At 32.9% G+C, this 60,948-nt stretch overlaps 1 protein-coding gene across 4 annotated transcripts; it reads left to right on the forward strand.

Annotated features, from left to right (window-relative positions):
• Positions 1-12,365: 12,365 nt before the first annotated feature.
• On the forward strand, positions 12,366-60,488 carry LOC148623372 (uncharacterized). Of its 4 annotated transcripts, none has more exons than XM_088565199.1 (12): positions 12,366-12,406; positions 20,385-20,649; positions 21,644-21,768; positions 23,724-23,876; positions 26,897-27,015; positions 29,554-29,708; positions 30,582-30,654; positions 36,217-36,328; positions 39,892-40,016; positions 41,175-41,250; positions 43,924-44,039; positions 57,376-60,488. In XM_088565199.1, exons 2-12 carry the CDS (start codon positions 20,513-20,515, stop codon positions 57,502-57,504), a joined length of 1,320 nt encoding a protein of 439 aa, XP_088421325.1. In that variant the 5' UTR covers positions 12,366-12,406; positions 20,385-20,512; the 3' UTR covers positions 57,505-60,488. The 4 variants fall into 4 exon arrangements, with proteins under 4 accessions (XP_088421325.1, XP_088421324.1, XP_088421326.1 ...); XM_088565198.1 differs by having other exon boundaries at positions 12,369-12,436; XM_088565200.1 differs by lacking the exon at positions 12,366-12,406 and adding an exon at positions 12,455-12,851.
• The last annotated feature ends 460 nt before the right edge of the window (positions 60,489-60,948 follow it).

The raw sequence follows: 60,948 nt of genomic DNA on the forward strand, positions 1-60,948 counted from the left end.
ACTAACGTTTGATGTAGGTATGATACAAGGAGATTACTGAACTAACGTTTGATGTAGGTTTATTACAAGGAGACTACTAAAGTAACTTTTGATGTAGGTATGATACAAGGAGACTACTAAACGAACGTTTGATGTAGGTTTAATACAAGGAGACTACTGAAGTAACGGTTGATGTAGGTATGATACAAGGAGACTACTGAACAAACGTTTGATGTAGGTTTAATACAAGGAGACTACTGCACTAACGTTTGATGTAGGTATGATACAAGGAGATTACTGAACTAACGTTTGATGTAGGTTTAATACAAGGAGACTACTGCACTAACGTTTGGTGTAGGTATGATACAAGGAGACTACTGAAGTAACGTTTTATGTAGGTTTAATACAAGGAGACTACTGAAGTAACGTTTGATGTAGGTTTAATACAAGGAGACTACTGAAGTAACGTTTGATGTAGGTATGATACAAGGAGACTACTGAAGTAACGTTTTATGTAGGCTTAATACAAGGAGACTACTGCACTAACGTTTGATGTAGGTATGATACAAGGAGACTACTGAAGTAACGTTTGATGTAGGTATGATACAAGGAGACTACTGAACTAACGTTTGGTGTAGGTATGATACAAGGAGACTACTGAACTAACGTTTGATGTAGGTTTAATACAAGGAGACTACTGCACTAACGTTTGATGTAGGTATGATACAAGGAGACTACTGAACAAACGTTTGATGTAGGTTAAATACAAGGAGACTGCTGCACTAACGATTGATGTAGGTATGATACAAGGAGACTTCTGCACTACCGGTTGATGTAGGTATGACACAAGGAGACTACTGCACTAACGTTTGATGTAGGTTTAATACAAGGAGACTACTGAAGTAACGTTTTATGTAGGTTTAATACAAGGAGACTACTGCACTAACGTTTGATGTAGGTATGATACAAGGAAATTACTGAACTAACGTTTGATGTAGGTTTATTACAAGGAGACTACTAAAGTAACTTTTGATGTAGGTATGATACAAGGAGACTACTAAACGAACGTTTGATGTAGGTTTAATACAAGGAGACTACTGAAGTAACGTTTGATGTAGGTATGATACAAGGAGACTACTGAAGTAACGTTTTATGTAGGCTTAATACAAGGAGACTACTGCACTAACGTTTGATGTAGGTATGATACAAGACTACTGAAGTAACGTTTGATGTAGGTATGATACAAGGAGACTACTGAACTAACGTTTGGTGTAGGTATGATACAAGGAGACTACTGAACTAACGTTTGATGTAGGTTTAATACAAGGAGACTACTGCACTAACGTTTGATGTAGGTATGATACAAGGAGACTACTGAACAAACGTTTGATGTAGGTTAAATACAAGGAGACTGCTGCACTAACGATTGATGTAGGTATGATACAAGGAGACTTCTGCACTACCGGTTGATGTAGGTATGACACAAGGAGACTACTGCACTAACGTTTGATGTAGGTTTAATACAAGGAGACTACTGAAGTAACGTTTTATGTAGGTTTAATACAAGGAGACTACTGCACTAACGTTTGATGTAGGTATGATACAAGGAGATTACTGAACTAACGTTTGATGTAGGTTTATTACAAGGAGACTACTAAAGTAACTTTTGATGTAGGTTTATTACAAGGAGACTACTAAAGTAACTTGTGATGTAGGTATGATACAAGGAGACTACTAAACGAACGTTTGATGTAGGTTTAATACAAGGAGACTACTGAAGTAACGGTTGATGTAGGTATGAAACAAGGAGACTACTGAACAAACGTTTTATGTAGGTTAAATACAAGGAGACTACTGCACTAACGTTTGATGTAGGTATGATACAAGGAGACTACTGAACGAATGTTTGATGTAGGTATAATAAAGAGAGTCTACTGAACGAACGTTTGATGTAGGTATGATACAAGGAGACAACGTAACGAACGTTTGATATAGGTTTAATACAAGGAGACTACTGATGTAACGTTTGATGTAGGTATGATACAAGAAGACTACTGAACAAACGTTTGATGTAGGTTAAATACAAGGAGACTACTGAAGTAACGTTTGATGTAGGTATGATACAAGGAGACTACTGAACGAACTTATGATGTAGGTTTAATACAAGGAGACTACTGCACTAACGTTTGATGTAGGTATAATACAAGGAGACTACTGCCCTGACGTTTGATATAGGTATGATACAAGGAGACTAATGACGTGATGTTTGATGAAGTAAAGTGATACAAGGAGACTACTGAACTAACGTTTGATGTAGGCATGATACAAGGAGATTATTGAACTAACGTTTCATGTAGGTATAATAAAGGAAGACTACTGCACTAACGTTTGGGTCTCACTAACCACTTCCGGGTCAAATGGCCACCCCCTATGTAGTACCAAAAACACACTGAACCTAGACATATGCATTGTAAGTGCATTATTTGTGTGTATTATGATTAAAAGTAGTCAAAATAAAGCCGTGAATGTGTACTTTAAAATCATATATGTAATTAACTACAAAAGTGTATGAATATTGTTTACATGTGTGAGTAATTTGCCTCCATGCTGTCAGTTAGCAGAACAGGTAAAAATGTGGATTTTCAGTATTATTTATTCAAGTAAATTTTGTGAAGAATTTCTACAATCATCGTACCATTAGCATAATGATTTTGGAAGCCTTATTTTCCAAGCTTTGCAACAGTATGCAACTTTAAGATGTCATTTGTCTTGGGAATTCACAGTGAAACTTTGAAAATTACTTTTTTAGCATGTAAAGTAATGGAAACGTTAGAAGTGGTTAGTGAGACCTCAAATTGATGTAGGTATGATACAAGGAGACTACTGACGTAATGTTTGATGAATTAAAGTAATACAAGACTACTGACACAACGTTTGATGACAGTAATACAGTGAGACTACCGCCCTAACATTCTAGGAGACTAAACGTTTATGAAAGTAATACAAGAAGATTACCGCCATTATGTTTGATGTAGGTAATACAAGGAGATGACTGCTCTAACATATGATGAAGGTATAATACCAGGAGGTCTAATCAAATGATTTTTCAGAATTTATCAAAACACGGAGACGGAGAAAAATGTTCAGCTCAACAAGGTTTTTTTAATGGTCTTTATATATGAGTTATTGTCGTTTTAATGTCAATTGGACAAGGGTAAAATCTTCATAGCTACAGAATAAAATTTTCTGCCACTTTGCAGAGATTTACCGAAGTTGAGATTGCTAAGATTAATCAAGGGAATCAAGATTTTAGCGGATATAAAAAGATGTAATCCAGGGAGAAAGACCAGAAATGGAAAACAGACATACACAACAATGAACATAAAATAACCAAAATAATACATACAAAGTAACAAAAGTAAATAAGCAACTTGGACTAACCTAAAACTGGAAGCATGGACTAGGTGCACCTAAAGAACAAAAAGGCGGCCTGTTTAGACAAGAACGAAAGGTCATTTACATTACCATTTATTGTGAAACTGTTTTATTTGATATTATACACTGGTATTTATCCTAAAGGATGAAAAAAAAAATGCATTTGACCCATCCGAAAAGGTTGCGATCACAACAATCCATCAAATTACAGAGGTATTGCTACCATGTCATAGTCAGCAAAATTATTTAGTTTAGTATTGAACATTAGATTGCAAAATTATCTAGAGGATAGAAAAAATATAAGTAATTCACAGATTGGATTCCAACCTAAAGGAAGAACTGTTGACCGTATGTTTGTGTTGAGAACAATTATTGAAAAATAAGGTACAAAAATTGTATGTTTTGTAAATTTCACAAATTTAAAGCATTTGACGCTATTCTACACTCAGAGCTGTTGTTTAAACTGTGTAATATTGATGTAATTAAAATTAATTTAAAAAAATGTAATCAAATCCATATATACCCGAAAATTATATCAATATCTGAATAAGTGAGAACTAGAGTAGCATCATGAGAACGAGACGACAAGGAGATAATTTAACACCTAATTTGTTTAAATGTGTTTATGATTTATCATCAATGTTTTATAGCGCAAATGATCCCATACAAATGAACAACATAAAACTTAACTGCTTATTATATGCGGATTTCTTGATATAAATGTCAAAATCAGAACCCGGTTTGCAGATTTGCTTTATACGTTCTCATTATATTGTGACAGATATTGACTTTCAGTGACAGTAGTAATTTTTTCAAAGTCTGGTAAATAACCAAAAGTGAGATTCATATATAAGAGCGAAATTATTGAATGCTCTAGTCCGTACATATATCTTGATATTGTATTCACATCTAGTTGTACTTTTCAATTTTTCAAAATGATTTACAAAGGCGAGCATTAAATACATATTTCAAATTGATAAATTCTATGGGTGTATTAAAGCCAAACCTAGTAATGTTTACATTCATTTGGCCATACCATAAGCCAATTTCGTTATAAAACGCAAAAAAGAGTATTGATAGATCGGCTGAAAAAAATACTGTGAGAAACTCCATACCAAGTTTTTTTTAACAAATAGCTGGAGTTCATAATAAATCGTCAAATGATGCTACATGAGGAAAATATCCCTTATACGTTGATGTTCTCACATATATCTTACTAGGTTAGAAGAAAGTGATTGCGATTAACTAATTTTCCATGCGTATAAAGAAAATGTTATAATGTTTGACAATGGAAACAATTACCGGTGGTGAAGTATATATTTTTTATTCTGTCAATTGAATATTGATAGGAATGAATTGTCTAATGCTATAAACAAAACGAAAACATTGTTGATAGAAAATTTCAAGTGCAAGTGGGAGCAAGGAATGAAGAAGTTTGCTATAATGAACAAGTTGGAGAATTGAGAACGTTTGCATTTTTCAACAAGAGGCTTCCAGGAGTCTGAATCGCTCACCTGATTTATTTTTTGCCTTTCAAGGGCAATATCTCTTGTCCAACAATTTTGACTCATAACTTTGTTAGGACTTATCATAAGGATCATTTCATCAGTTGAAACTTTCATTCCATCTATTATAGTTTTCATGATATTGGCTGAAAACTGCCAAAAACATTACCTTTGCATTTCAAGGGCAATTACAATAACAAGGAGTCGTCCAAAAACTTTGATCACCACAACCTTTTGTAGCCTTATTATAAGGAGTAATCAAGGGAACCAAGGTTATAGCAGAAATCAAAAGAATGTAATCCAGGGACAAAGACCAGACATAGAAAACAGACATACACAACAAAGAACATAAAGTAACTAAAATCATACATACAAAGTAACAAAAGCAAATGAGCAACTCGGACTCCACCAAAACTGGGAGCATGGACCAGGTGCACCGGTAGGGTAAGCGTCCTATGCTTTTCTAGAAATACCCGCCGAGTTGCTCATGAAAAGTCTAGACCAGGGTAGTCGAAATAGGAAAGGAAAACTATGACACGTTGAACAAATCAGTTTCATGGCGCAGGTGGACACACATTAACGATCAACGAGTTCATGATGACGACCTTCAACCTTGTAGCAACATAATCCTGTTCCAGAAGCATACTTGTTAGAAGTCTAGCGCAATACAAAAAGTCTGCAAAGTTTCGGCAAGCTGTGGCATAACGTATGAGTTGTGATATGAACACTCCATACGCAGGTGCTGAAGGGATGTTGCCACAGATGAAAGAAATGTTGACAATTCTGAATGAAAAGTCATCACGTTTGTCATAAAGTTTGGTCAAAAGTTTTTCTTTACCATCGATTTCTAAGTGTAGATCAAGATATGAGGCTGACTTCACAGTGTCTGTAGTATTCTTTATCTCAAGTTCTTTGGGGTAGATGCGAAGTATCAAATCCCCGAAATTAGGATTGTTTAAAAATAGTACGTCATCTATATAGCGGAAACTGAGATTAAAGGATCTAGCTAAACGATAATCTCTCTTTCGGATCAGATCAGCTATAAAGTCAGCCTCATAAGAGTGAAGGAATAGGCCATCAAGTAGAGGAGCACAATTTGTTCCCATTGGAATGCCGACCGTTTGTTGAAAAACGCGTCCAATTGCACTGGACAAATATGTTGTCAATTAAAAATTTCAGCATTTTGTAAACATCTTCTGTATATTTGAAAGATGATTTGGAATTATTTCTTACAAAGTATGAGGAATCTTTACCAAGAACTATGTATTTGTATCTAGGTGTAACATCTTTTTTTGGAAAAACAACGATGTATAATATTTTTAAGTCGGTATTTTAACTGAGTATGGGAAATAGAATTATACAGTTTAGAAAAATTATAGGTTTTAATGCTATTTGATTCTGATAATAGTCTTGAACTGATGGTTTCCAGAAGATCTTTCGAATTTTTCAGGATCCACATTGAATTAATACCACCACTATTGGTTTCAACAGTCTCTTTGAAAGATCATTTCAGCAACTAAAAGTTTCATTCTATCTATCATAATTTTCAAGATATAGATCGAAAACTGTAAAAAAAAACGTCATTTTTCAGCTTTCAAGGACAATTACTCTTACATGGAGTCGTCTGACAACTTTGATCCGTCGGAGACTTTTGTAGGCCTTATAACAAGAATAATTTCAGCAACTGAAAGAATTTGGCTAAACCTTACGGTTTTGGAGGTGTATGCGAAAAACTACTATCTGACCCATATGTTCAAGTTTAAGTAACAGCGGTCATGTTTTTCCATGGATCCACATCACTTCTATGCAGGATATCTTAAGGAACATTCATACTAAGTTTGATTTCAATTGGTCCAGTAGTGTTAGAGGAGAAGATTTTTGACAGAAATAACATTAAAAATAGCACCAAAAACGTTGAAAAAGGGCAATAATTCTAACATGACTTAACAGATTAAAACGAAAATTTGACCACAGGTAGTTCTCATCATGCTTCATCCAATCATAATTTGGGTAAACCTAACGGTTTTGGAGAAGAGTTTTAAAAAATTGTTAACGACGACGGCGGCATTATCTCACCTGGTCTTCTGTCGGGTGAGCTAAAATTGTTTCGTTAAAGAAAAGTACTTGAGCATTATCAAGAATTTTGACATAAGAAAATGTTATTTGTCCTTAAGAATCAGTTCTCAATCATTATAGAAACAGAGAAAGGTCGTTATAAGACAAAAACAGTTAGAAAATGCAATATGTGCGATGCTAATTGCTTCGAAGATGAAATTTATTTTCTACTTGAATGTAAAAAGTATAAAAAGTAAAGACAAACATTCTCGAACTTTTTAGACAACTATAGTTCAATTTTCGCATTTTTAAATTGATTTGGTTAATGATAAATGAAAATGAGGTCATCAAACAACGTGCAAACTTTATATATTTATCTTCAAAAGTAAGAAATGATCCAAAAAAATCCTGTAATAACCATGCTCCTGTCTTATAATGTCAGAAATTTTATTTTCATTTTTTTTATTGTTTCAAATGCAATTGTATTGTATATGTATGTAATTATTTGCAATTATATATGTATGCTGAATATGCCAGAAATGGTCGATGGTTGGTTTTGATAAATTTTTATTTCGTACAAGAAGTCACAATGACTTGCAAACTTAATGTATGGATTAAAATGCAACAAAAACTTAATGTATGGATTAAAATGCAACAAAAACTTATGCGGTTTAGTATTTGTCGGTGAAACACAAGAACGAATATGCGGTCATCGTTCGGGAATCAATACCACCAAATTCCAGACAATTTATCAACATTTGAATCAACAAGATCATTCAATGCTCTCTATGAAAGTTCGTATTCTAGAAAAATTTGACCACCCAATGAACAGTCCCGTTCTAAATACAAACTATCGTAGGGAAAGAGAGGAGTACTGGATACGCAGACTAGATAATGCAATACCTTACGGATGCAATGACAACATCAAAAGTATAGGAAACCTTTCAAGCCAATACACCATTAGCATAAATGTGATGAATTTATTTGACAAAAATCCAGGACGGGAAAAGAGTCATATACGTCACCTAAGTTACATGATGTCTCGATAGATGGTCTCCTTCCTTACATACAAAAACCTCTTGCATTTCATCACATTCGAACAAAACTCTATTCTATATCCCTCATTCTACTACATTCCCTTTACAAAACAAGTCTTGACACTCCTGTTTCTGACCCTACCTCATCACTATACAGACTTCTTGCCATCAGTTTGGATATTGGTTTCCACAGTCTCTTTAAACCAGTTTGTGTGAAAAGTCAAGATGAAGAAAAACGACCATTTCTTCCACTACCATATGTCAAAAAAGGTATAGATGCAAATAATTTGGCTAACATCCTCCATCACAAAAACGTTACCAACAAAATTCCCCCATATTTCAAAGACAAATCAATACCGATTATTTCATATTCCTATACTTCATCCATAGCATCCAAAATTTTCAGTTATAAAAGGCTATTGCAGAACCTCAAGATTGAGGACTTCAAGGCTAAACCACCTGACTGTTCTTGCAAAAACTCTCCATTCAAATATGGTCCTTCCTGTCATATCGTTACGGGAGATTTGACCATCATTGAAACGAATCTCTGCGTAATATTCTTTCTAAAGGTCCCAAGTATCGTGAACAAAGCTCCATAAATTGGAATTATAACATTAAAGTTCTTATGGATGCCGTGGAGGATTACGCAAGAAAATGGATACACGTGACGAGGACAAGAAGACGCTGATTCTCTGCCAGATTGGTTAAAGGCCGTGAGGTCTTTAATTTTGAAACGAATGAATGTTTTAAGTAAGTCAATGAGTGTCAATGCTACATCAGATTTCAAAGACCCCGATGTAGCAGACAAAGCCCAAAACAACATTGTTTTTTTTCTGCAAAACGTTTGACATCCATGCAATGTTTATTATCAGAGGTAGACGTAGAAAATAATAGCAGTAATAAGACCTATACTGCTACCACACTCTTCAAAGAGAAGATTATGGAAAACCATAAATCTGTTTTATCCTCTTTGGTCTCTACCAATCACGATGATTGTGATTTACCGTCCATGTTTTGGATTCCTAAATTCCACAAGAATCCATACAAACAAAGTTACGTAGTTGGATCTGCAAAATGTACCACCAAACCTCTTTCAAATCTTTTACCTTCTATACTCACAGCTGTCGAAGAGGGTCTGCAGTCCTACCACAACACTTGTTACTCCTGTAGTGGTATTAATTCAATGTGGATCATGTGTATGGAGTCCTCATATTACAACTCATGCGTTATGCTAGAGCTTGCCGAAACTACGCAGACTTTTTGTATCGCGCTAGACTTCTAACAAGTAAGCTTCTGGAACAGGGTTATGTTACTACAAGATTGAAGTCATCACTACAGAAGTTTAATGTCGTCATCATGAACTCGTGGATCGTTACGGTTTGTCCATCTGCGCCATGAAAACTGATTTTTCAACGTGTCATAGTTTTCCTTTCCTCTTTCGACTCCTCCGGACTTGACTTTTTATAAGCAACTCGGAAGGTGTTTCTAGAAAAGCAGAGGGTGCTTACCCTACCGCTGCACTTGGTCCATGCTCCCAGTTTTTGTGGAGTCCGAGTTGCTCATTTACTTATGTTACCTTGCGTGTGTTATTAAGTTACTTTATGTTCTTTGTTTTGTGTATCTGTTTTCCATGTCTGGTCTTTGTGCCTGGATTACGTTCTTTTGATTTCCGCTAGAATCTTGGTTCCCTTGATTACTCTTTCGAGTTCAGGATTATTTACGGCTAAAACATCCTCAAGATATCAAAAAGTATTACTAATTTTATGCAACATCTAGATCATATTTAGAGTTTATCGGTGAACTGTGATCCTTGACAAAACATGTTTTTCCTGAGTTTCTTTTTTACTTTTTTCTTATTCTAGATACTGGTGGATGACAGTCGAACGATGTGTAATTCCTCTCATCATGTTCATTTCTAATATCTATGATGGTCATTAAATGATTAATCAAATTATCCAGATGTTTCTCTTCTTATGATCTAGTCAATTTCAGTAGGAGGACGATATCAAACTAATTTTTCAAAAACTTAATAAATTCTCGGTCTTCATGTTTTTTCGCGTCTCCGGTTATAATATGGACACAGGGTTTGTAAAATGAATAAACGTGTAACGGACAATTATCACAGTAAATCTGACCCATGTGTTGGTTTACCAAGGTTAATGTACAATCTAAAGTCAGTAACCGTTTCGTATGCCAAACTGGTTGGTTTCTTCTGAAAATGAATTAAGTCCTATGTTTATTATAGCGGTAAATAATTTACCAAGACAACTTGCTATGGTAATAGGACGGTAGTTTTTTTGTTTTTGTTTTTTTTGGGGGGATCCTGCTTATCTTCCTTATTTAAATTGATAAGCTATTATAACGCCCACTGCCCCCTCAAAAAAAAAAAAAAAAAAAAAAAAAAACATGTCTCTGTTATTTTTCCCAATTGAAAAAATGACATATAAATATTTTTCATACACAGGGCCTTAAAAGTTCAATTATTGATTATATATATATTCATTTACTATTTCATCATTTGAAGAGGTCTTGTCATTTTTCAAATTTCTCGCGCACTCAACTATTTCTTGTTTAAATATGGGTCTTATTAAATTTTGGTATATTTCGGTAAATACCTCTGTGTCGTTTACACTGTTAACTGAACATTGTTCATGTCCTTTAGCCAACTCCCCTCACTTCCATATAACAGTATAGGTAGACATGGCTAATGAATCAAATATCTTTTCTTAAAGTCTACAAGGATTGTTTTAAGTCCAATAGGCCTTTTGATTTTAAAGCATGATTTTCTAGCTTTTTCCATAAGGGAGTTGCACAGCCAAATTGAAATTTCCATTATATTTCAGCATCATACCAAGATAACAATAGCTTGTTACGGTTTCAAGATCTAAATTACTGTATGTAAATTGGTTGATTAATGTATTGCCATAAGAATTAAACACCATAATTTTGGATTTGTTAGAGTTTAAAAGACGTCGCCTTGTTTTACTCCACGGGATGCTTAGTCCGTTAAAAAATTTTATTCGGCAAGTGGTGTCAGAATACAGAGATTGAACTAGGCTGTAGATTCTTTTTGGAATAATTGGTTTTAGAAGCTTGTAGAATAAACCAAGTCTCCATACTGTATCGGAAGCCTTTTTAAGCCAATGAAGGCTGTAAAGACCTTTTTTACTTTTTTGTTTATAATGATCTGTTATAGTTTTCAGCGTATATATGTGACCTGTCTTTTAACTTTTCTCGTTGAGGCTACTCCAGCAATGCTAGAGGTTGTCTGGCATGCTATTTTCTGACTTGGTGCCACCCTCATTTACTGATATCCATAAATTGAACGAATTATTAACATGTTAATAAATATTAGTTCACGTGTTATAAATCTGATTCCAGATTAAGTATGCCGGGCAATATCCAATAAAATAAGCAACATGTTAATAATTCATCTATTTATTGATATCAATAAATGATTCAATAACATGTTCATAAATTTTTATTAAAATGTTGATAAATTGTACAAGTTATTGATAGAAATAATTAATTATTAACATGTTGATGAATATTTATTAAAGTTTTGATAAATATTTATTAACGTGTTGATAAATCATTTATTAGTATCAATATTTATTCATTAACCTGTGAATAAATTATAGTTATTGATATCAATAAATGACAATTTATTGAAATAAATATCAATAATTCATTTATTGATATTAATAAATAGGTAATAAATCCCACCATGGCTTGCCATATATACCAATTTGATTTTACTTAACAAACTGTTGATATTTTTGAATGTTAAGAGACGTGCATAAATAACTTTATTGAATAGCTTTCGTAAGTTTGAGCTTACATGTATAGTTTGCAGGGTAGACTTTGTCGCTGTTTTTATATACATGAAGTATGCAGTTTTCATTCCAAAATTTTGAAAAAGTTCATCTTTCGAAAACAAAGTTGAATACTTTTTGATTGGTTCTATCAATAAATGGATTGCATATTTCAACATTTCATTAGAAATCAAATCTGTATTATTGTCACAATTATTTACTACTTTTTAAAAATGAAATCCAACGAAGTCTTCCTGTGGTAAATTTACATCATTTTAATATTTCCACATTTATGTCCGCCGAACTTAGTCAATCTATCCCAAAAAGCTTCAGGGTACAATATTAATAACTGACAACATTAAATTTAATGAGATTTAACCAAAATTTGAATAATACTCTTAATTCTTGTACATTAATATTTTTTCCAAATAATTTTGGCAATATCTCTCGGAATCCGTTTATTTTTTTTCTTGGTATAGTACTTAAAAAAAGAAGATTCTACTTTTTACTTCCGTGTTTTAGGCCCTCCCGTTTACTAGCTCTCTTATGTGAAATCATGAAGCGTCATTAGCAACTCAAGGTGCAAAATATGTGATTTTGTATTTTACACGTATGTCTATCATTTACAAAAAAAAACAAAAACAAAAAAATGACAATGTTATAAATCCTTTGTTAAAGCAAGAAATTAAATTACTTATAATGTGAGTGCAGCAAAATGTTTTTGTAAGTCCCCTCAACAGCTCAAATGATAAAGTAATGACAGCATGCAGGAGCAGACGGGTCGTATCATTGATGTTCACGAGGAGAGTAAATCATTAATTAACTTGTTTGCCGGTAATGAAATGCAAGGAATGCAAGCTTAGAAAATGTCCAGGCAATTGCTATTGTGAAGATTGATTGCTACAAAATATAGCCTCTGTGATATTAATCCCTTTTGCCAGTTTTGGTATTTGATATTTCAGTAAAAAAAAAATGGAATACTGTGACATATTCTCAGATTCTTGTCAGCTGGAGCTGCCAACAAGGTAATTTAAGGTCCCTGCATCAAACTGGATGTTCCACGAGTCTTTGGTATGGTCTGAAATTAGTCTGAATTTCCTCTGACCCTGCAACCCTCCTCTTTTTTATTTTAATATCTTTTAGATTTGTACTGCACATATTGAAATCCAATTAATTATTTGCAGTTTTAAATAAAAGTAAACACAAGATATAGCTCTATTATTCTATTATTCACTAAAACTAAGTATAAATGAGGCTATGGTATTCAACTGACATATAGCATCAGTTCTGACAGTATAAAAATTCACTTTTAAATATATTCTGTAAAATCCTAAGTCCCCTAATATTGATATCAATTCTTTTTTATATTTCCCAGACTGCACATGCTTCTATAATTCAAAGTAATGAATATGCATGAGCAGTTGGGGTGTGGCATAACTACCAGAACTGATTTGATTTCACTAACCAGTATCAATTACACAAATATAACATATCGATATGTTGGGTTGGGGTTACAATGATGTGCCATACAAAAAGTTGGAGATTCAGCGGTACTGCAGAGTACCTTTCAACCGCTTGTAACGACTTCCAAGTTGAAATTGTGCATGTCACACCTACTTAGTTCGTTTTCAGAATCATTTTCCTGTATGCTGATACCATATTTGCTACAAAATTACATTTTTTGTTGAAGTGGAAGTGGAGCTTGTTACTTTTGGAATGGAATGGAGCAGAAACAATTTTTAAACAGGAATCTAACAGAATATTTCAAAATCCAACAGAATATTTCAAAATTTCGCCGAAAAATTATGTGTCTGCTACCCTTCCGTTTCAAAAGTAACAGGATTTGCATAAAATATGTATCCCTTACCAACTTTTCCGAGTACCTAAATGATATTTTGCCAAATTATTCATTATTATAGAATGTTATGTTATGTTTTAATTCATTCCATGTCATGCAAATGACTTTTTTCTAATATTTTTCTTGAAAATCAGTCAAATGATAAATAATTTATTATAGTACTAATACAAATACGTTATTGGCATTAACTCAGTTACAATGCATGGTTATGGCCTATTACAACAATAAATATACATTACAGTGAAACATGATGAATTTAAGATATAACATTATAATTGCTTAATACTTCTGTCATATTCAATATTATTTGGGGCTTATATCTCTAATTATAAAGCAATTCAGGACATTCTCAAAATAATTTGTGATGTACTATTTAAAAGAATACCGGTATTGATTTTGGATCTAGTATTGTATTTGACTGGTTTTCAAAAGACCCAAATGTGTAACCAGAAGTTACAGTACTAAACTAATAATTGAGTTTTTGTCACTTTCATGTCTGATTTTTTTTTTTGAATTTTTTAAAATTTTCTGAAAACATTCAGAGATCAAAATGTCACTTGAAGACTTTGGATCAAGTTTGACAGATTTGATATTGTTTGAAAAAAAGAAGTGTTGGGGGTTGAAATCCACACCTTACCTAGCTTCAATCTCCGTACCAGCAAAGAATGGATATGATCTTATCCAGAATGAAGAATAAAGTCTCTTTAACAGAATAATGCAATTTTAATTTATCGTCCTTGAATATTTTGACAATATGATGATGTTCTAATGATATACATTTTAGAATTGCACAGATAACAAAAATACCCAACTTTTATTTTGGTTACAGTAATTTTGGGTTTCCCATTTTGGACCTTTCGAAAACAGGAAATTAAATAAAAAAATGTATTTATATATTTTTTAAATGATTGATTGTAGCCTAGCCATTATGCGATTGTACAGGTGAGGGTTACACATTTTTGTCTGTAACAATGGAGAAAAGATGCTTTGCAGGTCCTGTTTAAAATAAGTTTTGAAATAATAGAAAAACACACTCTAACTTTTGAAAAGTAAGTTCAAAGATGTTTCATGGGATTATTTTCAAATGTTTTATAAAGTTATCAAGTTCAAGATCAGCTGTTTAGCATTTTACATATGGAATTGTCAAAGTAGTTAATTTTAAAAGTGGATTTTTAGTCTTGGAAAATATAAACTGCCATTCATCTACCACCTTCCAATCACACAGCTCCTCTGAATCTGCTGAATGGAAACTTTCATAGATATTTACCATTGTGTCTCCATCTGAATGACTTTTTGGGTTTCAAGATGCTGAACATACACTTTGTCATTTGTCATTTCTGAGGATGGGAGCCAGGGGTTTATTTTCATAGGCTTTGTTTTTTCTCCGACAAAGATCATGTTCTCACTCTCAGTGATTCAAAGGTCATAGATAAATGTTGTTTAGACTACTATTATGAGGACTTTGTGCTCTATAAACATGTCATGAGAAAGTTGTGAAGGTGAAGTCAAACTTTTAGGAGTCACTATTGATTTTTAACTAAATTTTTATGCTTATGTATTCAACATTTGTAAGGAAATTGTAAGGCAAGTGAATTGGAAAAAACTGCATTGCAGCTGTGGACTTGGCAAACTTCATTAATCATATTAAATTTTAGCAGCTGCCAAATCCACAATTTTGTGGCATGGGAAATTGAGAAATAAAAATGAAAAATCAAAACCAAAGGCTCAGATTTATATATGATGATTTTAAGAGTTTTTGTGTCTCTTTCAAAAATTTAAATTTCCTTATTTAAAAAAGAGGAAGGGCAAAATATCCTGGAAGACTTCAAATTTTCATTCAGTTTGATCAAGACTGGAATTCACTGCCAAGTGAGTCTCTTTTCGGCAATTTAAAAGTTACTTTAAATTATCTGTTTGTGGGACAATCTATTGTAAAAATATGGTTACAAGCAAGCAAAGTTTTCTTTATAGTTCACCTGGTTGAAATGCCATATGAGCTATTGCCATCACTATATATGTGTCTGTTGTTGTTATTCATTAACTTTTTCAAACATCTTCTCCTCAGAAACTACTTAACAGATTGTAACCAAACTTTACTTGAATGTTCCTTAGGGTATTTTTAACAATCCTTATGTGGGGATTTTTTTTATCTTGCTATAAAACATGGCAGCCATTATTAAAAATAGACCATAGGGATCAAATTGCAGAATTTTTCTAATAACTCAAAAACAGTTGGGTTTAGCTAAAATCTGGCTTGGTAAAATTGTTCAGCATGATGAGATGAGATTTTCAGAAAGATCCATTGATGAAAGAATGAGTAATGGGATCTGAAATGGATTTCAACTTTGAAAATCTTCTCCTCAGAAACTACTGGATGGAATGAAACAAAACTTTGCATGAATGTTGTGTAGAGCATCTTTAACAATCTGTGCATGTGGATTTTTGATATTACAAAAAAATTGTTACTAAAAATAGACTATAGGGGTCATATTGAAGAATTTTTCAAATAACTTAAAAACAGTTGAGTTTAGCTAAAATCTGGCAGGTGGTGAAATTGTTCAGTGTGATGAGTTGGACCTACACCAAAATTTTCAGAAAGATCCATGGATGGATGAATGAGTAATGGGTCCTGAAATGTTTTTTTTTCCTCAAATTTTACATTTCCAAGTTTGAAAATCTTCTCCTTTGAAACAACTGAATGGATTGAAACAAAACTTATCACAAATGTTCCGTAGAACATCTTTAATAATCTGTATTTTATGATTTTTTATCTTTGTGAAAAACGTGGCGGCTGCTACTAAAAATAGACCATAGAGGTCAAATTGCAGATTTATGCAATAATACTAAAAAACGTTTTGATTTAGCTTAAACCTGGCAGGGAGTAAAATTGTTCAACATGATGAGTTTGACCTCCGCCAAAATTGAATTTGTTAAGAGTCCTGAAATGGATTATTTCCCCGAAATTTACATTTCCAACTTTGAAAATCTTCTCCTTTGAAACAACTGAATGATTGAAACAAAACTTATCACAAATGTTCAATAGAACACGGTTAATAATCAGTATTTTGGGATTTTTGATCCTCTGAAAAACATGGCCACCACTACCGAAAATAGACAGTTGGGGTAAAATTGCAGATTAATGCAAAATTACTAAAAAAACAGTTAGATTTAGCCAAAATCTGGCAGAAAGTAAAAATTTTTCAGCATGAGGAGTTGGAACTCTGCCAAAATTGAATGAGTCATGGGTCCTGAAATGGACTTTTTCCCTGAGTTCTACATTTCCAACTTAAAAAATCTTCTCCTCTGAGACCACTAGCAGGGTGTTTGTTAGAATATCCTTAACAATTTTTGATCCGTTGAAAAATATAGCACCATTACTAAAAATTTAGGATTTGTGGAAATAACTCAAAAATCAGTGGGTTAAGCCAAATTTTCATGGGGTAAAATTGGTAAGCATAGTGAAACAGACCTATGCCAAAATTTTCATTATGATCTGTTGATCAATCTTTGTGTTATTGCCTATGAGAGATTTATTTTATAATATGAAAACTGGATGGATAAGCATTCATTAATTTAAAAAAAAAACAAAAAGAAAAAAAAATTAAGCCCACTGATACCTTTTTACTGCAAAGTTTGGATAAGTGAAAGAAATGAATCATGTTTCAACAAGAGAGCAATGATTTTTATTCTGAAAAGTTGAAATCTTCCCATAGAGAACAAATTGCGCTAGCAATTAAACTTCCCAATCCTTCTGAAATATAGTTTTCCCTTGTTTCTGTTCTCTTGAGTGTTCCTCGTTTTAAGCCCATGTTACTTATTCTTTAATTGCAGGAAGAGTTCTTTAACTTTTTAAAAGAAACTATCTGCATGAAATATATATTCATATTACATCAGAAAGCAACTTATATCTTTCCCTATTAAAACTCAAAGGAAATGGTTAAGTCTAGGATAGCAGAAATTGTTAACACTATGAGTAAAGGAAGGCCATAATTGTTCTGATGTTCATTTCACCTGAATCATTCAATGCACTGTTTTGCAACACTCAATAAAAATCTTGTATATTTGCTCTTGCTGTGTCATTTTTTTAGAGCATTTACAGTTTTGTTAGAGTAGTCAAACTTTTCCATAAAAAGCACAGGTGACATAAATTTTGAAACTCTGAATTCTGAATCAGACATGGGCAGTTCTGTAAGAGTATTCAAGGGAACCAAGGTTATAGCGGTAATCAAAAGAATGTAATCCAGGGACAAAGACCAGACATGGAAAACTGGCATACACAACAAAGAACATAAAGTAACTAAAATCATACATACAAAGTAACAAAAGTAAATGAGCAACTCAGACTCCACTAAAAACTGAGAGCATGGACCAGGTGCACCGGTAGGGTAAATGATGCAGTGAAAAGTACTGGAGGGGTTCTTTTTTCCTGACCACTTCAAATCACACACAGCAAATCTAATGCACAAGATTGATTTGATGTGGCCTTGACAGCTGCTTTGGTGGGCAAAAATGTTATTAAGGTCGTTGAAGTCCAAAGTTCTACTTGATGCCTGACTAACAATTTTTGTTGTTGTTGTTATCAATACTGAGCTTTCTGGAGTTCATGCTTGATTTTCTTTTAAACTTATTAATTTGTCTGTCTGTATTCTTATTATTCTTGTGTACCTTTTTAAATAGTATGCATGATAATGCATTTATATGTGTGCTTTATTTTATGCTATGAATTCTTATCTTTTTTTCATCATTGTGTGTGCTATTATATTATGTGTATGTGCATATTTATACTTTTTGTATGATTATATATCTAACTTGGTATGATTATATATCTAACTTTGTATGATTATATATCTAACTTGGTATGATTATATATCTAACTTTGTATTATTATATATCTAACTTGGTATGATTATATATCTAACTTGGTATGATTATATATCTAACTTTGTAATGTCCATATTTTGCATATGTCTTTTTACCTGATGAACTCAATTCTTAGAACTTAAGCTGTTTATTAGCTCAGCTGGACCTTTGGTTAACTTGAGTTATGTTATCGCTTGGCATATAGTATCTAGCGTTAAAAAATATCTTGAAAGATCAATTTCTCAGTAATTATACTGGGTATATTTTAATCAAACTAGGTAGGAATGATAAATGAAAGGTATTCTTCTAACAATCTCCTTTTGGTTCTGCTAGGTTTAACAAGATAATATCAAGAGTCTATTTGTTAAGACTGAAAATTTTAATTCTTTTTTTTTTTTTTTTTGCTTTTTTTAAAGGATGGGAAAGGCAGTTAAAATCCACCATGTTATAGGCCATGAGGAGTTTTACTTTCTGATACATAAGTCTGAATGCAACAAAAATTCTACAAATGATGAAATAGTTACTATATTACAATATATTTGTACTGTTGGGTTGATTAGCATTTCAACAGACAGAGGCATCCTGATGGGCATCAGTTCTGCATCTTTTCTTGCTGATCATTTTGTATACTCCTATGAGGCAGATATCATCAAAAACTTACCCAAACAATTAAACACAAGTTGGCACAGTCGATAATTTCTTTTTATGCTATATAGAAGATGTTTTATCAATAAATAATTCTAGATTTGGTGACTATATCTTCAGCTCAATTACCCAAAAGAGTTTAAAATTTGGGACACTACTGATACACTGATTTCTGCCTTTTATCTTGATCGTCATCTTCAAAAAGACAAAAATTCTAGATTTGGTGACTATCTTCAGCTCAATTACCCAAAAGAGTTTAAAATTCAGGACACTACTGATACACCGATTTCTGCCTCCTATCTTGACTGTCATCTTTAAAAAGATAAAGAGCAAAATTTTCATCTGAGGCACTAACCATGTGTTTTTTAGTGTGGGGTGGGAGGAGGGGTTGGATTTTCACATGATTTTTTTTTCAGCCCAGGTTTGTTTTCCAGATCATTTATTTCCATATGAATTATAGAAGATTTTTTTTATGGAAAAGAACAAAAAGTAGACCAGAAAACTTTTTTTTTTCTCCTGATGCTGGCCAATTTTTTTTTTACAAATATCAGGACCAGAATTTTTTTCTTGTTATTTTTTCTCTTAATAACACCCCAACATGTTAAGATTATCTGAAACATTCTTTTCTTGGCTATATTCGTACGAGTGAGGATTAATCAATGTTTTCAAAACTGAATTTATTAGACCAGTTCATTTTTTTGCCTTGATGTGGTTTGAGGTTTAACATAAAATTACTCATCAAATTTAAGATGTTTTTATATCCCTTTTTGCAATGAAAACCAGTTGAGAAATAGCTTCATCTTTTCATTTGTAAGTTTAAGGATTTCTTAGGGTCAGTCTTTGATTAAATGTATTTTCGTAAATGAAAGGCCTTCCTTGATTTATGATTCAGCACTTTGTTAATTTTTTGGATGTAATCTTATGTTTCTGTAATTGTATCCATTAAGTTAAGTACAAAATTTGGTTTCATCTGTGGTCCATAGTGTTGCATTTGTATTTGTTACATCTGTAGTCCATAGTGTTACATTTGGTTACAACTGTGGTCCATAGTGTTACATTTGTATTTTACCAATAGTGTATTGGTTACACCTGTGGTCCATAGTGTTACATTTGTATTTTACCAATAGTGTCTCACAATAAATTTGAAATCTTTTATTATTGTGTTAGTTAGAATCGATTTTGTTACTTTTTCCAGGTTGACCTTGTACCATGTTTTATGGGTTTACCAGTGAACAAGAATAATTTGATGCTTCCAATGAAATAACAGTGGATTGAGAAGTCATTAATGTAAGAAGTCAATAAAAATGTAGACACCCCAGATGTATGATGTGTGATTTGACAAGTGACCTACCTCCTGAGTTGGTGGAGAAGATTTTGTCTTATTTTTCTGCTAAGGAAATTGGATGGTTTTCCATGGTTTGCATGAACTGGAGGGAAGCTGCAAATAAAGATTCAATCTGGTACTAAAACTAAACAGCTTCAATTAATACAGTGTATCAAAGTAGTAATTTTCTTGACTTTACTACACAGGGGAAAGACACACACTTGAGATATATATATATATAGATGTTACCATAAGGTCTCTAACAAATCTAAACACGCCTTCTAGCTGAAGCTTTGAAAGGCTCTAAAACAACATAAATGATACATTTGTAAATCTGCTGTAACAGAATGATGACTATTACCAAACTATAAAGTAATGACCAACATGTCATAAGTTAAGTTCAACAGGTAAATATTAATATTAAATAATTGTGAAAGTTGTCAATGATAAGAGTGTATACAGACTGTTCAGAAATTGATTGATATTGATTTAATACTTTTTGAGATGACATGATGAATATTACATTCATGAAGTCCTGAGAGGTCATATTTTTGTATTCAGGCTGTGTGTGTAATATTGCTCTGTATTAATTATGACAATATTATCATAGTCAGCTGCATAAATCAAAATATGAGAGCAAATATATTATCATAGTCAGCTGCATAAATCAAAATATGAGAGTAAATATTTATAAATTTCATTATAAATATATGGTTATATATATCTGAATTTTAGAATGTAAAATGAAAAAAGGTAAGGAATACATGTTTTTTTTATGCATGTAACATAAAAAAGATTCCCTTAATTTCTATATACTGTAAAGTTACTAAAATCTGACCTTTAGAAAAGTAGTCCCATCTAGCCTTATCACGAAAACAATGGAATCCATAATAATATCAATATTTTGTCTTCTTTATGTTGAACTGTTTGTGCATTGTTATGAAAGTCAAAGCTTTCTACATAAGTATTAATTGAATTGATCATTAATCCCTGCCATTCTGCCTGGGCTGAGTCAAGCATTATGATACCAGTTTTATGGAAGATGACATCAGAGGAAGAATTGTCAATCAAATTAAAGAGTAAGATTTGGTATTTGTAGAAAGAATTAAGTATAAATGAATTTGTTGTAGGTTACATCATTGTATGATCAAAGGATGGATGAAGCAGGGTTTATCTGGATTTATTCTCCGGGAAGAACCTAGTGCCAAACCAAGAACTAATGTTTCAGGAACATCACCTCGTTTTGAACTCTTAGGTAAGAACTTGTCAGTTGGAGTTATTTTGCTGAATCAGTCGTGCAAACAAATTAATTTTTAATTTTGACCTAATGAATAAATATTTGTTATCTTAAGGATGTGTGCTGCCCAGTCATTTTTGTTTGATTTTCAGACCCCTCTGTTTTTATCCATTACATAGCTTGAATATTTTTTGTCCAGTGACCACCACTTTTCTTTTCATAATTTCATTAAACACCACTTAAAGTGTTATTTGATAAGTTTTTTTTTTGAAATTCTTGTTATTTCTTGTGGGTGTTTGATAGATAAAACCTACTAAGACAAAACCTATGGAAAATCCAGAGAAATTCTTTTCCTGCCCAAATTTGAAATGCTAGTATCTCAAAAGTGAGCACACTGACCCATCGTTTTTTTTCTATTTGTATTTTTCAAACATGAAAAATCTTAAAAGATTTCACAACCCTCTTTTTGTCTTGTTTTTTAAACAGAGCAGCAAATATTAAATCAAAAATCTTTTATACCATTGATTTGTATTTTTGTATGTACATGACTTAGGGATTCCAGGGGAATTATTATGTCTCCCCTCTTATGTGGGTAGACATATTTTGTTTTGTTTACCTGTCTGCTTGTCTGTCTGTCCATTGGTTCGTCTGTCTGACAATCACATTTTTGTAAGTGCATCTCTTCAAAAAACTACTGCATTAAATTTCATGAAACTTTTTAGGTAGTAATGTCACAATATGCAGTTGTGCATATTGTCAAGAAATTTTTGATCCACTGAATTTTGTGGGAGTTATACCCTTTAGAGCATTGGAATGGGGGAGACATGCAGTTTTTGGGCAAATAAACCCTTTTAATTATAGCTCACAGTAATTCTAGTTATTTCTTAGAACAATCTGGAACCCTTAAGGTTTTCAAGGAATATGTGGCATAATTTTTCAGGATAATTTCTTCAACATGATCAGGGGATGCAACTCTTTTCTTTGCCCTTGTCATAAATTAAATTATAGCCCAAGTGTATTAGAATGTAGACATTTTTTATTTATTTTTTTTTTACCAAACATGAACTCAACAAAGAAAAAAAAGAAACAAAAGTTGGGTGTAAATAGCGATCATCTTATTGATCTGTCGGTCTGTCAATATCTGTAAGTCAATATACATTATAAGTGGGACTCCTCCTAAAATGTTCAACAAAATTTGATGAAACTTTATATGAATTTTGGCACCATGTGTAGAAGTGCTTTGTTGAATTCTGTGATTGTGGGTTTTACATGTTGCCAGTTAGAAGTATATTGCTCAGTATACTTTCCAAGCATTCAAATTAGCAATGGTCAAAGGTCCAGGACCCTCATTTCTGGTGCAGGACCATTGAAAAATTATTTACATAGGTCCTGGACTTTCTATACTTACACTTAATCTTATTGAGGACTTTTTATACTTTACAGTTACATCTTATGGAGGACTTTCTATATTTTACATTTACATCTTATTGAGGACTTTCTATACTTAACATTAAATCTTATGGAGGACTTTCCATACTTCACATTTACATCTTATGGAGGACTTTCTATACTTTACATCTTGTGGAGGACTTTCTATACTTTACATTTAATCTTATTGAGGACTTTCTATACTTTACATTTAATCTTATTGAGGGCTTTCTATACATTATATTTACATCTTATTGAAGACTCTCTATACTTTACATTTACATCTTATTGAAGACTTTCTATACTTCATATTTACATCTTGTGGAGGACTTTCTATACTTTAACATTTAATCTTATTGAGGAACTTTCTTTTTTGTCTGGTGGACCTTTCATTTAGGATACATTAAAGTTTAGGGCCTTTCTCTCTTGAGTTTAAACCCCTGCTTTCTCACAGTTGGTTCTGCATGTAGGCTTATTATGTATTTCTTTTCAATAAGAATCTCTTGTTTTTTATGATCATATTTGTAATTTACTTTTTATTTCAGTGCCTTTTGATACCCGTTTAACACCAATTTGTAAGTGGAAACATATTTTTCTAAGGATGTATCACTTGACAAAGAACTGGGAGAAAGGAAGGTTTTTTGTTGCTCCATTGCTGCGCTCTCACAAACAAAAGGTTACAGCTATAGATTGTAATGGTTAGTAATAACTTGTTCAGTGGTTTTATTTTTTTAATGACTACACAGAATTTGCAGTTGTATAATGGTATGTCTGTATAATTGTCTACAGAGCATTTGTTTGTAGATCTTGATAAAACTTTGCCGCAAGATTCCAAATGTAAAGGAAAGTTAGTATTGATGGCTTTGTTTTAAAATAAGGGCAAAAAGTAAAAGCAGATTTTAAAGAATTTAACTTCATAAATTAATTAAAAACAAACATTTTGATCTCTATGATATTGTATCAAGAGTAATCAAGGGAACCGAGATTTTAGCGGAAATCAAAAGAATGTAATGCAAGGACGAAGACCAGACATGGAAAACAGCCAAACGCAACATAGAACATATAGTTACAAAAATAATGCATACAAAGTAACAAAAGTAAAAATGTTTCATACCACAAAGATCAAACTAAGATTGAGCTAAGGAGTTATGACCCATACTGGTTAGAAATGGGGGTGAAGAGGGGGCTGAAAACAAGTATGTTATAACTTCATATAACTTAAGTAAACATGTATGGATCTCTATCAAATCCGGCTGATTGATTTTAAAGATATTTACATTGAGGAGTTAGGGACCAAAATCAAAACATTTCTGTTTTTTTTGGGCAATAATTTGATAAAAATGTATAGACCTTTTATGAAATTGTTCTTTGTATAATAGGTTCCATACCACACAATGAATGTTTTGATGGATTAAAATTGTTATTACCTTCATAGAATATGAATTAAGGGCCAAAATAAGCATTTTCTTCAATTTTGTATCTGTAGATATTGTTTATTTCTTATATCTAACTGTGGATTTTAAAGTTCTGTTACTTCTTTGATTCTGGTCTGAAATTTGTTGAAGATCACAATATGAATTGTATCAGGTTTTCATGTTGCATCCATATTTGTCCCAACTGTTTTGGGTTTGACCTGTGCAGTTGTATGATGCTGTTCCCGGCTGCAAAGCATTTTATTTATGTATATGAATAAAGAATAATAGACCTCTTTCATGGTAGCTTGGTTATGCAAAGTTATAAGGCATTTACTATCATATTGGGGTGGGTGGTGGTTGGGAGATTTTCATGCAGGCCTAATTTATTAACCATATGGTTGATACAGTAATTTATTTGGAAATTTTGTTTTCCCTATGAAAAAACTGTTGGCAATTTTTTTTTTCACTCCAGATGCTGACCAATTATTTTATTTGACAAAAGACCAGGGCCAGATTTTTTTTCTAAAAAAATTCCTCTTTCAAACCAGAAAATTCAATTGGTTTTGTCTAATACAACTTTTCATCATATGACAGAGGATGTTAGTGCAGCAATGTAACAATTGAGAAAAAGGGATAATAACACATTTGTTATATTACATGTGTAATTTTAAATCATTACTCCCTTCGTTTTTAATTGAGACAGAAATTATCAAATTGAATTGCAATGAGGTTGTAGCAGATATATTTTTGGCTGGTTAGTCTGTCCATCATTCCTTCTATGTTGTTGCTTGGATACATCTTTCATTTATCAGATTTTACTTCAAACTTAAAAGAAGTGTTGAGAACATTAGAAACCTTGAATCTCATGAAAACAGTGGAGAAGGACCACATTTCTTGGAGTGTATTGGATAAAATGATAATTTTAATGCTTGTCACCTGAAAATAGCCTTTTAAGCTTCCTTGGCTGAAGGCCATGTGAGCTATTGCCACCACTAGGCGTCCATTGTCATCATCATCATTGTCGTCTGTCCTAATCTTCCAAAACAATTTTTCAAAACTCTTCTCCCCTGACACTACTTGACCAATTGGAACCAAACTTGATATGAATGTTCCTTTGGGTATCCTGCATAGAACTGATGTGGGATTTTTGATCTGTCGAAAATCATGGCTGCCGTTACTAAAAATAGAACATAAGGGTCAGACAGTAGTGTTTTGTATATATCTCCAAAAACATTAGGTTTAGCTAAATTTAGCTAAAAGTGTTCAGCATGATGAGATCTATTTGTGGTCCATTTTTCGTTTTAATCTGTTCAGCCATGTTGAAGTTATTGCCCTCTTTTGAAGTTTTTTTGCTATTTCTTATATTATTTCTTTCAAAAATCTTCTTCTCTGACTCTACATGACCAATTGGAACCAAACTTGGTATGAATGTTCCTTGGGGTATTCTGCATAGAGCTTATGTGGAGATTTTTGATCTGTCAAAAAACATGGCTTCCGTTACTGAAAAATAGAGCAAATGGGTCAGACAATAGTTTTTTGCATAAACTGTTACGTTTAACCAAATTCTGACATAGGGTAAAAGTGTTTAGCATGATGAGATCTATCTGATGTCAGATTTTCTTTTAATCTGTTAAGCCATGTTGGAATTTCTGCCCTTTTGTTGACGTTTTTTGCTATTTTTAATGTTATTTCTTTCAAAAATCTTCTCCTCTGACACTATTTGACCAATTAGAACCAAACTTGGTATGAATGTTACTTTGGGTATCCTGCATAGAACTGACATAGGGATTAATGTACATTGAAAAAACGTGGTTGCCATTACTAAAAATAGAACATAGTGGTCAGACAGACAGTGGTGAAACACTTTTTGGTAAAGTGACTTAGGTATCGTCATTGGTTTATGCTTGTCACCTGGGTACTTTTCCCTTTTTTGTTGAATTTCCTTCAAACTTAAATGAAGAGTTAAGACTGTGTGTCCAATATAAGGGTGCAGGTGACATGTAACTGTGCTTACCAAGGTTTTGTTTACTTTTTATTACTTATCCTAATTTTATGTAACTCTTTGTTGATTATTTTCTGGACTATTTTGCATTGGGTAACATTTTGGTAAAAAAGGAGTTAAAGTGGAATAATGTTAGAGACATCATGAATTTTTTAACGATATACAATATCAGTCTCTTTAGGGTCCAAAAATAATTATTATTTAATGTTTTAAGGAGGGTAAGAGCTTAAATTCATATTACTGTAGATAATTGAATGTTTTCTGGAAAAATGGGATGTATCAAATATAAACTTGTTTGTAGGTACCTGTTTGGTCAGTGGAAGTGAAGATAAAACATTAATAGCTTGGAACATGCATAAAGGAGAAAAGATATTTAGTGTGCAGGGCCACTCAGACACCATTACTGCTGTTAAAATATTGGTAAATTGTCACATCTTCATTATTTTATAAGAATTAAATTATAGTTTTATTTAATTTGGTTGAAATTTAAGTTGAGGAATGATTTAGAGGAAATCTTAGTTTGAATTCTCCATGAAACTTAGTATTTTTATATCTCTACTTCAAAGTGAGTGGTATTTAGTGATCAGGATGCCAATCAGTTTGTTCTTATATCCACTTATGTCGCTTTGGTAACTTTCAACTTCTCCCAAACTGGGTGATTTATTTATGGAATCTCCAGGGAATGATTGTTAGGAAATTGTTATTTAACTCCAAATGAATTTGAAATTTCTGCTAAGCTAGTTATTTTTTTTTTCTCTTGCAAAAATTTGGATGATTCAGTAATTATTGTATGTTATTGTGCACATTCTCCTTTCATTTTCAGTTGTAATGACTTAGCATTTCTTGTTTCACTTTCTCTTTGTCATTGACACCAGTAAGGTACCCATTCAGTATCTGGCTAACATTTTTATATGATGAATTCGTGCATTTTATCTGAAACTTTTGATTTGATTATGTTTCGGGTTTATTTTAAAACTTTTGGTTTAAATAGAAACTTAGTAAAAGAATATATGCAATTTTTTATTATATATTGTAGGAGTTGGGGTTATTCTTTTGTGAGCTTTGGTCATGGTAATTGATTTAATCCTTAAGTTAGCTGATGGTAGATGATTTTTTTTAGGTGATTTCTAAAATTTTGTAGAGTCAGTAGGTAAAGGGATTAAAAAAAAAAAATTTTATTTTTTAATTTTAAAATGAAATGACTTAGAATTCAATAAAAATTAAATTTGCACAGATTAAACATGTAATAGACTTAGTCTATGGCCAAGAGCACAATCGATTCTAAATATAAACAACCAGTATTTCTAACACTTTGTTTTTCCATCTAGAATAGAAAAAAAATCTACTTTTTTCTTCATTTCTTTTTTTTTCTGTAAGACACTCGACAGGCTTTTTAATTATTTTTTTTTCAAAATCACAAATAAAAAGTTTTGGGTTGGGGTTTATAAAATAGGGTCAGTAGGATGACCGGAAACATTGCAATGTTATTTTAGTCTTAATGTATTGACATACTCATATGTCAATTAAAACAATGAATATGTAACATGACCTGCATCTGTATGTACACCAGTATGTCTATCATTTCTACACATGATATAAGCATGTAGTAAAAGCTTTCTTTTCCCAGTGATCATACATTTTAGTGTTGCCACTGTTAAACTAAAGGTCAAGGAATTATGGAGCGAATCATTTAGGGTGTATATTATTTTTTCTCAAATCATGACTGTCCTCAAAACTCATAACAATATAGCCCACACATTGGATCAAAGTAAATTTATGATAACTTATTAATTCCAAGTTAGGGACTGGATTCATGTTGATTGGATGAAATTTAGATGATTGGAATAACTCTATAAAAAGTATGTAATCATAATTATCTCACATCATGAGATCATGTCATCTAAAAATGTCAAATGGTACCTGTATCATATTGAAACTAACAACCTACATACTGACTTGTATTGAAACTTCTAGAGAGTTTCATGATCAGCTACATATGGTAAATAATAGTGTTTGTAAATGGTTGCATAACAGTGGAGCCTAGGATATATATTGTTTGAGTTTTTAATCTTCTTAGGTTGTCAGGCAATTTGTTTAAAAGTAAGAAAGAAAAAAAAGCAAGGTCACTTTTATTCAGTACTTGCTACCTGCTGTTATCTTAACGCAACCCTTGTGAAAAGAATGAAATTCTGCATTCAATAATTATTATACCCCCACTTATTAGAGAGGGAGATATATTGCAATCACCTTGTACATCTGTCCGTCTGTCCCTCCCTCCATTACACTGTTTTTGTAACAGATTTCTCAACTCCTACCTGAGGGAATGTATTTTGCTTTCTCATGATGACTTGTACTATGTCTCCCCTTTTCAGGTTTGTGGCTTATCTACTTCTTGTTAACCAATCGACTTAAAATTTTTTTAGTTGTGCATAATGGAGAGTTTCGCAACAGATGACTCAGCTTCAATCACAGGGAATGCTTAGATATTTGGTCGTGATGACTTGTACTGTGCCTCCAGGTTTATTGTTCATCTACTTTCTGTTTAACTATCGACTTCATATTTTTTTAGATGCAGAAAAGTGGACATTTTCGTAACAGAATTCTTAGCTTCTCCTCTAGGGAATGCTTAGATATTGGGTGTTTTGCTTTCTCATGATGACTTGTACTGTGTCTCCCTTTTTTCCTTTTACTAAATGACATTGTATTTTTTTAGGTGTTGCAAAATGAAAATTTTCGTAACAGATTTCTCAGCTGCTATTGGATGGAATGTTTAGTTATTTGGTATGATGACTTGTACTGTCTCTCTATTCCAGCTTTTACTGAAATGGTTGAGATGGGGTTTTCTTAGCATGACTTATGATGCAACATCTTGTTGAGTTTCATAAACCAGAACAATTTGTAAATTTTTGCAGTAAATTGTGAAGCATAATAAGTGATCTAATGGAAATGACTTTTCAGGGACAGTTGATAGTAACTGGGTGCTCAGACAGTGCTGTTAGGGTTTTTAGACTAGATAATGGAGAACTTGTGTTTTCTCTGTTTGGTCACAATGGAAGTGTTGATCATATTGGATTGTGTGATGACCAACGACTTGTTACTGCAGGTTCAGATAGGTAAGTTAAGGTTTAGCCATGACAGTTCTAGAAATGTAACAGCAGGTTCTGGTCGGTAAGTTTAGGTATGGCAATGACAAGTTTTAGATACCAGTATATTACTGCCTGTTCAGGTTGGTAAGTTAATGTATGGTAATGAAGTTTTAGGCATATAAATGCAGGTTCAGGTAGCTAAGTTAAGGTAGATTATACCTATTACACTGAGCATTCTTTTCTGTTGTCCTACAAAGTCATACAGACATATATTTTTTCAATGAACAAATAATATTTATAATGATGTAAAAACAGTATGCTTGAATTATTTTAAAAGAATTTTTTACATTAAAAATTGTATGGTAAAATTACACACATTAATTGTATAAAACTTCTTTTAAGGGGGGATTATCTGGAAAAAATATTCTATAGAAATGTAATGGGAATTAGTTTTTTTTAATATTACAAGAAAAAAAGTTTGGTGACCCCAATTTTCTTTTAGAAATACAAAAGAATGTCAGTGAAGTGTTCTTTCTATAGATTGAGAAGAAATTCTGTCTAGCAGTTTTTTTTATGGTTTAGGAAATAGTAAATACAAAATCCATACAAAAAATGCCTTGATTAAGGCTCAATCAAGTTCAGTGACATATGTTTTTTTCCATTAAATTTCTAAAATATGTTCATTTAATGTAATCTTCCAGAAAAACTAGGAAATTTTATTCACTAGTAATATTAAGGATGATCTACCATAAGGAAGAAACTAAGAATCTAAAGCTAGCCTTAAATGACCAAAATAACAGTGTGCAAGTACCCGTATGTTTAACTTTCTGTATGGATACCTCTGTCAACGACTTAATGCAACTGATTTATGTATCCACTTAGCGGTACTTCTTTTTTTAGGACTGTAAGAGTATGGTCATTTAATGATAGGAAGCTACTAAAGACATTTAATGCTCACACAGATGAAATTGAGGTACCAGTATTATTTGATTGTTTAAAAACTGAACTTAGAGAACATTTGTGAAAAAAATTACGTGCTAAGTAAAAGTTTGTCAAAGCTGCAGTTGTATAATGGCATGGTGCTATTGTTGTACTTCACTCATGTTGTCATTGTTATCTGCAGACATTTTGTGTTAGTGCTGGAACTTGAACTTATACAAGGTTCCAAACCACAAAAAAGTAGTTCATGTTGATTTTGGGGGTTATTGACCAACTGTTTTGGAATTAAGTGCTAAAAACAAACATTCCATGATATTTTATTATACATATAAGGAGAATGGATATGATGAATATTTAAAAGAGACAACAACCCCACCAGGATGAACAATGTTAGCTCAGGGCCAACCATGGGTCTTCAATAAACAACGAGGAAACCCTAACGCCATTGGGCAGGCTGCAGCTGACCCCAAAGCAACATTATACACTGGTACAGTGAAATAATTGCTTCTATATATCTCTAGCAACATAAAGTAAACTGAAAGTGCAAACAAAACAAGACATACAGAGGCCAGAAATTCCTGACATGGGAAAGGCACAAACATATGGTGGGTTTTAAGTACTTTAGTATGATGACAATCCTCCCTCTTTTAAAACTGGCCACTATGGAAAAAATATTAAACAATTAAACATACCTAAAACTCATGTGTGATTCAAGTATATGAAGCTTATGAATAGCTGATATTTTACCACAATGGTCTGTACCACTAAGGTCTGATGCTAATAAACAAAACTGTTTAGGAACAAGGGTCTGGAAAGATTTTCTTAGTTAAGCTTTGGGAGAACTGGATTGGTATGCTGAACTGTCTGGGCTAAAAATTATTTTTTTTAAAACACAAATGGTATGGATTGTAAGCAAGAAGTATAGTGAAGAATTATTATGTCACGAAAGAAACTTGTCATGGGGATCAAATACTTTTAGACTTTTGGGGATGAATTTTGATGTAAATCTAAATAAAATATTAGCCATAAACTATGAAGATAGACTGCTTCAAATAAAAAACCTTGCCACAACTTGGTCCAAAAGAAACTTGACAGTTATAGGGAAAATATCTGTAGTCAAAACACTTATGCTTCTTGTACTGAATTATTTGTTTTTGATATTGCCTAATCCTACATTAGATATTGTTAGGAAAGTAAATTAGATATTTTCTTGTTTTATATGGAATTCTCCAGTACACAGAATTCAGACGGTAGTTTTATATATGGATTATATGCATGGTGGCTTAAAGATGATAGATGTCAGTTCTTTTATTACTGCACTTAAATGCACATGGATAAGAAAAATAATCAGTTCAGAATGTAAATGGTTAAATATTCTGTATACCAAGTTAGATAAGGAAAGGTTATATAATTTAGGAAATAACTATACTACAAAAATGTTATCAAGTATTAGAAATAAATTTTGGTATGATGTATTTAGTGCATGGCAATTATTTTTAGAAAGAGAGGACAATACAGATTAGAATTATTTATTATCTACACCAATATGGATGAATAAGAATATTCTTGTTGAAAATAAATCTATATTTTATAGAGAATGGTTTACAACAGGAATTATTTTTGTTAATGATTTAGTGAATGAGGATGGAAGTTTTCTCTTCACTCAAGAATTACATTTCCCTAAACATTTTGAAGTATAACAGTGTTATATCAGCACTATCTAGATTAGCAAGATCATATTTATCTGGGGAAAGTAAAATTCAATGCCCCTTTGTTCCATCATTCATACAAACTATTATAAAAACGACAAAGGGTGCAGGAGATATTTATCAGGTATTCATACAAAATATTATTCCAAATGGACAGAAAAGATGGGGGTGACCTGTTGGAATTTAGTGATAATGAATGGAGAGAGATATTTAAACTTACATTTTTAGTTATGAAAAATACACAATTACAGTGGTTACAGTTTAGAATTAACTACAGAAATATAGCAACAAATAAATTTTTATGCAAGATTAGAATTTTAGACAGCCCAGCTTGTATATTTTGTGGTGATGACACAGAAACAATAGAACATTTATTTTGGAATTGTGAAGTTGTACAGAGTTTTATTGTAGGTATAGACTACTGGTTTTTATCAAATGGTATAAGCCTATCCTTTAATAAGAAGATTTTTCTGTTTGGTGATGTAAAAAATGCTTTATAAAGGAGAAGCCACAAACTTAATTTTTCTAAGCCTGAAACAGTATATTTATAATAGGAGATATTTTTAAAAAGTACTTAGTATCTGTACTATGAAAAAGTATTGAAAGATTTATATTTTCTAGAAAAATGTATTGCTTTCAAAAACAAACAAATTACAAAGTTCAATGAAGAGTGGAACAAATTTGAATTTCATAACACAAATATGATTTGATTGTCAAATGATAGAAATATTGGTTTTTTTTAATATATATTATATAACAGAAAATACATGTATCTAATTAAACACAGACCATTTATTCATATTGTGTTGCTAACATGACACACCATCAGACAAATTTATACTGGATTTTATTAAGTTTGTTTTAGGGAGGGGGTTAGTACATCAATATCCTTTTCATACTATACAAATCAAAAACCTGTTTTTGTATATCTGAACTTTTGTCTTAAGAGTTTAATTTTCTATTGACAAAACATCTATTTGTCAAATATTATCTTTTGAAATATTACCATGTTATATATTGATTGATATTAAGATTTATGTAGGTTATTTTGTGAAATGTACAAAAACTAACAACTATATTTATTAGGATAATTTTAGTGTGATATTAATGTTAAAGAGGCCAAGATAAGGTACTTGATGTTTTTGACTTACAAATGTACAGATTGCAAATGAAAGATTGAAAATTTAAAAAAAAAAGATTCTGGAAAGGGCAAAAAGCAAGTATTTATTAAATTGTATGGGATTTCTTTGATATGTTTCAAGATTTTACATCACAAGAGGAAGATGTTGATAGTTATCATAGTTACAACACTTACTGTAATTTCCAGAATTTTGAGAATAGATCATAGAATTTTTTCAAACTTAGCACAATTGTTAAATGCTTTACAGATCAATTTTGATTTTCATCTAAACCTTTCCATTCAAGTCAGTAAAAACGTTATTCCATAGAAATTTTAGAAATTTTGACAGTAGTTAAAACATTCAGTTTGGCATCAGTATGTAATTCAGCATAGGCCAAAAGGTTATTTACAGAGAAATACCTATAAAGCTTCTATCACTCATAATAACATAGAAATCAACATAAAATAAAATAAAGGAAATGTCGGCATCCACCATTGTCATGTATTGAGATGTTTAATATTTTGTGATTATTCGATGTACAGTTACTCAGTAAACTTTATTGGATTATATTTTTTTCAAGAAACCAGTAAGGACTGCTGCAGTCAAAATTTATACAAGGATCGTATACTAATGGAAAAAGATACTCTGCATTCTCATGTAAATTCAATAGTAACAAAACTTCAAACACCTAAAATCATTAAAATAACATATTTGTTATAATATGACAAGGTATAAGGGTAGGTCAATTTTTGATAAAAATTGTAAAACTCTAGTTTGTTAGATTCCTAAAATTACCTTGTCAACTGAAAAATGAAAAAAAAACAATTTTATTGCAAAATTCATTGTGTTAACTTCCCACAGAATGATGATCAAATGCTTTTGTCAGAAATCACAATCAGAATCCAAAATTGAAAACTGTATGCCTATTTTCAGGATCAGATATGTTCATTTTTCATACCACTTATCATGTTTTCTGTATAAAGTTTTGTTCCGATTCCAAATCATGAAAATTTGAATTGAAATGTTTAGGAATTAAAACAAAAATGGGAAAAATTTTGAGATGAAAGCTTTCCCTCTTATAATTATTAAAATCAAAAGGTGAGCACAGTTTCTTTTTTCCATTAGTATATTTTATACTTTCGATGCCATGTTTGTGTACACTTTGATGTAATTGTACCTAGGTATCTTGTGATTTGGCTTAGCTGGTGATTTTTACAATTGTGTGCAGATGATTTTAAAGTAGATTTTCATCTGCGGACAAGTACATTATGCATGCAGTAGATACATATGAATGAAAGTAATCTGCTCCATATCAAGTTTGATCACAATACATGCCCATGCAGTTAAAAGTTAATTTCCATTTTTAGCTCACCTGGCCATAGGCCATGTGAGTTCTTTGCCATCACTTGGTGTTGTCGTTGTCATCCGTTGTTGTTCACAATTTTTCAAAACTTTTCTCTTCTGAAACTACAAGACCAATCAGAACCATATTTGATATGAATGTTCCTTAGGATGCATAGAAATGTGAGAATTTTGGATCCTCCAAAACACATGATCGCCATTAATAAAAATAGAACATAGGGGTCAGACAGAAATATTTTGTATATATCTCCCAAACCGTTAGGTTTAACCAAATTCTGACTTCAGGTAAAAGTGTTTAGCATGATAAGTTCAATTTTTGTTCAGATTTTTACTTTAATCTGTTAAGCCATGTTGGAGTTATTGCCCCTTTTCAAGGTTTTTTTCTCTATTTTTAATGATATTTCTTTAAAGCATCTCCTCTGAAACTGCTTAACCAATCAGAACTAAACTTGGTATGAATCTTCCTTAAGATATTTTGTATAGAACTGATGTGGGGAATTTTGATCTGTGGAAAACATGGTTGGCATTTCTAAAAATAGAACATAGAGGTGAAACAGAAGTTATCAGATGACTCCTTGCTAGATTTATTGCAATTTAGCAAAATTGTGTTTGTTTTTACAGTTTTCAGCCAATATCTTGAAACTACAATAGATAAAAAGAAACTTTTAATTGATGAAATGATCCTTATGATAAGTCCTACCAAAGTTTTCTTGAGTCCAAATTGTCAGACAATTCCTTGTTAGAATTATTGCCCTTGAAAGGCAAAAAATTTAAGCAGGTGAACTATTCAGGCTCTTGGAGCCTCTTGTTATTTGTTGTTCTACACTAAACCCCACTGCAAATAAGGGAGAAATGGCTTAACAGTGTGCAACATCAATGATCAGTTTCATGCTGTTTCTACAATGACATTACTTTATCACTGCTATGTGGTGATCACTTACTGAACCTTGACCTTAATTTTGTCCTTTTCAGATGATGACACGAGAACAAATGAAAGGATTTTATTCAAACACAGCACAATTGTACATTACTAAAACTTTTATTTTCAGCTAGGTAAATTGCATGTGTATGAGTTATGATGTTTTCTTTTAATTTCCAGATCATGTAAAGGATCAAAGAATTTTATTTGAGCTTTGTACATTTTTTAATTGTTACAGGGTAATTCTTGGATTTTTCCTTGGTAACAGGTTTTTGGCCATCTTTACTTTGACACTATTAAGATAGACAGTACTAATCTTTGGTTAAGTGCTCATTAATATATCTAATGTGTATAAAGATTTTGAAGCAAAGATTGTAGATGTGTCATTGATCAAATAACACCATTGTTAGAGACTGACAGTAAAATAAAAGTCACATCATGTAACTTATTAAAGTTGGGAAGATAATTATTGTATTTTTATTCAGTGTATGAAGTGTTGTGGAAGTTTAGTTATCACCTGTTCCTGGGACAATACTATGGTTTTGTACCATGTAGAGAATAGCAATCCATTACTGGTATATGAAGGTCATTCTGAAGGTTAGTATTGATAATACAGAATGGTAGGACTGAAGGGCATTCTGAAGGTTGGTGTTGATCATACAGAATGGTGGGACAGAAGGTCATTCTGAAGGCGACTATCGATCATTCTTAATGGTGGGACAGTAGGTAATTTTGATGGTTAGTAATGATCATACAGAATGGTGGAACAAAAGGTCAATCTAATGGTTAGTATTAATCATAGAGAATGATAGGACAGACAGTCGTTCTGAAGGTTAGTATTGATCATTCAGAATTGAAGGACAGTAGGTCATTCTGAAGGTTAGTATGAATCATAGAGAATGATAGGACAGAAGGTCATTCAGAAGACTAGTATTAATTGTCATCATGAACTTTGTGAATCGTTATGGTGTATCCATCTGCACCATGAAAACTGATTTCTTCAATGAATCAATGTTTTCCTTTCCTCTTTTGTCTACCCCAGACTTGACTTTTTATGAGCTACATGGCGGCTGTTTCTAGAAAAGCAGAGGATGCTTCCCTACTGGTTCACCTGATCCATGCTCCCAGTTTTCAGTGGAGTCCAAGTTGTTCATTTACTTTTGTTACCTTGTTCTTTGTTGTGTTTGTCTGTTTTCCATGTCTTTTCTTTGTCCGTGGATTACATTTTTTTGATTTCTGCTAGAACCATGTTAACCTTGATAACTCTGTCCGAATAGTAGGACAGAAGGTCATCCTGATGGTTAGTATTGATCATAAAGAATGTTGGGACAGAAGGTCATTCTGAAGGTTAGTGTTGATCATAGAGAATGGTAGGAAAAAGGTCATTCTGAAGGTTGGTGTTGATCATACAGAATGGTGGGACAGAATGTCATTCTGAAGGTTAGTGTTGATCACAGAGAATGGTAGGAAAAAGGTCATTCTGAAGGTTGGTGTTGATCATACAGAATGGTGGGACAGAATGTCATTCTGAAGGTTAGTGTTGATCATAGAGAATGGTAGGAAAAAGGTCATTCTGAAGGTTGGTGTTGATCATACAGAATGGTGGGACAGAATGTCATTCTGAAGGTTGGTATTGATCATACAGAATGGTAGGACATTATGACAATCTGAGGGTTATTATTGATCATAAAGAATAGAAAATTGAGAGCATCTGCTGAAAATCCAAAATAAATTGAGGCAAGTATCCTGTTAGAAGGTTCATAAGATTAAGGCACTACATCAATCATATGGTGTGCAGCAAATGATTTTACTGTACTACATTTTTTTTTTATACCCAAAGATTTAAAGCTTGGGTTGATAAAGTTATTGGAATGTCTATCCTTCATTCTGTCTGTCCATCTGTTTATCTGACATTCTGTAGCATAAAGTGATTGGAATGTCTTTCCTTCATTCTGTTTATCTGTCTCTCTGTAACATAAAGTGATTGGAATGTTTATCCTCCATTCTGTCTAACCATCTGTTTACCTGACACTCTGTAGCATAAAGTGATTGGAATGTTTATCCTTCATTCTGTCTGTCCATCTGTTTATCTGTCTCTCTGTAACATAAAGTGATTGGAATGTTTATCCTCCATTCTGTCTAACCATCTGTTTACCTGACACTCTGTAGCATAAAGTGATTGGAATGTTTATCCTCCATTCTGTCTGTTTATCTGAAGGTTATATGCCACAAAGACAGGTTAAGATTGTTTAAAGGATTTACAGCCTTTATATTTAAGGTAACAGTGGCTGAAAAGTAATGAAAGGGTTCAAAAAGTTAAAATTGAACTATATGATTTCAAATAAATTTTAGTTCTAGGATATTTTTTATATGCTATATATAGGTTTTTATTATACCCAAAACAGATTTAACTAATACTTAGCCATTGGGAGCAATAAATTTGATATTCACATTCTCAAATTAATTTGGGACCTGCCAGAAAAATGGCAGATACCCTTTAGTAATTAGTCTGTCAATCCTTAAAAATGTGTGCAGAGTGTAACTTTTTTGTCTATTGGCATGAAGGAAGATCAGCTCAAGATGATGTATAAGGTACTATGGTTTGTGACCATTGATCTTGAAGTTTGACCTCAAGGTCAAATTCATTATTTTGCATGGCAGATTGATGTCTGGGCAGTAACTATTTTGTTTTTTGGCATAGGCTTTTCAAAGCTGCTTGAAGCATTGTTAAGAAACTTAGCAGGATGTAATATAACCACGTGGTGATGTGGATACTGTCAGGAATTTATGTTTGGGCAAACATTGTAGATATGACGGCTGATGGACTTAAGCATTTTCTGCAAAACTCGGTCTCATGTGTTGTTATGAATCTAGTAGGAGTGTTATATTACCATTTTGGGATGTGCATATTGTCCGGAATTTATGTTTGGGCGAACATTATAGAAATGATGGCTGTTTGACTTTGGTGTTTTTTCAGCAAAATTTTGTCTGATGCGTTATTCGCAACTCCTCCTCAATAGCTTTTTGGCATAAGGGTAGATCATCTCAAGATGATGTGTTCCATACCGTTGTTGATGAAATTTGACCTAAAATGATTTTGAGTGACACATCATGTCCAAGCTGTAATTACTTTGTCTTTTGGTGTAGGCTTTTAATATGTGATATGAAGGTAGAACAGCTTAAGAGATGTGTGGCATGCCATGGTTTATGAAATTTGACCCTAGAATTTGATGTCAGGGTCAAACTAATGACTCCGAAAGACTGATTCCTGTCTGTGCTGTAATTACTGTGTCTTTTGGTGTAGGGTTTTGATATTGAGCCAAAGGCAATGTATTGAATATTCTATGGATAATTTTAGCTAAGCCTTGGATATGTGTTGTCTATTTCATGGATATTTCTAACTATACCTGGGATATGTGTTGTGTATTCCATGGATAGTTCTAACTATCCCTAGGATATATGTGTGTATTCCATGGATAGTTCTTACAATGCCTAGAATATATGTTGTATAATACCTTCAATTAATAATTTTAAGTATGCCTAGGATATGTCTTGAATATTCCATGGATAGTTTGAATTATGCCTAGGATATATGTTGTATATTTTATGGATAGTTCAAACTATGCTTTGGATATATGTTGAATATTCCATGAACAGTTCTACCTATGACTAGAATATGTGTTGTGTATTCCATGAATAGTTCTAACTATCCCTAGGATATATGTGTGTATTCCATGGATAGTTCTTACAATCCCTAGGATATATTATGTGTATTCCATGGCTAGTTCTAACTATGCTTAGGAGATATGTTGTGTATTCCATGGATAGTTTTAACTATGCTTAGGATATATATTGCATATTCCATGGTTAGTTCTAACTATGCCTAGGATATATGTTATGTAATCCTTGGATGGTTCTTACTATGCATAGGACATATGTTGTGTGTTCCATGGGTAGTTCTTACTATGGTTAGGATATATAGTATTCCATAGATAGTGTATGACTGATTAGGATATGTGTTGTATATTTAGTGCTTGTTGATATATCTTTTATAAACTCGCAGTGGCAGAAACAAAAACAAATTGATTGACATAATGTATTTTTGAATTGTACAGCAGAATCTACTGGTATTAATTTATTTAAATGTTTTTTTATTAAAGCTGTAAGTTGCTGCCAGTTTGATGAATACAAAGTAGTTAGTGGTAGTGCTGATTGTAATGTAAGGATCTGGGAGACAACCACTGGCTACTGTACACATGTATTGGAAGGACACACAGCAGAAATTGTAAGTCTTTAGCCATAGTTTTTACTTATCTGTCAACAGTTTGATAAATGTCTAATAGCACTTTATAGAAACTTCCATTTTTTTAAATGCAAAATCATGTGAAATCCCTTAATTACACAGAATTTGCACCGAAATATTGTTTCTTTTTACTTACCGTACAAAAAAATAAGCACATTAATGATTTGATAGAAATTGATTAAATGTTTTTTTTGTAAAAACTGTTTTATAATGAAATAGCAAGTAGTAAACTATTTTTTTTTGTTAAGTAGTTTATTGCAGTATATAGATGCACATTATCAATTTTGGTTCTAATTGGTGCTAACCTTGCGTAAATACATCACTGAACATGGGTCCCTTTCTGTCTCACACCTAGAGTTGCTGCTGGTTTTGAGTTATATTTTGTCATTTTAATATTCCTTATTTAATAAAAAATTAAAAAAGATTATGATATCAAGTTCATTAGGTCAAAATAAATAAAAGAATTGATGATTTTTTGTGATTTAAAAAAAATTAAACCAAGAAGAAATTATTGACTTAACAGGAAGTTTTTTTTCTCTTGGTTCAAAATAAACTAAAAATGTAATTAAAGTTGAATTAAGTGAGTTTTGTCTGAAGAAATAGTTTCCTCAACATGCTGAGGGACAAATTCTTGTGAAAAATATTGACAGAAGTGGAATAAATTTCCTTGTTCTATATGGTTTGTAAATCTCGTTGCAGTTTCATTTTCCTAACTGGAATTTTCGATAAAGAATGTATTGAAATGCTAGATAGGTCTGGATTTTATTGTTTACCTCCAGGATCTCAGGAAGCTACACTTCAATGCAAAATCTTCTATTTGTTGCTTTTCTGAACAATTTTTTATCTTGTAGAAATAAATATTTGTCATTTCTATTGGTATTTTTACATAAAAATAACTTTTAATTCTGTACTTAAAGCTTTGTAAGTGAGAAAGTTTGAATGCATTTGAATGGTAGATTAGGACCCATTCTCGTGAGACTTAATACCCTATTGAAAATTCAATTTTTGTGTGATTTTTTTTTTGTGAATAAGCAAGCAAGTTTCAGATAAAATGTTTGTTTTGATTGCACTACCATAACTATGTATAAGCTTGATCATAATAACTAAATTTGAACTTGAATGGTTTTCCCATTATTACAGTACTGTTTGGTGTACAACAAGCATGTTATAGCATCCGGTGGATCAGATAGTACAATAAGACTCTGGTCTCATACAGGTATGTACAACAGGCATGTTATAGCATCTGGTGGATCAGATAGTACAATAAGACTCTGGTCTCATACAGGTATGTACAACAGGCATGTTATAGCATCTGGTAGATCAGACAGTACAATAAGACTCTGGTCTCATACAGGTATGTACAACAGGCATGTTATAGCATCTGGTGGATCAGATGGTAGTGTAAAACCTCACTTGTTTCATAAAACATCTCAAATTGTCCTTTTTCATATTTATGGAATGCAAGCTTTTCAAAAGGGCCAAAACTACCAAGACTCCACAACTTGGTTGGGGTTTTCGTGGAGAAAAGAAAGAACAGTAAATTGTGATCTTTGAAACCTGAATTGTTTTCACTTAGGTAAGTGCCTTAATGGTTTGAAATAAGTTGTTTAAAAGTTCCAAGTACTAACCACAGCTTCAATAATTTCTAGTCAACTGCTGTCCATTTGCTCAAATCTGACAGTAAACCAGTCTGTTGGGTTGGAAAGTTAATTCAAAAGTTAATTTAAAAGAGGAAATTGGGAATATGAAAAAGGACTATTGAGAATCACCTAAAATCCTTCAGCTATTGCCATCATTTGGCATCCGTTGTCGTCGTCATCAACAATTCTTCAAACATTTTCTCCTCTGAAACTACTGAATGGATTTGAAACTTGGTATGACTGTTCCTTAGAGTATCTTGCACAAAATGATTTGTTGGAATTTTTAATCTGCTAATTAAAACATGGCCGCTGTTATTCAAAATAGAACATAGAGGTCAGACAGCAGTTTTTTTGCATATATTTTCAAACTGTTAGGTTTAACCAACTTCTGATGTAGGTTAAAGTGTTCACCATGATGCAATCTATCTGTATTGCAGTCTTTGCAATCTGTTGACCTATGTTTGAGTTATTGACCTTTTTGGATGTTTAATGCTGTTTTTGATGTTATAACTTTCAAAATCTCTCCTCAGAAACTACTGTACAGAATTCAATGAAACTGGTATAACTGGTTTTTAGGTTTTCCTGTACGAAATGACCGTTTTCATTTTTGATCGTGAAAAAGACATGGCTGCTTTTACTAAAAATAGAACATATGGATCAGAATACATCTTTTTTGCAAATAACTCCAAAACCATTGAATTTTGCAAAATTCTGGTCGTGAGTAACATTGTTCACCATCAGAAGATGGACCTTTGCCGAAATTTTCAAAATGATTTGTTGCCTGTTGTAGGATTTTTGGCCCCTGAAACAGATTTTTATGTTGTTTTAATGTGTACAACTCTCTGAAACCAGTTGCAACAAAATTTAATAAAAGTTGGCATAAACTGATCATTTAAAATTTTTCATCAGCCAAAAAACATGGCCGTCGTTACTAGAAACAGGACATAGGGGTCGTAATGATTATTTTGCTATAGAAGAATAATGAATATGAAAGCTACCCATGAAATAAGCATGATATTCTAAGTTGACTGGCAGTATTGAAATTATTTTTAGGTGGCCATTTTACGATCATTTTCACCAGTTGCTCAAGTTTTTTCTCTAAGAAACTAGGTGTTTTAAGTTGAATGGTGATGATGAAAGATTGTTCTGGGCAGCGGCTTTCCCGCTAATTTTATACTAAGATCCAGATATATTCTTTTGAACTTACAGCATTCTTAAATATATGCTCTTTTTTCAGCAAATTTTGGTCAGTCGTCGTAACAAAGCATGACACCTGTACTTACTTAGTTAATAGGGTTAGGTTTGCCAGGTTAGCGATTCAGGCTCCTTGTGAGCCTCTGGTTTCTCAGATTCTCCATTTCAAGTTAGTTGATTGATTGATTATATTATAGTTTTAGTTGAAGAAAGATTGTTCTGATAGTGCAATATGACATAGTTAATATGTATGGTTAATTTTGTAACTCAGCCTAATTATATATAATATAGATTTTCTTGCAACTCATCACATTATCTGTTATTTAGTGCACTCTGTTTCACTATGGCATAAAAGGATAAGCTATCATTACAATAAGGGGGAAAATAAAGAAGACATGATATAAGAAAAAGCTAAGCTAAAAATCAATAGCCAGGAGATATTACATGTCATGAAATTTTGACTGGCTTGCTTTATTGTTTCACTAACAGTTGTATACTGTTCTGAAAAGTTGATTAAATTCTTAAGTAGCTGTCTTTGTAAGAATCATGCAACATCTGAAAAATGTGATACACCCCAAAAAAAGGCTACATATTTTTATTTTTGCAATTTAATTGTTTTATGGGTCTATACTATGAAATGTGTACTTATTCATTCAAATCTGCCTGCTCTTAGGAGATAATCAACATTGAGAATCCAGTAGATTCTATTGTATTTGAGTGTCATTTACAGAGTTATCTCCCTTAATTTTGAATTCTACAGTGCATTCTATACAATTTTTATCTCCTATGAGCACGGGTTATACGAAAAACCAAATGTTAATTTCTGTTTACTAAAGCATTTTAAACAAAATATCAAAAATAAAAATATGTAGGCTTTCCAAGCATGAATCACATTTTGCATGATTCTTAGCTGGAGTACTACTTAAGTATATAAAAACCAATACGAAATCTTTATTTAGATTCAGTACAATTAGTATCAGACAAGATTAAATTCTTAAAGAGCAATAGTTATGACCTCTTGAACTCATGTTTTACTGTATGATGATTATTGTCAGGAGAACTTCAGCATGTTTTGACTGGGCATCTTGGTGTGGTTCGATGTCTCCATATAAATGATGAAAGACTTGTAAGTGGAGGGGACCAGAAGAAAATTGGAATCTGGAACTTCAGGGTAAATACAAACTTAGCATATAGTTGGCTTCTTATCTGAATAAAACAATAATGGTTATTATATAATAGTGAAATACTCCAATTAAGTGACTCATATAAATACTACAGACTTACCACTAGTTATCACAAGGAATCTCTAATAAAGGTAAAATAGGTTCTGGGTGTCTTTTTTTACTGATTCTGATCGTGTTGCCCACCAACAAAGCACCAAATATAGGAAATGGTAATTAAGATTTCACAGAATTCCATTGTGAACTTCCCATTAAAATAGTGTAGGTGTTAGGCTTGGTTATATTTAACTAAGTCATGTTGAAGCAGCTTTCCCACTAGTTTTTGTGTCTGGGGGTTCATACACCCCTGACCTTTCTATTTGGGGGTACAGAGTGTTTTTTTATGGTGAAATTTACCTGACAAACTCAGACTAATATTGCACTTATGATGTAATAAAATTTTATTCTTGAACATTGAGGCATTTTGATAATGAACATTCTGTTCCAGAAGACAGAACTAATGGAAGACCAAATATTCAAAAATTAAAATGATAATGTGAAATTGTACATACAGAATTTGTACTGGGTGTGAAAAATGTACTGCAGTACATGAATGGCCATATACTGAATGTTGGTGACCTTCATGACAGAAAGTATTTTAATACAGGCAGGACAATGTTCTTAGTGCTTACTGTTCACAAATGGTGAGCATATATGATTAAATACAACTTCTGATAAGATAAGATGAGAAAACTATTTTGATTTGGCATGTCATAAATACAAACACAGCTCTAAGGAGCTGTGTGACCAAATATAAAAAAAATACATAACATAAACCAGGCAAGGACACATACATACAAAGCAATAATCAAGGCAAGGACACATACACACAAAGCAATACACAAGGCAAGGACACATACACACATAGCAATAATCAAGGCAAGGACACATACACACAAAGCAATACACAAGGCAAGGACACATACACACAAAGCAATACACAAGGCAAGGACACATACACACAAAGCAATACACAAGGCAAGGACACATACACACAAAGCAATACACAAGGCAAGGACACATACACACATAGCAATAATCAAGGCAAGGACACATACACACAAAGCAATACACAAGGCAAGGACACATACACACATAGCAATAATCAAGGCAAGGACACATACACACAAAGCAATACATACAATCAAACTCAAGATAAGCATAGCAAATATTAAAACATTATGATATAGCAGAGAACTAAACATAAAAGTATTTAAACATGCCGAAACTAAATCTAAAACAGAAGTATTATTATTCAAGCAGAAGCCAAACAAAACATATAGCTAAAATAAGCATGATATAGAATAGGAAGTTACCTGCATGCTGAACAGCGACATTCTGAACCATTCCAGGACTGAATGAGGCTTTTGAAATGAGAAAAGCTGTTTTCTGTCTTAAAATGGTTGGGAAGGCTGTTCCAGAGTGTTGCCACAGCAAATTTAAAAGATTTTTTACCATATCTGCTGGGCTTCACCTGAGGAACATCTAATAAGTTTTCATACCAGAAAGAATAATTGGAATTTTTTACGTTTACCAGATTTTTTAGACATACAGGGGCAATATTATTAACAATTTTTAAAGCACATAGAAAAGGATTAAATATTTTGTCAAAATAATCGGATAATTGTATATCATATATTTTTTCAAAAACTTTAGAAAAAGTAGGAAGGCCACTAACAGGTTTATAATTGGTTTTTGACAATGGACCATTTTCTTGAATAAAGGTGTAATTGAAAAAAAAGTGTGCCTCTTTCAATTTATTAGGAAAACAGGTATTTTCAATTGACATGTTAACAAGAGTGATAGGTTGAGGCAGTATACAAGATTTACATTTTTTTTACAATTTGTTCTGGAATACAAACAGCGCCTGTGGCCTTTTCACATTTATTGTATTTAAATTTTTCTATACATTTTCAATAGATACCTTTTTAAATACAAAATTGTTGTTATCATTTATAATGTCCAAAATTTCATTTATACTGGGATGGTTTGAGGTGTCATATACAACATCTGCTCCAATTTTGTTGGCTACTGTGGAGAAAAAATTATTAAATACGTTTTACACGTCTTCCGAATTGTTTATTATTTTGTCATTTTCAAGTAGTACAATTTTTTGCTCTCCACAGTTCCCTTTTTAGCCCACATGGCCAAAGGCCATGTGAGAAATTGCCATCATTTGGCATCCGTCGTCTTCGTCCGTCGTCGTTAACAATGTTTCAAAACTCTTGTCCTCTGAAACTACTGGACCAATAGGAACCAAACTTGGTATGAATGTTGTGGGGTATCCTGCATAGAACTGATGTGGGGTTTTTTGATCCATGGAAAAACATGGCTGCCGTTACTAAAAATAGAACATAGGGGGTCAGACAATAGTTATTCGCATATATCTCCAAAACGGTTGGGTTAAGCCCAATTTTGACCGAATAAAAGTGTTCAGCGTAATGAGATCTATCTGCGATCAAATTTTCATGTAATCTGTTCAGCCATGTTGGAGTTATTGTCCTTTTTCGACGTTTTTTTTTTTCTATTTTTAATGTTATTTCTTTCAAACTTCTCCTTTGACACTACTGGACCAATAGAAACAAACCTCGGTATAAGTGTTTCTTGGGGTATCCTTCATAAAATTGAAGTGGGGTTTTTTGATCCGTCGAAAAACATGGCCACTGTTACTAAAAATAGAACATAAGGGTCAGACAGTAGTTTTTCACATATATCTTAAAACTGTTAGGTTTAGCCAAATTCTTTCGATTGCTGAAATGATCCTTATTTTTTAGGACTACAAAAGTCTTCAGGCATAAAATTTGTCAGACACCTTCTTATAAGAGTTATTGCCCTTGACAGGGGAATATGACAGGTTTTTTTTTTTTTTACAGTTTTCAGCCAATGTCTTGAAAACTAAGATAGATTTAGACTTTCATTTACTGAAATGATCCTCATAAGTCCTGTCAAAGTTTTCTTGAGTCAACATTGTTGTTTAATTCAACCATGTGAGCGATTCAGGCTCCTGGGAGCCTCTTGTTTCAGAAAAGAATGGCTTGACTGTTTTCCAAAATTCACAATTTTTTTTTATCCTCCAGAGCAACTTTCTTAAAAGTGTACTTTCATGGATTTCCTTTTGAGTTTTGTTACCTAATTTCTTTGTTGCCTAAATTTCTCCCAATTTTTGTCACTCCGGGTTTTAGTAAATTTAGTATGTATTATTTGTTTTCTATGTATGTCCGTCCCCTCTAACTTCCTTATTCATTCAAGGAAGTGGTTTTCTACATTGGCTTCTAGTTTTTATTGGAGCATGTTTGTCTAAAATGTCTACAAACTCATTTTCATGATTATTGTACACATTGTTGAAATCTGTATCATTACAATTTTTATTAATTTTAATTGGGTGTAAATCATTTGAAAAAGCATTTATATGAAAATTTTTGTAACTTCTATATTTGAAATCTTTCCTTTTGTCAATTGGAGAATTACTTTTTACAGTGGTTGAAATAATATTGTGATAGTAACTTTTCCTTTTATTCGTCAGAATAACATCGACAAGTGAGGGGTTACAACCTTTTTTGAAACATGTTTGACAAGTTTTGAAAGATTAAAAACATCACAAACATCAGACGAAGTTTTAAGATTTTTCGTTTGATATAAATATTTAAATCTCCAAAAACAATAATATTGTAATGTATTAAAATAAGCCAATAGTGTGAAAGATGGGCGGAGTTTGTTTTGCATGCTACACGTGCATTTATGTCTAAGTCTGTATTATGTATCAATTATAGATTAGATTTGATAGCCAAAACAATGCGTTTAGTTCCCATGCCATAAAATAACACCAAAACAATATTACTTTGGCGACAAGGATGGTGATTTTCTCTATAAAAAAACAAATAGAAGATGAGGATTAAATTCCGATAGGACTTTTAGTGAAGATTAAATTCTGATACATACGTGATAAGATTAAATTCTGATATATAGGCTAAAAACCACTAATTCCACTTTCCATAGGCTTCTATGCTAATTTCACAATATTCAATGGCTTCTCTGGACTTTACCTTAACTTTAACCTGCAGAGGACTATATATCAGCATGATTCTACATATGTCAGCTCACAATCCTCAGAATGGCATGTGGGGTTAGCAGACTTGCAGTGCAGTACTGGTCACCGGAAGTGAAGGGTCTATAAATAGCATGGGAAATCCCAGTGTTTTCACAAGATAGGGGTATATTTAAAAATCATTATGGAGATTAGGCTTCACATCACAAGAAGCAAAATGCACCTATAAAATGTACAGAAATGTTTTTCCTTTCAGAAACTGTTTCAATTTTTTAAATAAGATGAGAACTTTTTTCACAGCACTATGAGGAACAGGGGTAATTTCTGCGTAGGACTATTTTTGCGTACGTTCCAAATGCTCATTGGTTGAATTGGTGGTCTGTAACCTAAAGAGTCACTTTTTGTCTTAGAAAAAATAAATAACTATACAGGTATCTTCTTATACACATACTGAATGCATTTGCAAAGTTTCAGTGAAATGTGACAAGCACTTTTTTAAATATTTGATTTTTAAATATAGGGTAACCAAGTTGTGCGAGCAAAAAAGTGACAATATTCTACCATACTTAAATGCATTAAATATTTGCAAAGAACTTTTTCTGACTTTTCAAATAAAAAATATCAATCACAACTTGTTTTTTAACAATATTAATGAAGAAATAGTTTTAAAAGTAATCATTTTCTGAGAAATTGGTCTATTTTTAAAAATTTATTTCTGACATGCCTCCCCCTTTTTCTTGATCACATGTCAAAAATCCTAAATCTTTAAATTTTCACAAAAGGTGATATATTTGGCTTTAAATTTGTAAATACAGTGTTTTCACATTAAAACATGACCAGTAAAGGGCACCTAAAGCAAAAAAAGTACTCAATAATGGATTTTCCATGTTGCCATAGGGGAATGCTGATATGGCCTTAACCGCAGTAATGAAAGTGAGTTTTTCCTCATTTCTAACCTAATTTTTGCTCAAATCTACACAAAACTTGATTTCAAGTGCTTATTACCACCATATTTAGGTAAATATAGCCCTCAAAGTTTAATATTTGATATTTTTACTAAATTTTCTACACTTTTTACAAGATAGGACATAAAAATCAGCCAAAAAGACCAATTTTCCATAATTTGGACCTATAACTTAAAAAAATGCATATTTTGAAGGATTTTTGTAGTGTATTCCTCTCATGGCAAAGTTAACAAGATCTTCAAGTAGTTTAAAGCTATTTCAAGAAACTTTTCATTTTGCCATGGCTTCATCTTAAGGCTAAAAACCACTAATTCCACTTTCCATAGGCTTCTATGCTAATTTCACAATATTCAATGGCTTCTCTGGACTTTACCTTAACTTTAACCTGCAGAGGACTATATATCAGCATGATTCTACATATGTCAGCTCACAATCCTCAGAATGGCATGTGGGGTTAGCAGACTTGCAGTGCAGTACTGGTCACCGGAAGTGAAGGGTCTATAAATAGCATGGGAAATCCCAGTGTTTTCACAAGATAGGGGTATATTTAAAAATCATTATGGAGATTAGGCTTCACATCACAAGAAGCAAAATGCACCTATAAAATGTACAGAAATGTTTTTCCTTTCAGAAACTGTTTCAATTTTTTAAATAAGATGAGAACTTTTTTCACAGCACTATGAGGAACAGGGGTAATTTCTGCGTAGGACTATTTTTGCGTACGTTCCAAATGCTCATTGGTTGAATTGGTGGTCTGTAACCTAAAGAGTCACTTTTTGTCTTAGAAAAAATAAATAACTATACAGGTATCTTCTTATACACATACTGAATGCATTTGCAAAGTTTCAGTGAAATGTGACAAGCACTTTTTTAAATATTTGATTTTTAAATATAGGGTAACCAAGTTGTGCGAGCAAAAAAGTGACAATATTCTACCATACTTAAATGCATTAAATATTTGCAAAGAACTTTTTCTGACTTTTCAAATAAAAAATATCAATCACAACTTGTTTTTTAACAATATTAATGAAGAAATAGTTTTAAAAGTAATCATTTTCTGAGAAATTGGTCTATTTTTAAAAATTTATTTCTGACATGCCTCCCCCTTTTTCTTGATCACATGTCAAAAATCCTAAATCTTTAAATTTTCACAAAAGGTGATATATTTGGCTTTAAATTTGTAAATACAGTGTTTTCACATTAAAACATGACCAGTAAAGGGCACCTAAAGCAAAAAAAGTACTCAATAATGGATTTTCCATGTTGCCATAGGGGAATGCTGATATGGCCTTAACCGCAGTAATGAAAGTGAGTTTTTCCTCATTTCTAACCTAATTTTTGCTCAAATCTACACAAAACTTGATTTCAAGTGCTTATTACCACCATATTTAGGTAAATATAGCCCTCAAAGTTTAATATTTGATATTTTTACTAAATTTTCTACACTTTTTACAAGATAGGACATAAAAATCAGCCAAAAAGACCAATTTTCCATAATTTGGACCTATAACTTAAAAAAATGCATATTTTGAAGGATTTTTGTAGTGTATTCCTCTCATGGCAAAGTTAACAAGATCTTCAAGTAGTTTAAAGCTATTTCAAGAAACTTTTCATTTTGCCATGGCTTCATCTTAAGGCTAAAAACCACTAATTCCACTTTCCATAGGCTTCTATGCTAATTTCACAATATTCAATGGCTTCTCTGGACTTTACCTTAACTTTAACCTGCAGAGGACTATATATCAGCATGATTCTACATATGTCAGCTCACAATCCTCAGAATGGCATGTGGGGTTAGCAGACTTGCAGTGCAGTACTGGTCACCGGAAGTGAAGGGTCTATAAATAGCATGGGAAATCCCAGTGTTTTCACAAGATAGGGGTATATTTAAAAATCATTATGGAGATTAGGCTTCACATCACAAGAAGCAAAATGCACCTATAAAATGTACAGAAATGTTTTTCCTTTCAGAAACTGTTTCAATTTTTTAAATAAGATGAGAACTTTTTTCACAGCACTATGAGGAACAGGGGTAATTTCTGCGTAGGACTATTTTTGCGTACGTTCCAAATGCTCATTGGTTGAATTGGTGGTCTGTAACCTATATACGTGATAGGATTAAATTCCGATTTCACATGAAAACAATGGCTGGACATTTGGACTTGCATGCACCAGAACCGTTCAAAGTTATTGGTGAAACAAATCTTGCGAAATCCTGGGAACAGTATTTAAAACGGTTCGAGTATTACGTAAAAGCAACCGGAGTGTCTAAAGATGAAAAGAAAAGAGCTATGTTACTACATATAGCTGGACATGAAGTACAAGACATTTTCGAAGCATTTACCGATCCGGGAACTAAATATGATCAAGATGTTACGGTACTAACAATTATTTTGAACCAAAGAAACACATACAGTTTGAGAGACATATGTTCAGGAAAGCTAAGCAACACGAGAGAGAAACAATAGATGATTTTATTGTGAGAATTTCAAAACTCTGTATCGCTTGTGACTTTAGGCAAGACCAACGTGAAGATATGATTCGAGACCAAATTGTTGATGGGTGTAAATCAACCGAATTAAGAAGGAAGCTACTAGCAGCGCAATATATAACTGTAGAAAAAGTTCAGAGACCTGGCAGAACATTTGAATTAGCTGTAACACACTCCGAGAAGATGGAAAATAGCAACAAACCCGAGCCGTGTAAATCCAGAAATAAACAAAATCAGACAAAAACCGAAGCAATTCAAACCTCGAGGTGCTCCGAAATCGTATCCATACGCAACTGCTCAATGTTACAGATGTGGAAACACGGGACATTACGGAAGAGATCGCAGAATATCTCGAATTATTACATGTCGTAAATGTGGAAAAATCGGACATTTTGCAAAAATGTGCAAGACAAAATCAACAGAAAATGTTCACGCGATTCAGGACGAAGAATTGGAAATATTTACATTGTATGGAAAAAACAATGCTGTCGTTCCGTTTTCTATTGAAGGTAAAGTTGTCGATTTTCTCATTGATTCAGGAGCTTCTATCAACGTAATAGACAGAAAAACATTTGTTAAGTTAAAGGTATCAAAATCTCGAGTTCAGAAATGTGCAGTCAATGTCTTTCCGTACGGTAGCAAAACACCTTTAGAAATGTTTGGCAAGATTAAATTGAGCATGACTACCAAAGATAACAAGCATGATGTAGAATTTCACATAATTAACGGAGATGGAAGGCTGTTAATTGACTATAAAACTGCTACTGGTTTAGGATTGCTCCACATCGAAATATTAAATAGTGTCAACAACCTTTCTAACTCCAACACAGACACGATAATCAGTTCATTTGAAGACAGATTCGTAGGTCTTGGTAAACTTAAAGACTTCAAATTGAAATTGCACATAGACAAATCAATAAAACCTGTTGCTCAGCCAGTACGAAAAATTCCGTTTAAAATGAGAAAACAGGTAGAAATAAAAATAAAAGAACTGGAGAATTCCGACGTAATAGAGGAAGTCAGTGGTCCGACACCATGGGCTTCAAGTTTTGTAGTAATGTCTAAGAAACACAATAAAGTCCGTCTGTGCGTAGACATGCGACAAGCCAACGTAGCTGTTCAGAGAGAACGTTTTCCGATTCCAAATATAGAGGATGCTCTGCAACAAATGAATGGATCTGCAATATTTTCTCGACTAGATCTAAACCAATCTTTTCATCAGATAGCATTAGAAGAAGACTCGCGTTATATCACCACATTCGTATGTCACAAAGGCCTGCACAGATACAAGAGAGTAATGTTTGGAATTAATTCCGCACCCGAGTTACAGCGACGTGTTGTTGAGCAGACAATACAATACATAGCAGGTTGTGAAAATATTGCCGACGATATGATTATCTATGCGCAAAACCAAGAAGAACATGATAAAACACTTCGTGCATTGCTTACCCGACTCCGTGAAAAGAATCTAACCTTGAACCGAGTTCAACAAAACCCAATTGAAATTCATGGGACATTTATTATCAAAGGATGGTGTCTAACCTGATTCAAACAAGATCGAAGCAGTGCGTAATTTCGAGATGCCAACGACACCAGCAAGTGTCAAATCTTTCTTGGGATTAGTTAATTTTTGTGCTAAATATATTCTAAATTTCGCAACAATTGAAGAACCGCTTCGCAAGTTAACAATAAAAGAAGTTGAATGGCACTGGACTGCCGAACAACAAACAGCGTTTGAAACACTAAAACAATTACTCACAAGTGCCGAAGTAATGGCATACTACAACCAAAATGCCGAAACAAGTATCATCGTGGATGCGTCTCCTTTTGGTACAGGAACGATCTTAACACAAAAGCAAACCAATGGTGACTATAGGCCAGTGGCCTACGCAAGTCGAACATTAAGCCCGGTCGAAAGAAGGTATTCACAAACAGAGCGTGAGGCTCTAGGAGTTTACTGGGGAATCCGTCGTTTCAATGTGTATTTGTATGGAATGGATTTTACCGTATTTATTGACCACAAACCTCTAGAACGAATTTTTACCGCAGCAGATAAAGCGCCGCCACGCATTCGAAAGTGGGTTCTAAACCTACAAAATCACAAGTTCACAGCGAAATACCGACCAGGATATTTAAATGCAGCTGATATATTGTCACGTTCGCCAATGAAAGGCAGTGTAGGAGATGATAGTAATGAAACAGAACATTACGTTAATTATATTGTAGTCAGTGTATGTCCAAAAGCGATGACTTTGAAAGAAATTGAAAATACATCCGCACGAGACAAAACAATGAATCAAATTCGAAATTGTATTGCGAAAAACAAGTGGTCTAAACAAGGACAGATGAAGCCATTTTATCTTGTTTGCAAAGAACTAACAGTGCAGAACTCTATAATCCTCAAAGGGGCAAAAATAGTGATCCCAAGTAATCAGCGAAAACACGTTCTTAGTCTTGCTCACGAATCGCATCAGGGAGTAGTTAAAACAAAGCAGTTACTACGTGAAAAAGTTCGTTGGCCACATATTGACTCGGATGTAGAATCAATGATTCACAGTTAGTATCAAATCCGCCTCGACCGCCAACTGTTACAATGTCAGAGTTACATGACGGTCCTTGGGAAAAATTAGCTATCGATTTAAGCTGTCCGTATTCAAATCTGTTAGTAGTTATCGATTATTATTCCTGATTTCCAGAGGTTGACATTATCAAATCGATTTCGAGTGCTACAATCATTAACAAATTGCGCCGAATATTCTCAGTCCATGGATTATGTGCAGAAATAGTTTCTGATAATGGCAGTCAATTTGTGTCGGACAAATTTAAAGCGTCTCTTAATGATAATGGCATAGAACACACCCGTGTCACACCGTAGTGGCCACGTGCTAATGGTCTTGTAGAGAATTGCAATAAGACTTTAAAGAAAACTAGACGCGCCGCATGTGCTGAAGGAAAAAACTGGCATGACGAATTGTACAATTCCCTATTATTGTACCGTGCAACATCTCATTCAACGACTGGATATGCTCCTGTATCTCTACTATTTAACAAAACTGTAAAGATCAAATTACCTTGCTTGATCAACAACAATGTGCCCAAAAGACTGAAAGAACGAGATGCTAAAAAGAAAGCTGCCGAGAAATACTATGCCGATAAGACAAAAGGAAAGAACTACCAGGTATTTAGTGAAGGACAAAATGTAATTCTTACTAAGAGAGGTGGAGATAAACTTTAGGTAAAGTTTGAAAATATAGTGTACAAAGTTGTAAAGCAAAGTGGAACAAGTGTCCATGTGAGGTCAGATAACGGTCAAACTTTCTATAGAAACGTCTCGCATGTCAGACCGTATTACGGACAATTTACAAACAGACAAAATCGGGACGACTATTCCGTTAATGATCGACCACCAAGAGATAAGAAGAAACCTCGACGATTTAATGACTTTGTGTCCGCTTAATAGACAGTGCACTGGGACAAATGTTTAGTATTAGTTTTGTTGTGTGTGAGGGGAAGAGTGATAGATTTATAGACTCATTTAGATAATTAAAATTTCTTTAACTGGAATGATATGTTTACAGTTTCATGGTTGATGAATATCTTGCTACTGACATTGACAGTAAAATTAATTATTTTGCTATAGTAAAGTTTTAATTCAAAAACAAGGGAGAGATGTAATGTATTAAAATAAGCCAATAGTGTGAAAGATGGGCGGAGTTTGTTTTGCATGCTACACGTGCATTTATGTCTAAGTCTGTATTATGTATCTTTAGTTATAGATTAGATTTGATAGCCAAAACAATGCGTTTAGTTCCCAGGCCATAAAATAACACCAAAACGATATTACAAATATTATCATATGAAACATAACCTTTGTCGAAAGATTTGGTAATACTGTCATACAATTCTTCATAGAGGGGGGTTTATATACTCCCATAATGAACCATTTTTAATCATTAATAAATATTTCATAACAAATATTTTCAATTTTATCTGATTCAAAAGAATGTTTTCTACTTGAGGGTAGGTCAGATTTGACAAGTGTTAATAGTCCACCAACATGCTGATCTTGGTCACGTCGTTGCAGCTTGTACCCTGTTCAACTTAGAATAGGTTGTCTTGAAATGTACTATCAAGTTTGGATTCTGCTATGGTTTATGGTTAATAGGTCTACAATATTATCAGTTAATGGTTCTTTTTATCTCATCAAATTTATATCTGAGACTGTTAATATTTATGTAGGTGGCTATGACATTTTTTGGATGTAAATGCTTAGTTTCTCTAAGTTCTTTGAACATATGATGTTAAACCCGAAGAAGATACGCTTAATTCATTGGATGAATTAAGTTCACTGTTTACGAATGATTGCTCACCAAAGAAAGAGTTTTTTTTTAATCCAATGAAGAACATGGTTTGCATATCTATGAATCAGAAGAAATTTTCATCAGAGTATATTCTGATGGAGATATGTTTGCACATTTAATGTGCCACCGGTAGAAACATGCCTTGCATTGGACGGCTATGTAATTTTTTGCCACCGGAAAGGATTCTTGATGGGGCCTGGATTTAAGAAAATGTCCCCACTGATAATTAGAATTATGAGTCTGTAATGTGATTTTCGAAAGCTTGTTTATGCATGTGATGATTTTGGAGTGGAACAAAACATGGTCAATTTGATTGATCTGATGTCCTCATCTTGAAATGCATAAGGACATATAAAAACAGACAATTATAAAGATTTAGCTTTTCTGCAACACCGTGCATATTTACAGAATAGGTAATATGTAATGATAACAGAAGAAATGTAATAAAAAATAGACCATTTAAGATAAGCAAGCCTTTTTAAGGAAGGTTATACTTTTTGTCATGTATATTGTATAGTGGTATATTGTTGTCATCGTCTGTGTCCTCATCTTCCTTAGACAGTTGTTGTCTGGGCAATAACTTGTGTATAAGTGTATAGATCTCTTTGAAATTGTACCACAAGGTGCTTTACCACAAAATAAAGGCTGGGGTTGATTTTATGGGATTTTTACTTCCACAGTATAGGAATCAGAAGCAAAAAACAAGCAAAAAACAAGCACTTTCATGATGTCTGCTCAATCATTTGAGTAAAGTATCCAATAATGAATTATCAATAAAAAATACATTTTCAATATCAATTTTATGACCTCAAAAAGGTCAAATAATAACTATTATGCATATAAGTATTATACATGTAGCTATTAAGAAAATAATGTAGAAATTAATGTAGAAAGGCTTCTGTTGCATCCTTGCCAAATCAACAATTTATACCTAGGACACTCGTGATCCCTATTATATTATTTGTTAATTTGTGATGAATTTAGTTGTGGTGAGGGACCTGTTTGTTTATTCAATGGATAACTTTCTATACCATAAGGTGACATAACACAAATGGAGGGCTTGAACTGATTTTTAGGGTTATGACCTTCCCCATTGAGAATTAGGGACAAAAAGGGGCTAGAAACAAGCATTTGCTGGGCCCAGTTGTTCAAAACTTTATCAGCTGAATAAATATTTATCCACACAAGAAAGGCTTGGATTATTTTTGGGGTTATGACTTGAATAATTGAAGAACTAGGTTCTGAAAAGGGACACTTAGATTCTGGTCAAAATCTTTTCCTGTGTCAATCATTTATTCACAATCCAAATTGAGAGCTGTATCAAACAATGATGTGTCCATACTTTCCTCAACTGTTCAGGGTTCAACCTTTGCAGTTGTATCAAGCTGCACTTAGCGAAGCATTTTATCTCTTTTATACTTTCAGACAGGCAAGTTGATGCATATGGTTCACAGGTGTCCAACGTTGCTGAATTTGATGTTTGTTAGTGAAACTAAGATAATTACAGCACCTCCTGATTCTACAGGAACAATAACATTGATCAACTTCTGGTAACCTTAGTTGGTTAAATACATGTGCCAAGATTACCTATGCCAACTGCTTCATGATATTATACTCTTTAATGACATCATACTTAAAAAGAACATGTAAAATATGCTAAGTGCTACATTTCAAACTATTTTCAATGGAGTTCATGTTAGAGAATTGTTCTCGACAGAAATAGCACTTAAAAATATTTTATCCTAGCTTTTTGTTTCTTTTTGTATTGAGTTTCATGAGAGATGCCATAGAGTGCCAATGAACATTGTTTTTTTTTAAGTTTTACAAATCAATGCTGATGTAAAACACTATTACAGTGTGTACACCCAAAGCTATTTTATTGGTTTTATAAAAATGTCAACAGAAGTTAATATATTTAATAAACTCTTCACGTAAAATTGGGAACTAAGAATAAACAGCTGACATATGTTTTAATTACAGCATTCAATTAAGTACTCATTATTAGTTCCTCGAAATACTTTGAAGTCATGATTGATTGTTTGTTAAAAAGTTAAAAACAGTTTTATTAAACCCAGACTTCAGATACTTAAAATTTTTAAACTTTTCTGCATTAAAAAAATATAAATGTCTCAATGTTTTATATTTTTAATTTTAAACTAAAATTAAAATTGAAAACAATTATCATACATTTGTTAAAAAATTAAAGTAAATGAAAATTAAAAGGCTGCTCCCTTAGAAGGATCTTATTACAGATCTTTAAAACTTATCGTTTAAAATCTCAATTATGATCATTATTATCATAATTGAGATTTTAAATGATAAGTTTTAAAGGTCTGTAATAAGATCCTTCGAAGGGAGCAGCTGAATAAGACCACATTTGTTGAACCCTGAACAGTTGGGGCACGTATTGACTCTGAATTTTGACACAAGATAAGAATTAGACCAGAATCTTAACTGGCCTTAATGTGGCCCCTAGTTCCTGTATAGGTCTAGTCACGATCCCTAAAATCAATCACAGCCTTCCTTTGGTGGTAAGGCACTACTTCATACAATTTCAGAGATCAATTCACTTTTACTCAAGTTATTATATATTGATTCTGGCCCGTTTTTCGTTCCTCATTGTTCAAGTTATATTCCCCTAAATCAACCCCAGTGATCCTTTAGTGGTATATCACATTGTAGTACATTTTCAAAGAGATCAATCCCCTACAATACACTTCTCGTTGTCTGGCAATAATGAAAATGCTCGTCTATTGCTCCTTCATTCTCAAATGGTTCAAATCACATTATCAAAATCAATCTAAGCCTTCTTTTAATAGTATGGCACCATGTAGAACATTTTCAATGAAATCCATTATTTTATAGTTATTGACTGGAAATAATGATTGTTTCTGGTCCCATTTTATGCTCCTAATTCCTAAACGGTTCAAGTCACAACCCCAAAATTAATCCTGGTCTTCCTTTTTTAGTATGGCACCTAGTGCTACAATATCAACGAGTTCTATTCTCTTTAACTCAATTTATTATTTGGAAATGAAATGTCTACTGACAATAGCCAAGGACTTTATATACACTCCCTGCATATTTTGCAGTTGTTTAAAAACTCTTTAATTTTTTTTATGAAACTTTTGTATATTGTGTGTTATGCCCCCGCCACCAAAGGTATATAGTTTACCATTGTCCATCATTCCATCATACTGTGACAGCCTTCCAAAGGTATGTAGTTCACCGTTGTCCCTTGAAAAATTCCTATTTTTGTTTTCTAAATGCCGTGAAATATTGATCTGGTATTTGGTATGCAGGTTTATTTTGATGAGTTACACACAGTGGTTGCGTTCTGTACTGTTATTTTGATTTTTGATGGAGTACTGAATATACTGCTAAGGGGCAGATTCAGGCGGGGCAAGGCGGGCGTGCGCCCCTCCCCCCCAATAAAATTTGCAAAGCATGTGTTGTTAGAGGTAGATTTAGGATTGAAACTTCAATTCCTCGCTAATCTTACCACAAAAGTACCCACTCTAGAAGAATACTTCAAAAATTGAACTCCTCGGCGAAATTTTTACTGTACCCCCCCCCCACCCACCCAATCTAAAATCCTGTATCCGCCCCTGCTGCATGTGGGCGCATTCGTGTCGTGCTGATATATCTAGTATTATGTAAGCTCCCTTAAGCTTTTAATTTGTTAAGACTTCGATTGCGCATGTTCAAATTATGAATATTTAATGGTATAGTTAATGGCTTTGGGTTTTTGGTAATTTGATATGCAGGTCTATTGTTTAACTTTGACGCTCCCAGCAAATTGCTTGAAACTTTGATGAAAGACTAATCAAGGGAACCAGTTATAGTGGTAATCAAAAGACTGTAATCTAGGGACAAAGACCAGACATGGAAAACAGATATACACAACAAAGAACATAAAGTAACTAAAATCATACATACAAAGTAACAAAAGCAAATGAGCAACTCGGAATGAAGTGTTAATTTCTAATGATATAAGCTATCTGTTGTTTTTTTGTTGATCTTAAATTTTATATTGTCGAGTAAAAGGACTTTTTCATTAAAAATGTAATAGTTTCCCTATTGGTTTATCATGTAAATCTTCATCTTCTGTCTTATATATTTATCATGTAAATCTTCTATATCATATACTTGGAACGATATACTTTATTAGTGGAACGGTCTTATTAAGCAGTGCTCTCAATCACCATTATATTTCATGTATAAAAGACCTGTAATTAAATTTAATTATGTCTATGATAAAGACAAGCTTAAAATAGATCGGGTATCATGTGCTATAATGACGCAGCTCCTTGTTGGATTGGCCTTGCTTGCGTTCAGAACTCTGCGGATTAAAAAAAACAATGACAATCTAAAAAATACAAATTAAACAGAGATGGTTGTGTTACTAGTAGTTAGATATATTATTTTAGTGTTTTTCTCTACGTATCAGGTTTCCTTAGCATGTGTCGAAAACAATTTTACTTATACTATTGTTAAAAGTCGTGTGCCAAAGAAAAATAAATGAAATTGTTCTTTTCTCTTCGTTGTTTAACACTGTAAGGCCCAGCCATGAAAAGAGTAATCGCTGTTAGTCCCCTGGTCTATAAAAAATTGTGTCTTGTCGTAACTCTTTTAGCTCACCTTGCCTTCGCAATTACTTGGCGTCCGTTGTCTTCGTCATCTGTTAACAATTTTTAAAAAATGCAGGTCTTGGTGTTAAAAGAATAGGCCTGCAGCAGCGATTAGCTTGTCGTAAAAGGCGACTAAATAGTGCTCAGAAACCTAGCCAGGGGCTAGGCGCTCTGCCCACAGAGCAACTGGGATGTGTGCCCCAGATAGTGGAATGGGATACCCCTGTCGTCTTACATGCTGGGGTTGTCAGGCTATAATACGGAAAACCTGACCGCAAACCATAGTGGTGCACCGTGTTGGGAAAGATGCCACATTCCTCGCACGTTAAAAAACCCTGCTGTGGTATTCGATAGGAGTAGGAACCTT

This window comes from Perna viridis, chromosome 2, assembly GCF_037379345.1.
Source record: "Perna viridis isolate PV_CMFRI_1.1 ecotype Kerala chromosome 2, ASM3737934v1, whole genome shotgun sequence".
Classification (NCBI taxonomy): domain Eukaryota; kingdom Metazoa; phylum Mollusca; class Bivalvia; order Mytilida; family Mytilidae; genus Perna; species Perna viridis.

What these genes read in the sequence shown, in the direction of transcription:
- LOC148623372 (XM_088565199.1), top strand. Translation starts at nt 20,513, where the DNA reads ATGATGTGTGATTTGACAAGTGACCTACCTCCTGAGTTGGTGGAGAAG. An exon ending in TTACTGCTGTTAAAATATTG is followed by an intron (nt 27,016 to 29,553) that starts GTAAATTGTCAC and finishes ATGACTTTTCAG; the next exon opens with GGACAGTTGATAGTAACTGG. An exon ending in TTGGAATCTGGAACTTCAGG is followed by an intron (nt 44,040 to 57,375) that starts GTAAATACAAAC and finishes TTATACTTTCAG; the next exon opens with ACAGGCAAGTTGATGCATAT.